The following is a 57019-nucleotide window of genomic DNA, read 5'->3' as shown; positions in this document are numbered from 1 at the left end:
GTTCTGATTAATTTATCCTGACAGTTATGTTACTTAAAGGGTGCATTCACACCCAATCTCAATGAGGTTTAAACAAACCCGTAACAAGGTTTCACCCAGTTCATAACAGTAACAAAAGAACTCTAGTATAAAATTAGATTAAAAATCACACATCTGTTCCAACTGACACCTAAATTAGCTATAATGGAAATAGGTTAGAGAAACAGGTTATTTTCCTCTTTTTGTTGTTGTTTGTTTACTATGTATTTTGACAGTACTTTGTAGACTCCCAGGACTACCTCTGAGGGGCATACTGTTGGGGCTGTTTTTTTCTCTTTAGTTCACTAGATTTCAAGTTGACAGCATCACTGTAAAATTCCACAAACTTGGCCATCACCGCATCTCCCCAGCACACACCCCTCAACCTGCAAAGGTTCAAAAATGGGATGCAATGTTTGACAAGGATCTAAAATTAGCAGCACAAAACTACTAACATAAAAACAGTAAAGTGCTATGTGATTTGTTTCATTAGTGTAAATAAATCTATAACGTCAGTGTCATGATTCTTTATTTCTAATGTACATCTCAACAATAAAAGTGAGGGAACACCACATGTGTGGGGAACGAAGGTAATTCTGGGATTAAAAATGATGTCCCTCAAAACGAGGAACACTTGAGAGGCATGCTCCAACATGTAAGCTCCAGAATCAAGGATCTCTCATAGAGAGTGACCCGCTGAAAGCATCCCCACCACACTGATAAACCCTAGAAGGAGATGCAGGGCCGGCTTTAGGCCGATTCGCCCGATTCCCAGGAATCGGGCCCCGCGCCTTAGGCACCTTTTTAATATTTTTTCTTTACTCACCTGGCGGTGGTCCGCTCGGGGGTCTTCAGTGGCATTTCAGGGGCAGGTGGGGGGTCCGCTCCAGGGGTCTTCGGCGACATTTCGGTGGTGGAGGGTCCTTCGGTTCCACGGAAGACCCGGATCGGACTCCCCGCCACCAAAGTGCTGGCGAAGCCCTGGACAGCTGCCAGGTATTCAAATCGGGCCCCGCAGTTAATAAAGCCGGCCCTAGGGAGATGGGGATTGAGCTAGGGGATCCCTGGGGTGTGTGATAGGGTCTGGCCCCAGGGGGGTGATGGGGATAGTGCCCCAGGAAGGGGATCCCTGTAGGGGTATGGGGAGTGTCCCCCCAGGGGTGATGGGGATAGTGCCCTGGGGGGATCCCTGTAGGAGGGATGGGGATTGTGCCCTGGGGGAAATCCCTGTAGGGGGGATGGGGATAGTGCCCCGGGAGGAATCTCTGTAGGGGGATGGGGAGTGTCCCCCCTTGGGGGTTATGGGGATTGTGCCCCGGGGGGGGATTCCTGTAGGGGGGATGGGGATTGTGCCCCGGGGGGATCCCTGTAGGGGGGATGGGGATTGTGCCCCAGGGGGGATCTCTGTAGGGGGGATGGGGATTGTGCCACAGGGGGAATCTCTGTAGGGGGATGGGGAGTGTCCCCCCCTGGAGGTTATGGGGATGGTGCCCTGGGGGGATCCCTTAAAACAAATAAAAGGAAGTTCTTCACGCAGCGCACAGTCAACTTGTGGAACTCCTTACCTGAGGAGGTTGTGAAGGCTAGGACTATAACAATGTTTAAAAGGGGACTGGATAAATTCATGGTGGCTAAGTCCATAAATGGCTATTAGCCAGGATGGGTAAGAATGGTGTCCCTAGCCTCTGTTCGTCAGAGGATGGAGATGGATGGCAGGAGAGAGATCACTTGATCATTGCCTGTTAGGTTCACTCCCTCAGGGGCACCTGGCATTGGCCACTGTCAGTAGACAGATACTGGGCTAGATGGACCTTTGGTCTGACCCTGTACGGCCTTTCTTATGTTCTGTAGGGGGGATGGGGATTGTGCCCCAGGGGGGATCTCTGTAGGAGGATAGGGAGTGTCCCCCCTTGGGGGTGATGGGGATAGTGCCCCAGGAGGGGGACCCTGTAGGGAGGCTGGGGATAGTGCCCCGGGGGGGATCCCTGTAGGGGGGATGGGGATTGTGCCCTGGGGGGATCCCTGTAGGGGGATAGGGGGAGTGTCCCCCCTTGGGGGTGATGGGGATAGTGCCCCGGGGGGATCCCTGTAGGGGGATGGGGATTGTGACACAGGGGGAATCTCTGTAGGGGGGGTGGGGAGTGTCCCCCCCCTGGAGGTTATGGGGATGGTGCCCGGGGGATCCCTGTAGGGGGCTGGGGATAGTGCCCCCCTTGGGGGGGATGGGGATGAGGAATGTCTCCTGACGGTTCCCTTTCGTCCTCTGGCGACGCTGCAGCGCGGGCCGGGCCCGCCTGTATAAAGGGGCAGCCAGGGCGCTGCCCACCCTCAGCGGGCTCCAGGCGGGAAACCTAGGCTCCCGGCTCGCGTTGGGAGGGGCGAGGTCGGGTCTCACTCTCGCGAGAGCGCTCGGCCAAGGGGCCCTGCGCGGTGGCTCTCGCGAGAGGCGCAGGCGGCCGGACCCAACATGGCGGACGGTAAGAGCGGGGGGGCGGAAGCCCTGGGTGAGGGGCTGGGCTGGGGCTGCCGCCGCTTGCCCCGCGGATGGCCCGTGCCCTGCTCGGTCCCGGCCGTTACGTGGGGAGAGGAGGCGGCTCCCACCAGCCTGTGGGGCCCCGGGGGCGGCCCTGTCCCTGTCCCCGTCCCCTCTCAGCCCGGCGGGGCGAAGTCTCCCCTCAGTGCAGAGGGGGCCGCTTTTCCCAGCCGTGTCGGGGTGTGTGTGTGTATCCGTGTCCCTCCCGTTTCCCTGGGTGCAGGGGGCATCTCGCCAGCCGAGAGGGAGCCGGGCTCCTTCCCCTGCTCTGTCCCTACAGTGTAAGGGGAGGGGACACGTCTGGCTGGTGCCTTGCCAGCCTCTGCTCTGCGTCCCAGCTCCTCATTCCTGGGCGGGCTGAGCTGCTCTTCCCCTGAACCTGGTAGCGAGGAAGAGACTGACCCCTCCTGTGCCTTGGACAGGCAAGTCCTTTCTGAAGTGGCGGGGTTGGAGGGAAGGGATTAAAACCTCTCTGCTGTGTGGCTGCCTCGCTGTTACATTGAGCTGCTATGGGGGTTTGGTTTCCTTCTCTGTCTTATTTCCATTTGCTGTGTGTGTCAGGCAACTGTGGCTTGCCTCTCTCCCTAGTCAGTTCCTCTGAAACTCGGATGGTAACTAGCATTGCATGCCTGGTTTCTTTCCCCTCTCCAAGGAAGGAGAGACTATAGCAGGGGGTCCGCAACCTACAGCACGCGAGCCGATTTTTTTGATGGCACACAGGGTGGGCTGAGCTTCTCAGCCCGCTGCCGCTCTGGGGTTCCCGCTGCTGGCCCCTTGCCAGCTAGGGTCCTGCCGCTGGTCCCACTCAGCACCTGCTGCTGGCCTGGGGGAAGGAACCCCAGGCTGGCAGTGGGCTGAGACCTTGGCTGGCAGGAGCTGGCAGCTGAAACCCCAGAGCGGGGGTGGGTGGAGATGCTCAGCCCACCCCTGATACCCCAGAGCTGGGAGGGCTGACCTGCTCAGCCCGCTGCCGCTCTGGGGTTCCGGCTGCTGGCTCCTTGCCAGCTGGGGTCCCCACCGCAGCTCCACTCACTTTGCTTCCAGTTGGAGTTCCAGCGCAGGCCACCTGCCAGACAGGGTCCAGGCTTTCAGCCCTACCAACCACCAGCTCCACTCCCCTCAGCTGCCGATCTGGGGTTCCAAGTGTTGACCTCCTGCCAGCCGGTTATCAGCTGATCACTCGGAAGCATGTGTGCACCTTAAAGTATCCAAATACATGCCACCAGACATTGGAAAAGTCAGCAAGGAAAAGCAAGGGCAAGGATCACACTAAACTAATAAGATCTGCATTTTAATTTAATTTTAAATAAAGCTTCTGAAACATTTTGAAAACCTTGTTTACTTTACATATAACAGTAGTTTGGTTATATATTATAGACTTAGAGAGAGACCTTCTAAAAAACATTAAAATGTATTACTGGCACGTGAAGCCTTTAAATTAGAGTGTATACATGAAGACTTGACACACCACTGCTGAAGGATTGCCAACCCCTGGAATATAGGATAGTGTCAGTTCCCTGGTTTTCTTTTCCTCTGTCTCTGGAGGAAGTGGTGGTGATACTGGGATTAGCATTCATCTCTCCATTCCTGAGTCAGGGTGTGTGATGTCAACATTGTTGATTCTGGTTGGGAAGCCTTCTGCAGCTGTAAGATTCAAATAATTTAAAGTGGTGGCTGCTGGCATCATACAGGTGAGATGTTTCTGTGAAAGGCACCCAATTTCAAACTAATTGATTAATAATTTATACCAAAAAGTGTACAAAGAACAGGAGTACTTGTGGCACCTTGGAGACTAAAATTTATTTCAGAATAAGCTTTCATGGGTTTGTTAGTCTCTAAGGTGCCACAAGTACTCCTGTTCTTTCTGCAGATACAGACTAACACGGTTGTTACTCTGAAACCTGTGAAAGTGTACAGTTACAACAAATTCAGTAAGACTTAGTGGTGCTCGCTTATCAGGCCTTTTGTGGAAAGAGAAGTTTGATATGATCTTTTAGGGCCACAACACTCCACAGTTGTTTTGTTTTTATTGGAAGAAAATCTAATCTCGTAAGAGGCAGTAGAGTAGCCTCAAATTTAGCCCTTGTTAGGCTTTGCAATTTCTAACAACATATGAATGTTAATTTTTTGCAAGCCTAGTTAAAAATTAAATCTCATTATTTTAGTATTTAAAGAGAACCTGATAGCTTTGGAATTTTATCTTTAATAAAATCCAGTTTGAGAGCACCTTTAAATAGTGTATCCTGAAACTTTTTATTTAAAAAACAATTAAAAATATTTTGAAAGGGTTTTATTGATCTAATGTTGGTATTTAGGGATTTGGCTGATGTTTTCGTTCTGTATTCTTACACACAGGGAACTGAATCAGTACAAAGGGCTGTTAAATGTAAACAGGGAATAAAGATTCTTTTGGTTAGTTTTTTCAGTTTTGATAAACTAAGGCTTGTGCTTTAGAAAAGTAAGCACTGTTTTCAGACAAATATGGGTGTTTTAAAATTAAGTGTCTGTGTTCCAGTTAGTCCTGGGGAATGGCTATGAGCAGCTAAGACTTCCAATTTAGTGTTTGAATTAAGTGGTAGGCAAGTGTGGTGTGTTTTTTTTTTTTTTTGAAGCAATTGTTGTTACACCAACTGAACTTAATTGATTTGAGTGTGTCCAGCCTACCAACCGTCAATCTTTGTTAGGCTTGCCTCAGTGTCACCAAGAGGACTGCCTTTCGTGGAGTCAGGTGAAGTGGTTGTCAAAGATACAGTTCCTTAGTTTGCCGGCTTGAGTGCTGCTACGATACTATGTCCTCAGTAGGCTCTGAAATGCCCCTTCTGTTCTTCAAGGTTTTGGACCAGTGAGTCAGCTGTGCATTGTTGGCTGAGACTGCACTCACTAGCTTCTGCTAGTAAGGAGAGAGCCATGCTCCTCAAAGAATCCCCCTGAATGAATGAATTCTCTTTAGCTTTGAGCCAAAAGCACACAGCCAGTGATTTGCAACTGGATTGCAGTCAGTTTATAATAAGGTAAAGCAAGGGCCATGGTGCAGAACATACTCAGACTGAGGTTTGACCTCAGCCATGCTCAGGAGTCAGTTTCTTGGTCCTACTTGCTTCTCACAAGAAATTACTTGTATGGCTGATACCAACTAGGTCCTTTCCCCTCACTGTCTGAATAGCAGTTGAGCTATGTTGCACTAAGCAGTTTGTACTGTAGTAGTAACAGCTAATCATTCCTTAAACTTCTGTTTTGACAGTATCAGAGGGGTAGCCATGTTAGTTGGATCTGTAAAAAGCAACAGAGTCCTGTGGCACCTTGTATAATAACAGACGTATTGGAGCATAAGCTTTCATGGGTGAATACCTACTTTGTCAGGTGAATGACAGTGTAATTTGAAACTCTTGTACTGGAAATTTTCCTTTAATTTCTGGCTTCATGCTTAAATACTAGTGTGCTGTGTATCTGGCATACTTAAAAGGACATGACGTGTCAGCGCTGAGTTGACCAAGTTTTTTTTCACTATTTGGTTTTTTCAAAACTAAAGAGTAATAGAAACTTTCCTGACTTCACACATTCCAGGTGGAAGCTTTTTAACAAGTTTTCCCTGCCATGTCTACAGCTTGAACATTGAACCATTCAGAATCTGAAAGTGAAGCTTGCTTACATTTTCATTATCCAATCACCAGACTTGAAGTAGTCTGAGAATCATAGTAACCTTTGTTACATCTCAACGAAAGGGCCAGAAATGCACACAGTATTAACATCAGTATTAAAATATTCACATAACCCTAGTTAATGTTTTTCTATAGGAACTCAATGGTACTCTTCTTGCTTTCTTATTGTGACTTTGACTGTCCTGCTTCTGCAAAATGGGTATTAACCATAAATTGTATAAAAGTGTGTTCCACAATTATCCTGGAAATCAGATGGAGAATCTTCATACTAATGTATAGCTGTAATGAAATTAATGTACAGAGTTGACACTGTCAGCCTTTGAATGCTACTATGTGCTTTCTGATAAATTACTAGTGAAATAACTATATGCTGGAAATTGGCAGTCTCACCATGGACCAAAGTAGTATTTTTGTGACAAACTTCTGTGAAGCTTATATTTGTTTCTAGATTGCCATTATTACTAGTGGCTGGATATTCAGGGCTTCATCTTCATATTAAAAGCTGCTGTGTACAACTCCATACAACTCAAGGTTAATACTGTATATGCCTGTGAATGTGCAGTAGCTGACGTTTACAAACGCACAGGGTGCACACACCCATGCATGCCAGACAAGTGAATGCCTAGCTTTTGCTGTGCAGATCTTCTGCTGAATTTATAGCAAACAATGGGAAATAGTGGCCTTTCAAGGCTTGACTAATTCTCTTGTCCCTGGTGAGTGAGGAGATTTAAACTGTTTTATGAGAATTTAAGGTTTCAGTTTAAAAAAAACCTCTTTTAGGGTGTGAAAATAACTACCCAGTGTAAGCCACAGGTAGAGTGATCTGCTGAGCAGAGGGAAACTAGGAAGACTCTGGTCAGTTTCAGGTTTTATTCAGAATCTTGTGGACGATAGTGACAGTATCAAGCCTACTGATTTCATGCTGCTACAGATTGGGGAATGCCCTGAGCTGCATGAAAATACCAGTTAACTCCTTCAAAGGGGAGATAGAGGAAGTAGCAAATGTTGGGCTTTCCCCTCTCCTGGTGATGGTCAGGCAAATCTTGGGATTTCTCTCCCCCATCCCTCCAAGTCTCCTGACTGCAGAGAGAGAGGTGTGTGTAAATAGAAGATACAAAAAGATATTGGCAGCTAGAGGGAGGTGGAGTGCATTGACACTTGTGACCACCAACCAGAAGTAAATATGAAAGATGAATACTCTCCTATATAGTTCAGGGACAACACTGTAGTAAATAGTATATTTCTTGGCAAGGGGGCGGGTTTTTAACAAACGTGTTGCCCTTGAACCTAATAAAGAGCAATCTCCATCCTTAAGTCTATAACTTGGGCTAGTAGTCTCAGAGACTTCTTTCAAAAGCTGCCAGTAGTAACTGTTTCTGTTATTGCCGTCTTTTCTTGTATTGGATACTTATCCAAGCTCAATCTATCTTTGAGGTTGATCTTAAGAGATTTAGGTAGGAGAGAATAAGGATGAAATTTTGATTATTGTATCTAGAAGTCTTCACCTGTTGTAAACATACCATACTAGTTGGAGGTGGTTTGGTTTTCACATGAGGCTGTGTTTGTAGGTAATAGTAGCAACTTAATGCTTAAGCACTCCTCCTCAAAATGGTTCTGCAAACATCTATTAGTCAGTTTGAGACATGCTTGTCAATAAGTGTTTCAATTTACAGGTGATGAATTTGAGGTAGATAGAATAAATGACTTTCCCAAGGCCAGAGAAATCTGTCCAACAGGATGTAAAGAGGTTCCTGGCTTGTGTGTCAGTCTTTGCCCTTTATAAAAGTTTGGGCCATGCTTGAAAAATAAAAGGGCTGTTAACTGTGTGTGCTGTTTTTGAAACTTACCTCATGGTGAGAGGGGTTATAAATAGAATATGTGCTATGAGGTGTCATATTTGGAAAACTCTTGTTTGTACTCTTGCCTTTTAATAATTAAGATTTATTCTTGCTTGTAATGTGACTACTGTAGACACTAATGTCAACTCTTATTTTAACTGACCTAAAATGACTGAGATACATTGCTTCCTACCTAATTCTGAATTCTGCTGTCTTGTGCTTTAGGTAATCAATATCTCTTGTTGCCTGTGGACATGTCAGTCTCAGTAGATTCCAAAGCTGGAAGGGACCCCTGTGATCATCTGGTCTGATCACCTATATAACATAGGCCATAGGAATTATTTTGGGTAATTTCTAGTGCACATCTTTTAGAAAAGCATTCAATCTTGATTTTAAAATGGTCAGTGGTGGGGACTCCACCATGACCACTTCTACCGTATGTAGTTCCAATGGCTATTACACTGTAAAATTTATGCCTTTATTTTCCAATCTGAATTTGTCAAACTTCAACTTCTAGCCATTGGATCGTGTTATATCTTTCTCTGCTAGACTGAAGAGTGTTGTTAAATATTTGTTTGCCATGTAGCTATGTATAGACTGTAATAAAGTCACCCCTTAACCTTCTCTTTATTAGGCTCCAGGAGCCCAATCCATTTAGTTTATCACTGTAGGGCATGTTTTCTAATCCTTGAATCATTCTCATGGCTCTCCTGTAAACCAACGTCCTTATCTCTTATCAACCTCCTTCTTGTGTGGACACTGTATTCCAGCAGCGGTTGCCAGGCCAAATACAGAGGGAAAATAACCTCTACTGCTACTTGAGATTCCCCTGTTTATCCATCCAAGGATTCCATTAGCCCTTTTGGCTGCAGTGTCACACCAGAGGTTCATGTTCAGCTGACTATCCGCCATGCCCCCAAGATCTTTTTCAGAGTCACTGCTTTCCAGGATTAAAGTCACTTATCCTATAAGTATGGCCTACATTCTTTGTCCCTAGATGTATACACTTTGTTTAGCCATATTTAAAATACATATTGTTGGCTTGTGCCCAGATTACCAAGGGCTTCAGATTGCTCTGGATAAGAGATCTGCCATCTTTGCTATTTACTACTCCTCATTTTGTCATCTGCTAACTTTATCAATGATTCTTTTTCTCCAGATCATTAATAAAATCTTTAAATAGTGTAGGGCAAGAACTGATGATTGCAGGACCCCACTAGAAACACCTGTTTGAGTCCCCATTTACAGTTACATTTTGAGATCTATCCATTAGCCAGCTTTTAATCTACGTAATGTGTGCCATGTTAATTTTATCTTTCGTTTTTAACCAGTATCATGCAGTACCAAGTCAAATGCCTTACAGAAGTCTGTATTACTGTAACACTATTACCTTTATCAGTCAAACTTCTAATATCAACAAAGATATGAAGTTAGTAATCCTTTTTACCCTTCTTAAATTTTGTCACATCAGCTTTATTCCAGTCTTTTGGAACTTCCCCAGTGTTCCAAGACTTATTGAAAATCAACATTAACTGTCCATGAGCTCCCCCCCAAAATACAGAAGAGAGAAATACTATTGAACACTTCTGCCTTTTGTGAATTATTGATAATTCTACCATTTCCAACTAGTAACAGACAATACTTCCATGTTTCTGGTAACACAGAAACTGCTTGCTTATGAATTATGTACAGAGATGGTCCAAAAAAGGCTGGAAGCTTGTTCTTAATGATACATCCTCAAGGATGTAAGTATAGGTTGTAGCCTTCTGAAAGACCTTAATACGTTCCAGTTCAATCTACTTCAACAAAACAAAGGAAGATCCACTGAAGGTAACTAATGAAGTAAAATAGCTAGCATATCTAAGTACAGCAACATAGGTAACTTCCTGCCTGAATTGTGAAATGGACTTTCCTTCATAAATAAAACAATTTATGATCCTCTTTAAAGAAAGATACTGCTTGTTATGTAGCAGACACTTAAACTTTTACTGTACTTTGTAAAAACCAGTGATAGTGAAGACTATAAGGTTTTTAGTTACAGCTACAAATCTTTCTCAGTGCTTCCTAGTTGTAATTGCATAGCTAAACTTGGCAGTGCCCCCAATGAGCCTGTGCTGTAGTTTACATGTTGTTGTTACTCTTCATGGCAAAGCATTGATGTCAACAATTGCCTTATTGGATGAAAGGTTATGTCCTGTTTAAAAAACTCTTAAAGCAGCATTAGTCAAACAGTCCCTGGGCAAAGACTGAATGTTGGCATGATCTCTAAATGATGCATTCTATCTGCAGTCAAACTAGATAGGGGGATGATTTGCCCGAAGGGCCCTGCCTTGCAGGAGTCTCAAGTGCTCAGTTGAGTTCCCATCTGTCTAGGTGTAAATACTACATAATAGAATTCAGTTCTATTGATCACTGCTTGTAGTGATAACTCAGATATTGATGAAACAGTATTTCCAAAACTCACTTCCTCTTGATGCTAATTGTCGCCTTGTACTGATGATGGACCCTTGGTTGTAAGGGACAGAGTAAAAGTGAATGCCTGTTATCTTCTAGGCTGAAAACATTTGGCACCTCTGAGTGTGATTCCCCCCCCCCCCTTCTAAAGAATATTAAAGCTTGTAGAAGTACTACTTAAATCCATTTATAACAGTTTCTTTGGCATTTATGCAATGGAAAATATACTGTATATCCTCAAAAGATGGAGTGTTATGCATGTACCTTATTTGGAAAGTTCTTGTCTTATTGGTCTGGATTATAGTAGAATGATCAAGATACTTGATCCTTATCACTTCAAAAATCCATACAGATTCTTAACCAAAATGAGAGCGGCCCAAACTGATCCTGAAAACTATTTCATATCATAATGTACAGATGCTGTAGCCTTTAGCTGGTCCATGGCATGGAGACTTCAGATAGGATACAGTGGAGTGACAAAAAACTTTGTTTAGCCTAGGATGCTATGATTGATGCTGACCTTTACAAGACAGCCTTGATACCAGGTATCATCTTGTGTTGTGTGTACATCCCCCTAGCACAGTGGGGTCCTGGTCCATGATTACTGTAGCACCTAAGTGCCTTAACAGAAATGATACCAGATGTATGTTTGGTAGGTCTGCTAGATAGATGGTTCTATATATTTATGCTTTAAAAGAATGTTGTGCATTTCTCAGTGGGTGATGGCTTAGTCGTGCATTGGCATTGCACAAAATCAACTTTGAAAACTAAGCGTACATCCTTGCTAAGGCTGTAAGAGCTGTAAAGCTCTTGGACATGACTGATAGGCACTGTCTTACCGCAGAGTGACAGGGCAATGGAAATTGAAGACTTTTCTTGGAATAGCTCATGATGTGCTTTCTAGAACAAAGCTGTCACTGTAAACATCCCCACCTTGTCATGTTAAAATCAAATCCAAGTAGAGCAAACCGTCTTGTATTATCCTCTATCGTGTCAGGGTAGCTCTTGAGTTCTTTCTATGCATTCTATTAGGAGGCTTCTGCTTTCCATGTAAGATATCTGCATATCAGAAGAGGGGGGGAAAAATGGCATTTTGGAAACTTTCTCCAAGAATACTGATACAAAATTGTCTAGTGCACTGGGTCTCAAACTTTTTTTTACTGGCGACCCCTTTCGCATCGCATGCCCCTGAGTGCAACCCTCTCCCTCCCCCCCCAAACAAATTAAACACACTTTTAAAAATATTTAACACCATTATAAATGCTGGAGGCAAGCGGGGTTTGTGGTGGAAGTTGACAGCTTGCAACCCCCCATGTAATTACCTCATGACCCACTGAAGGGTCCCAACCCCCAGTTTGAGAACCCCTGGTCTAGTGATTGGAGCCAGTAACTCTCTGGAAACAGAACTCAAATTCATGCTTGCTATGTGACTTTGGGCAAGTCACTTGTCATCTCTATTTACCCAACTGTACAGAACATTAAGTCTTGCATCTCTTCTAGGTTTGTCACTTGAGACTATTTCATGGAAGGTGCTCTATTGTCTCTATTAAACGCACAGTAGGGCTCTTTAGACTTGAAAAAAATTGTCTGCCTTTAGATAAACTTTCACATAGCAACTGAGAGAAAGTAATCAGTCTTTGGTTGACAAGGTGGAGGTAAGCTTGAAGAGATAAGAGCATCTAGCATCTATGATGCAGGAAAGCATAATATTCAAGTTATTTCAGTGGTGACCTCCCTTACCACTTCCAAGATACAAGCTAGTGTGTTCGATGGAAACTTCCTAAAGTTGGCCCAGGTTCATTAACAAGTGACCCACCTGTCTTTTTTCATTCATAAAAAGGAATGTTATCTTTAGCACAAGGATCATGGGGACCATTCAAGCCATGGTACTCTTGTTAAAAGCTATTTAGAATATTTGTACCAAAGTATCAATATCTACATATTTGTCCATGCAAACTACTCTGAGTGAAATGCTTTTGCAGCCTCTTAAACTATAATTAGAGAAGACCTGGGTCATCTAATCTTCCCCTGCCAATATGGGATGGATTGTTTGTTTTTTATATATTTGGTATATGATGTGTCTGCTAGTGCTTCGTCCAGATGTGGAAGATGCATAGTAGTCTTGTTTAATTCCAGAAACAACATACACTGTCTTAAAATCCCATTAAAACAAAAATGGCTTTAGCTAGAAACTTTCTGGATATAGGCTCTTCCACAATCTAACAACAATGTTTTTGCACTGGCTGGGAGATGGGACTTCTGTAAAGTTTAATATAATAGCTGCCAGGCAGGGATCAAAATTTTGGCCCTCTGTTTCTAGGCCACTAGGTGATGGTAACACTGGAGAAGTTTTAAAGTGGGAGATATGCATCCTTTAGTGACTATGTTTTTGTGCAATACTCCCTGCACATGATTGATGTGGGATCCTGAAGAGAGGTACTGTTAAGCCTTTTAGTCTGAAATCCTGGTAACTGCAGTAGAAACATCTAGATCTTTGGCTTTTGGCAGAGGGGACAAGCAGAAGGTTAGAACCACCAATCCCCAGTACAGGAGAAGTGATCAAACTGAGCTTGTACTAATACCAGTGCTCCACAGAGCATCAAATTTTTCAAAAATTCCAAATGTCTGCTTTTGCTTTGTCTGTAAAAGATGTGGATTTTTTTTTTCTTTGAAGCTTGTTGACCTCTGAGGATTTGTCTAACTAGTGTTTAAATTAGTTAACTATCAGTTTGGAAAGTGTTCCCGTTAAGCTGGTATAACGCTCTAGGCGTTCACTCTAAGGGACAGGGTGTGACTGGTCAAATAGATAATGCTAGTGAGCAAATTAAGGGGAACAGATTTGCTGAAATATAAATAGTAAATTGGGGGAGGGGATATCCACAGAATTGCCAAGAAGTGTATCAAGGCTTGTTCAGACTTCCAACTGAATTGCATATTTGTCTGTTTTGCAGAGGAGGTGGCCAAGTTGGAGAAGCACTTAATGCTTCTCCGCCAGGAGTATGTAAAGCTGCAGAAGAAGCTAGCTGATACAGAGAGGAGATATACTCTGTTGGCTGCCCAGTCTAACAAAGAGAATGCAAGTGACTCTTTCATCAGTCGACTTCTCACCATTGTAGCTGAGCTTTATGAACAGGAGCAGTATAGGTAAGAAATGCATCTTGGGAATAGAAGCAATATTGATGAAACTATAAATCTCTTCCTCACTCACTATTTCAGATTCTGAGCTCTAAGGGGGAGGGACTGTTCTTCATTGTGTATTTGGTTAAAATCAAGTATAGTATCAGCCTGTCTGATAAATCTAATCAACCAGTTCTCTTCAAACATGGTATATGCTTCAGGATAACTTACTGTGTGAAGTCTGATGCTGGTGTCTTATTTTATTCAGATAACACCTGCTAATTTTTACAAAATAGTGTTCTTAAAACCAACCATCTCTTTAGGCTTGTCTACATGGCATAGCAATGCAAGAGGAGTGTGATTTGTAAAGTGCCCTAACCTGGTGCGCTCCAACTACCCTCCCCCCCCCTTGCTGGTGTCCTCTGGCCCTCTCTAAATGGTACCTAATCTGACTGTTAATGTGAACCTTTTCAGACGGGGCCAGCTGGATTTACATAGGGCAATTAGAGTGCTTTACAAATCACCTCCATTACTGCGCTTTGCTGGCACTTTGTAGACAGTCCTTTATTTGAGACATGGATGATCCTGAAAGAGCATTCCTTGTTCACTATTTGTAATGGCAACATAGTGTAGAGCTAGGCTTTTGTCCTGTTTCTGAAGTTATTGGAATTGAAACACAGCTTGGAGGATAAAATCTATGCCTCGTTCCATCTTTCAGGCTTTTTTCTTGAACACCTTTTCTGGCTCCTTTTATTCATTTTTGCATTTGTCATATTTCATGTGGAAATTGACTTCCAGGGGATGTTTATTCCATAGATAAAACAAGGCAATGGGAACATTTTGCTGCTACTTATTTATGATACTGCAGTGATTATACAGATTTTAAAGTTTTTAAGGACCCGTGCAAAAGCTCAAGTCCTTCTGAATAGGAGTAACCAGGTATTAAAGTGGAAGACCCTAGGTTTGGGTGAAATATGCTAATACATTTAAAAAAAAAAAAAGCATTATCTTCTATTAATCTGAGTGGAAGTCTGTTGCTTCCTAAAAGGATAGGACCAGAAAAGGGTCTATATTTCATCTTTTTCTAGTGTGCAGGCAATCTCATTCTAAGCTGACTGTGTTCTGGCCATCCAGGTAATAAAATCTAGGACAGTGGTATGTGCCACTTCTAAGAAAAGATTGTATTAAATATGTACTAGCAAATGTAGTGTAAAGTGCCGTATGCAAAATGGATTATGGTGTATGTTAAGGACAGCTCTTAATAGTCTAACACTGTGCACTGAAAACTTTGAGCCAGGTAATTTTGACTTTATCAAGTAAGCAGTTGATTGTCTTCAAAACAAACACAACCACCTCTGAAAAACACACACACAAGGGTCAGGAAAAATCAACCTGTTTGGGGAACTAGTATAATTATTACTTGGCAAATTTGATTATGCATGGCAAGATAGAAGTTAACAAAAATTTTATTGTATAAATTTAATCAAGTGTGATAGCCAAAAGTTTGTATGAAAGAATCGATACACAAAAAGGAATCGAAACCTAGATCTGCTCTGCTTTGAGTGAGGGTTTCATAGCTGCCCCTTTTTTTAGGAATAGTGTAGTGGTCCAAATGTTAGACCCAAAAAGAAATGGTTTCTTTTAGAAATAAGTATTTGAGTTCCCAAGGAAGGCTTTGTTAAGTTTTGGGTGGGGTGGGGAGTAGTGATGGTGAAGATTGAAGTGTATTGCTTTTGTTAGCAAGAACAAACGGATGAAAAATCCAACATGTTCGAGAACATAACACCTTACCTATGTAATGTTAGACAGAGAAAATGATCAGTCTGTATACTGTTTCTGAATAAAAAGAATGATCTGACTAAAAATGATCCGTATGGGATCAGTGTTCCCTGACAGCAGCTGTACTGGAAATGGGGTATTTCTGGGTTTTTGCTTTCATACAGGTTGACTGCTCTGTCAAATGTGCTTTGTTTATAGTCCTTTCAGTAATCTTCCCTGAAATCCTGTGTGGCTGACTGCAACATAGTATTCTCTGGGCTGAATCTTGGGTCTCCACACTCCCCATCTTGTCAATTATTCATTTTGATCTGTGCTGCATGAACTGCTTACTGGATTTTTTTTAATTAATGTTAATCACAGGGCTTAGCTTGCATTTTCCTTGTGGCAGTAACAGTTGGGTTACTCTTAAAAATACCTTACTTAACTAGTTGAAAGAATGAACCTACCGTTTTGCGTTAATAGATTAATGCAAGAGGCTTCTACCTAATAGTAAACAACTCAGCCTAAATTTAGGTGCTTAAATGTCTTGACATCGTAGATATTTGTGACAGATGCAGACTCCACAAGTGCCTAAGCACGGGGGTTATGTTTGTATATATGTGTGCTTTTTCTTCTATCAGTGATCTGAAGATAAAGGTTGGGGACAAGCACATCAGAGCTCACAAATTTGTGTTGGCAGCCCGCAGTGAGACTTGGAGTCTAGCCAACCTAACATCAACTGAGGAACTGGATCTGTCAGGTTAGTTGCTGCTTGCGGTGTATGATGCTTTGAATGTCTTTGGAACAACTAATGAAAGGGCCCTTTGGGAAAAGGTTACATCTCATCATTCAGAATACTACTCTGACTACAGAGTTTTCCATTAATTATGAAGCTTGGACTGTTTCTGTAACATGGTAACAGGTTTGCAAATTTAATGTTAGTTAAATCAGTAACCCACCCTCTCCATTTGAATGATGTGGAAGGTAAGTGTGGTGTGGTTCACTCACTTCCTTAATAAGGAATTAAGCCTAGTGTAAAAAACAAAGCTCTCTGAAAGAGCCAGATTACTCCTTTGCTTTAAGTATTGTTCTATGAATCTAGCCTGCTTTATGTCTTTGAGAAAATGTGCCCTGGCACATCATCTTTAGAGACCTATGGTCAAATAGCTTATCCAGGCTGCAAAACCAGCACCTACTGCTGAACCCAAATGTCTTGTGAATTTTCTCTGAGAAGCACTCTCTCTCTAGTTCTGGTAAAAAGGGAGTAATCACAAATTGCCATTCACAATAACATTTCTGAGTTTTTAACGCTGGATATAGTAGGCTTTTCATTTCAGGTGATCGTACAGTGATGGGTACTATTCAATGTCCACTTTCTCAGTGTGATAATAAACTTGCTCCTCTGTTTGCTTTACTATCTGAAGAACTAATATTGATCAATTAAGTATTTAGTTGTTTCATCATAAAACTAGAAACTTGCTTGACTGCCTTTGTGCTGCTCAGTGACAGTGTTGCATGCAACCACTGTTCAGCAACACTAGTACAATCATGTTTTCTTAAATGTAGCTTTTTAATGATGAAAAGTGCTCCATATTCAATGCTGGGCTGAGTAAGTAGTTTTCTTAACTTCTAGCTTACTAACTAGATGAAAATTCTGATTAATTTCTGTAGAGAACAGAAACTTAAGGGCAGGTTGGACAGTGTCCATTTCAAAAAGTGCATGAGTTGATGTGACTAGAATGATACCACATCTATTGAACTAGTCTTATCTGGTAAAAATAGTATCTTGGTTCAGGGATTGTACCTAGTGCCTCTGTTCTGTTGGCATGGTGATCCCTGCTGGCTGGCTAGACAAGTTTGTGCACCTCTTAACAGGATGACTTGGCCTCAACCTGATTTAATGGAAGAAAAGATAATTTTATGTTTTGAGCAAAAGCAACTTGCAGATGGAAAGGGATGGAAAATTTAAAGTACGGCCTGTCAGTCTGCAAGACTAAACTTCCGGCACTGCTATGAAAGCCTTTGATTAATCATGAATCCTAGAAACAAGCCACATTTTGGGAAGAAGCAAGCCATAGGAAATCATCTTCTTTGCAGAAGCTTCACTTCAGAAAGTTCCCACACCTTCCTGCTATCCAAACAGCCCAAGAAATAGGTTAGATATATTACATAAACTGCTCTTCATGCCAGTTACTGCACCTCTGGTAGTGGTAACCTTAGTGCTAGCGTTACAAAGCTCCTGATACAAAGTGTTAGGATAACTTGCATTAACACTTTTTTGGGAAATCCTGAATTTAGTCACTGAGAGGAATAGCAGTCTTATATCCTCATTTCAAGACTTGTACCATACAAATACTGAATATCCAGTTATCTTTAACACTCAAGTTGGGACTGTAGTAAAAGGAAGCTATTTCCCTCTGGACAGAGTAATCTTTATTAAAACTGTTTTGTGTCAATTGTACATAGTCCTAATGAGCATCATGACCATTTCAGCTGAAGCTGGGTCAGCTAGTGTATCTGTTGGTCTTTGAGAGTGAGACAGATGGATGGATGGACAGACATGCACCCAACTGTTGTATTTGAGACTAGTTTCACATGCACATTACATTTGAGCCTATTGGCCCAATTTCATAAAAGCCTCCTGTACTTGACCAAATATACAGTTCCATAGTCCATATGGTAAATATCTGTAAAACATTATTTGTAAATATTGTTTAGGTTTCCCTCCTTTTGGAAAAGGAGACGTGAAATGACTGTCCAAACTGAAGAGCTGTATAAAACTTACTCTAGCTGCTTGCAACATTATAGCTGTGTTGGTCCCAGGATGTTAGAGACAAGGTAGGTGAAGTAATACCTTTTCATGGAGTAGCTTCTGTTGTGTGTGTGTGTGTGTGTGTGGCCTTAGAGCATACACAGAGCTCTGTGTAAGCTCAGACGCTGGTCCATGAAAAGATATTGCCTCATCCACCTTGTGTCTGTAGCTACTTTAAAATAGCTTGACCTGTTCTGCTTGAGATGTTTACCTTACAGTGCTGGCACAGGGTGCTGTTGCTTAGGGAGTCCTGTACCAGGTGGTATCTGGAAGAATAGTTAATGCATGGCCTGTAAATACTTCTTGGGTCTACAGGATACATCTATTTAAAACATCGTAACAGTGAGTGGAAGCTAAGGATCTGGGATTCCCCTGCTTATGTCCAACAAACCTGATTTTAAAACATTTGCTTATTCAACACAGAAGCACTTTAAGTGTCTTGTCTAAGTCTTTTTTAATTAAAAAAAAAAAGCCACTCAGTTGATGGAATATTACTACTAGTATCTTTATTGCTCCAGTTATGAGAGCATGCATGTTACTACTCATCAAGCTCCTGTGTACACCTATATTAATGTCTTGTTATCAGGAGCAAGTTTAAACCTAGTTTAGACAGCTCCATATTAAACTCTTTAGAATAGGTAGCGATTTGCAGAGTTTCAAGAATTGATACCTCTGTCCTCTTCTGGCAATGGGTTTCATATACTGGAGTATAGGCACTGTAAAAGTTCTGCAGAGTTAAGAAATGTAAATCAAGTGTCTTCTGCTAATCTAACCATTTCAAGTTAACTTAAAATATCTTGCCTTTCTCTATCACCTTTCCTATGGAAGGATCCCAAACAGCATTGCAAGCTAGATAGAAGAATAGCTGGAGCCACCTCTGGGTGGTAAAAAGCAACTATTAATAGCATGCAGCAACACTATAGCACAGTATAGGGCAGGAAGAGTAACTTATACAAGTGAAAACTGCAAGGGGATGGGGGGGGGTTCTTAAGTTGGCAGAAAGTAATTATCCATGTTGGAATTTGACTAGGACATCAGGGCTAATATCCCCTTTTTAAGAAGGGATGTTGGCTCTCGTGTGTGGTGAGGTCAACCACTGTCGTAATATGTAAAAGCAGCAAAGAATCCTGTGGCACCTTATAGACTAACAGACGTTTTGGAGCATGAGCTTTCGTGGGTGAATACCCACTTCGTCAGATGCTGTCTTAATATGGTAACTTAACATTGAGTTGGATCAGTACTAAGGAAGGAAGTGTGCCACCTTCTAACTTGCAAGAACACTGCTTACAGCACCATGGGTTTTCTTTGGTCATCATCAATCATCAAGTGATCCATTCCCTGTTGCCTAGTCCCAGCTTCTGTCACCTTAACAGTCAAATATGACTGACAGAGGTCTGGAGGATGTTGTACTAGTGAGTGCAAATGTGTTTAAAAGAGATTCCACAGTGAAATATTTTATTACATTCTTTTGCTAGGAGTTACAGTACAAGCATAAGTGTGAGATTAACCTACAGGAAACATATCTGAACCGGTTCAAACAGGTTCAAAGTAGGTGGTTGGTTACTGAACCATCATTTTAGGTTAGTGTTTGAACTGGAACCAAACTGCAGAGTTAAGAAATATTGATTCCAACCAGAATTGAATCAAATTTAACCATTCGACTCCTTCGTTCCAACTACAATTTTCTTTGTTTTAGTACACTTGGTGGCATTCTTGAGAACAGTAAGTGTCACAAAGATCTTATGGTATTAATGTGAAGTCCCCACTTATCCAGTATGTACACTATTTTGTGCTGGGCCATAAAGCCCAGTCTGCAAAACTACATATTTCAGGGGGTGGGAGCTAGCTGGATTTTGGTATACTTAGTGTGAATTTCAGGCACTGTATGTTCCACTTAACAGTGGGTAATGGACAGCAAGGTCCGGAAGGAGCATCCCCCATGTAACTGTTTGACCTGCTTTTTCCCTGCTTAGTTGGAGGTCTAAGATGTCGTCTGTGTCCTTTTTTAAAAACACTTGATTTGGTTGGTTAAAATTACAGCTATTTCAACTGAACTGCAAATATTTGAGACTGAAGTAGCTGGATTTTTCACTTTGTCACTTTTTTCACCAGATGCAGAACCTGAGGTGACCATGGCAATGCTGCGTTGGATCTACACAGATGAGCTAGAACTGAGAGAAGATGATGTATTCTTGACAGAACTGATGAAATTAGCTAATCGGTTTCAACTACAACTCCTCAGGGAAAGGCAAGTTGCAGTGAATATATTCAAGCTTCTAGTATGTTGTGGCTGGGCTCTAATTAGCCAGGCTCTTGGAAATCTGCTATTTGTGCTAATGTAAATAGCTGTTAACTCGTGGGTTTGAGTTTAAGATGGAAGATGTTACTATTTTAAAACTTATATTTGATTTTTAATTCTAGAACAAGAATTTCAGCTCATCATAAGCAGAAAAATCAAGCTTTGTCCTTGCACTGTTACACAAGCCATTCTCTTACGTAGTTCACTCTTTAATCCTGTATATCCCCCTAACTCACCAATTACCCATAAGCCTATACCCCAATGTGACATGATTAGAAAACCCAAGTGAGTGGTACCTTTGAGTTAGTTTCCTTTCCTGAAATTATTTTTCCTATAACACCGAATCTGTTATACTATTGACAAGAAATGGCTTTTGAGTTGCTAGAAATAAGCTTCACTCTTCAGCTTTTTTTCCCCCCAAACTGTTAGTGACTGGCTAAAATGTAACCTTATCCATAGTAGCAATACATCTTGAACATATTGGCTATTTTAAATGCCAAGTTTTGGCCATCCTCTTAATTATAAACAGCTTCAGATTTTTAAAACTAAAAAGAATATTGCTAAAGACATGCTTGGAGGATGGAGAATAAGAGGGAGGCAGGGCAAAATGACCACAGGGATTAATGTTCCTTACCCGCTCTTCCAAAGTTGGGAGAAATGAAATGACTCTAAAGGTCAGTAAATAAAGCATCCTTTTATTCTGGGTTTCTGTCAGTTATTGCTCAAATGGCCTCTCAATTTCTTCCTTTTTTTTACCTGCCAGCAGATGTTGGCAGCATTAAGTAGGGCTCTTAGCCTAGTGTGAACGCTTTCCTGGAAAACAGATCAGTCTCAGTCCGCAGGAATGAACTTCCCTCATCTAACTCCCAGTCATATATCCTGCTGTTTGTACCTAGTAATCTTCCATACCTTTGGCCCTATTACTGAGGGGTGCCTTAAGTCTAGCACTTAACCTCATCTTGGCACCTTTTTTCTTCATTAGGCCTAACAAAATGTCTAATTTTGGCTTGTAATCCTTTATTGTAGTTGGGTTTTCTTTTTCATAGTATAATGGATTTTTTTTTAGTACTAACGACCATTATTCAGTGTCTTACTACAGCCTTAGCAGAAATGCAGGTACTTTCTGGTGTCTTCTACCATACTTCTTCATTTTGCTAGTTAAGCTTCCAGTAATTGATGGGAGGCAATGGTATAATTATACAAGTATGCTGATAGCCATTAGTGGTGTGTCCAAAATAACTATATCCCGTGACCATATGAAAGCTACTTTCATTTTTGCAAAGCCTACAAACTTACAAAATAGCATGTTGTACAAGTCAAAGACTGAATGTTCATACACCCAAAGAATGTGACATGAATGACTGCTCCCCAAGGGTGAAAGTCTCCACTTTCCTGTCTTCCACACAAATATCTGCATTTTAGAGTACCTTTAACAGTGTTCATTCTTAAGCATGAAAGCTGGACCAGCTCCACTGGGTGTCAGACTTGGTGATAGGTTTCAGAGTAGTAGTTGTGTTAGTCTGTATCGACAAAAAGAATGAGGAGTCTAAGATGCCACAAGTACTAACAAATTTATTTGAGGGTTTTAGCTCACAAAAACTTGGTGATGTGAGACTGTTGCAACTATTGTCCTTAAAGTAGCAAATGTATTTCAGCTTACTTGAGTGGAAATATTAGGGTGTCTTCCCTTACTTGGGAAGAATAGCTCAGTGGTTTAAGCATTGGCCTGCTAAACCTAGGGTTGTGAGTTCAATCCTTGAGGGGGCCACTTAGGGATCTGGGGCAAAACTGTCTGGGGATTGGTCCTGGTTTGAGCAGGGGGTTGGACTAGATGACCTCCTGAAGTCCCTTCCAAACCTGATATTCTATAACATGCTGCTCTCTCCAGAGTGGTGTGAAATACACTCTTACAGGAGTCTTTAGGTTGGTCAGTTTTATAAAGCCATTTCTGGTGAAGCTTCTTCTAAGAAGGCAGTTGTATAATAATAAGCACTTGTATAGTACTGGTGAACATGACATTGCTTCACCACTGTTAGCATTCAGATATTCCTGTAGCTGAATGACCAGCTTTTATTGGAAATGAGAATCTGACTTTTCTTTCCTGATAACGGATCCAAACTCTCCTTCATTTTGGCAGGTGTGAAAAAGGAGTCATGTCACTAGTAAATGTCAGGAACTGCATTCGTTTCTATCAGACTGCGGAGGAGCTAAATGCTAGCACTTTATTGAACTACTGTGCTGAAATAATAGCTAGTCACTGGGTAAGTACTGTAATAGAAGGGGCATGGGAAAGAGTAGCCTGCAGGCTGAAACTTTGAAAAGATTTAAACTTTTAGATTTTAGTGTTGGATTGTATTGATATGTAGCACTTTCAAACTTCAGAATCACATTAAATGTTAGTACCGTGTGTTAATGGATCTAAACCCACACTGTTTTAAGACTTGCTTTTCTATCCCAGAAGAGATTGCCTGTTCCCTCACATCCAGTGCCTTCCTGGAACAGGCATACCTTGTGGGGAAGAAGGGGGAAGAGAGGAGATGGAACGTTCTTTGTGCCTTTGTTTTTTCAACCCAAACTCTTCCCTGAAAGCTTGTCCATTTGTAGAAAGCAACCCAAACCATTCTTTCAATTTTTCATCTTCCTGTGTCTGTTTCCTTCTGGGATCAAAAGTACCAAAACACTGAAACTGATTTATGGCAAGAAGTTAGCTACCGGATCTGGCTGGAAAGCCATTTCAGTTTTCAGCCAAGTTTAATGGGTCCCACTAGTTCAGACAGCTATCAGTATTGCTAATTTTGAGCAGTCTGAAGTTTGTCCATCGCTGGATGTGGACAATTTGGGATTCTTGCTTTTACACACAGATTTCCCCTCTTAAAATTTGCCATCAGAACTAGTAGTGAAGCCATAAAAAGCTACATAATTAGCTTCCAATTTCTTTTCCAACACAGGAGTAATAGGAAATCTTGCATTTTTGATATACAAACTTTTTTTCTCTCCAAGGGCAGGTTATGAAAATTTGTCTAAGCAAGTGATAAAGGATTGTTCATAACTGGAAGTCTTTTTGCTAACAGCAGGCTCCTATGTTATGGATTTATAAGACTTGCACTGAAGGTTACTGTAATTCTAGAAATCAGATTTATCTGGATTTTATCTTCTGTCCAAAAATACCATCAATGGTGACTGTATTTTTGGCAGAGGATCATCTTCACTACCTGAGATGCTGAAGGCTTTTGTGTTTAACCATGAAGTGCAGCTGTTGGCAGCATTTATGGGCTAGAAACAATAAAGAGGAACTCTTGATACTTACTGTCATCTGAACTTCAGGGTGGCACTTCATTCATCCTAGAACACACTGGGCAGCTCACTATTACTTTCCAAAAGTGAACTGTTTACCTCGGCTTTCAAGTAAATAGACTTGCTCATAAATCCTGAGGACAATATCCAAACCTCTCCATGAAAACAATCATTCTTCATTGTCCAAATGGACTTGTGTCTTTAGAATAGTCCCAGTTACTAGAAAGACCCTTCTGGTATTCCAGTATTTAGATTTTGGGGTATACGCTTTCTCCAAATATTAAATATCACTCCTTTTCTGTATCTTCTTTAAAACACTCATTGCTTCTACAATTGTGGGAGTTGTTGGGGAAGTGTTAAGTATCAAACTGTGCTATACTAGATAGGTGTGCAAAGGCTGTTTTTAAGCAGACAAACTTCTTGGAGGAAGGTCTCTAGTAACAACTGTGAAACTCTTACTAGTTCAATCCATAATACCTTTATATGTCCTTTTTTTATGAAGTGCCCTTTATCTCTCCTGAGGAGGATGTAAAAATGCTTTTTTTTTTGGGGTGCCTTTCATAAATATGGAAATTTAAGCAACTTCCATTAGAGCTAATAGTTGACATTTACCACTGGATGGAAGAAATCTGCTAGGACCGTTCCTGTGGGCCCTTTGTACATATCTTGCACATCTCCAAATTAGAGCCAAATGGAGCCTTTGAATCCGTTAACTTAAGTGTTCCATACTGCAACATTACTTCGCTGAAGGGCAAACAACCAAAACTTCACTTAATATGAACAAGAAGTACAAGTATTGATATGGAAACAAGCCAATTTCACTTTTATTTCTTCTTGTTACTCACAGGATGACTTGCGGAAAGAAGACTTCAGCAGTATGAGTGCTCAGCTATTGTATAAAATGTTCAAATCCAAGACTGAATATCCTTTGCATAAAGCTATTAAAGTGGAGAGAGAAGATGTTGTTTTCCTGTATCTTATTGAAATGGATTCACAGGTATGGTGAGCTTTACTGTAGCTGATTGAGTGAACTAGACACATTTTTCTTTACTTTGATGCTAGGTATGTGCTTGGGCACTTTGACTGCCTGTCAATTTGACTTACTCAATAGGCTGACAAATGTAGGGCTGGAGAGTGACATACTGTGAAGGAAGGAAAGGAACATATTGAGACTTTGTTTAGAAAGCACATAATGTTTAGCTACCTATCTCAAAAGGTACTGAATTCACTAGTTAATGTTTGCAAAGTGTTGGATAAAAATGCATTAATAGGAATGAGGATGATGGAGTATGGCTTGTCTGGTATGATGATTCAAGCATTTCAGCTACAGTAATTGAAATTACATCCATGGACAAAACCAGTATAAATCCAGTACCTTTATCTTTTACACAGTAATATAACTTGTATTTTTCTTGCAATTAGGACGGTGGTGGTGGTGTCACCTTTTTTTTTTAGTTAACTGCTTGCTCAGTTGCTTTCTATTGTATATTTGCCACTTTCTTTGAAACAACTACATCTGAAGAAATAACATACTAAGTCTCTTTTTTTAAAGTTACAAAAAACATGTTTCCTGATCTGATTCAGATTCAATATAAATGTATGACTTGAGAGCTGTTGAAAATCTATTTCCGTAGCTCTGCTTACACAACTCTGACCAGTAGCGAATCCCTGATGGACAGATTCTGCTTTCTCATAAACATTAAAGACCAAATTTCCCAACTAATTCATTGTTTCAAAACAAACTTCAGGATCAGCTTTCCAATTAGAGAACTTGCTCTCAGATGTACTTGAATTCGGTCTCAAGATATAGTCCCTTTGTTTACTCTGTGTATGTAAGACAAGTCTCTAAATAGATTTAATTAGCTATAGTACTAGCATTGAAACTTTCCTTTGATAGTAGGTCATAGTTAACCAATATGCAACTTTAAGTTGCATATTGGTTGAGTGCTCCCTTGCATAGATTTAATGTCAGCCCACTAAATTGTGGTCTCTCTTTGGGGTAGCTGCCAGGGAAGCTCAATGAACTGGATCACAATGGAGACCTTGCTTTAGATTTAGCCCTCTCCCGAAGATTGGAAAGTATTGCAACAACACTGGTCAATTACAAAGCTGATGTGGATATGGTGGACAAGAAAGGCTGGAGTCTGTTACACAAAGCCATCCAAAGAGGTAAGGATATTGAATACAAAAGTTACCATTACAGTATAGAATAACTTGCTTTTGCAACTTTTTCCAGTAGTAAGTATATCCTAATTGAGACTGGTTTATGCATCTCTTAATATCTTCTGCCAATGACTCAATGTTAGTTTCAAAAATTCCTTGGCAAAAGGAGACTGAAGCCCCGGGTTTAGGTTGATCTAAATATATTAACATGAATAGAAATGACAGCGTTAAGCTTTGTGAAAAGGATTCTTTTTGGAGGTAAATGCTAGCTTGCTGAGTTGGCAACTGAAATGAAACTGCTAGTTTCTCTCGTATGAACTACTTCAGTGTTGTCCTAGTCCAAGGTGAATACGTTTTTTTTTGGGGGGGGGGGGGGAATTCAGAACACGGATGTTTGAATCCTAGTTCCATTTAACGGAGGAGTGATACTTGGTGCCTAGTAAGTCATTTAGACTTGCTAAAACCTCAGTAGCTCATACAGATACGTAGAAGAGGGTGAGAAGAGAATTTCTCTTGCCTCTTTCCTTCAGGATTGCAAGGGGTGTAGTAGCTATTTCTACAGTAGTGAGTGAGTTAATAGGGAAAGTAGTTTCTCACCCTTCCTGCAGACAGTAGTCCTCCCTATCAGCTGGTTGGAGGAGGACCCTATCTTTTATGACAGTCAATGGAGAAAAGTCAGTCACCTACACAGACATCTACCTACCAAGTTCCAGTGGGCAATAAAACATTATTGGTACTTAAGTCAGTGACTGTACTTGGAAACTCTTGAGCTGCTATCAACACAAGAGAAGAAGGAAAGCAGATACATATGAGGATTCACAGAACCCAATAGGAAATGGTTGCCATGGCAGTAATGCTCAGGAGGCTTAAGAACTGAGAAACACCTTCTTGGCTTACATCTTTCCCTGACCAGATAGAGCTGCATGAGTCTCTGGTATAAACCCTAGTGGCCTCATTGTATGTTTAGCCTTTTCTTGTAGGCATTATTTCTTTGCTCTGACTGGCTGCAGTAGAATGCTGCTGTTGCTGCTTGCATGCACACTTGGTGAACAATAAATTTAATGCTTCTCACAGGGACGTTTCTCAGTATTCATACAAACAGCTTATTTACATCTGAAGTAGTTTAGGAGCTCAAAATGCCAAGCAAATTTCCTTCATTAGCCTTAGGTTAATTGCAGGTAGTCACACTAACTACACCAGTAGAGTACGGGGGGGCATGATCCTAGGAAATACTAAGCATGATTTGCAAGGGAGCTGATTACCCTTGACTCCCACTGCCAAGGCTACGCCTTCTAGGAACTGGCTCTACATGCGTGCAGGTTGCATTTAATAAAACCATGGAAACCTTGCAGAAGGGTAACCCTCAAGGGCTTCACCACTGTCAAACTTCTTAATTTTAGTATTCATGTTTAAAGGCTTAAGTTGTATTTTCTTGTCAGTTACTTTGAAACTGATCTTTCAAATCTTGCCAGAAGCTACATCCTGGTACTTGAAGATGCAATCAAGTAGTTACTGTTTTATGCGTATTACTATAGCACCCTGTTTTACATCTCAGTTGTATTCTGGGGGAGCAGACTGTAGAGTCAAACCAATTATCTGACTTTACAGTACTTCCAGGATCAGCCTAATCCCTCCTGACTGAGGGAAGTTCTTCTTCAGATTCCTGAAAAATTACACTTTTAATGGGACTCTAACTATAGAAAGAGCATACAAAGCTGTATGCTGATAATGAATATATGATTCACTGCCATATCAAAACTGTTACCTGTGAACTGGGAGGCCTTTTAATTTTTTCCTCTGCAATCTCAAAGGTTGCACTTCCAAAGACAAGTAACTTATGGAAGTTTAATTCTTGTACTTAACCAGGCATGGCAGGGGAAGGAAGGATAACTTTAAGGCACTGGATTGGGACCTAGCATTTATGGGTCAATTCCCAGGTCTCCCACAAATAGTCTGATTTGTAGAAAGTTACTTAATCTTGCTGTAAAATGGGGATAATACTACTTTTCTCTGGCTTGTCTGGGTAGTTTTTAGAGCCTTTGAGGGGCAGGACATGTCTCTTAAAAATGTTGATGTACAGTACCTACCATGATAGGGCCCTGATTTCTGTAGGCACTTTACAGTGTAATGTAAATATCTTTAAAAAATAACTAGAGCAATGGCTTAAGCTGTTCCACATACTCAGATCCTCCTTGTTTAGTAACATGATGGTTGCGACCCCTGACATCTGTTGATGTCACCCAGGCTGATAGCTTCTGAACTAGAGGGAAGTTTGACAGGTATAGCCTCTGTCATACGGACTTACACTCTGAAAAGCTTAAGAGTAGCTAGAATGAGACTTTCCTACTACTTTATATAACCAACTTTAACTTGTGTAAACAAGCTCCTATCTGTTGCTATTGTCCTCTGACTCCATAAAGGATCTAGTCCCATAGCAGGACAACGGGGAGAACCACCCTTTTCTCTAACTGAAAAGCTACAGTTTTGGCATAGGGACTAAGGAAATCACTCCAGTATGCTTTAAAACATTTTGGCCAAGTACTTCCATCCTAGCTCAAACAGAATTTTTAGTTAGTGTTTGCTATTTAAAGGTTTTCTAAGGAAGCCTGTTAATAAGGAGGAAATATGTCAGGCTGGCCCCTCCAAAAGATACAAGTTTTATGGTGTACATTGCAGCTGTTGGCTTCTAGCAGGGAGGAACTTAATATCAAGAAACACTTGTATAAGAATACACTTCATGATGCTTATGGAGCTAATGTGGATCACAATCTACTGAAAATAGCTTATGTAGCGCATATAACAAATCTTAATCAGATGTGTAATCTCTTCCTTTTGCACATCCCAAAAGGAGATAAGTTTTCTGCCAATTTTCTCATTAAAAATGGTGCCCGTGTGAATGCTGCTACACTGGGAGACCAGGAGACTCCTCTACACCTTGTTGCATCATACAGCCCCAGGAAGCACTTGCCAGATGTGATGTCAGAGATGGCACAGATTGCAGAGTCCCTCTTGCAGGCTGGAGCCAATCCAAACATGCAAGACTGCAAAGGAAGGTGAATATATTGGTAGCAGTGTCTAGCTTTGGTAACCACTTCTGTCTAATCAGCGTGCTGCAACTTATTCAGAAATCTCTGTACCTTCATGGGAATAGACAAAGATGTCTCAAACCAAAAAAATCAAGCTAGATTATTTCAATGGGAGACTTGCAAATTCCTTCATCTCACTTGCAGACAGTGATATTTTAGTAAATGGCATTCTTCTGTCGGGCATTACTGAACTGAAGGCAATGCCTTGGAAATGAGATGAAGGAGGGAACCGGCTGGTGAAATATATGGAGAACAATTGTACACTTTACTGATCAGCAATATATAGTTAAGCAATGGAAATAAGAGGTGAGACAACACAGCAAACAGTTGTCCCAAAAATTGTTGGGATCTCCTGGATAGCAAGCTAAGATGACAGATACAGTTTTTGCTGGGTACTCTAAGCACAGCCATACTTTTGAGTCCCATATACAAAAACATTTTGAAGCTTTCATTGTATCACTGTTTTTGGTAGAGTAACAAATATCATATCGAAGAACAGTAGTAGACAGTGGAATGTGCAATACTGCTAGATCTGAGTACGGGGAAATGGACTAAAGGTAACAGTCTGAAGGACCCAAATTTACCACTAGGAGAAGTTAAATCTTTAGGGTGCTGCCCAAGATTTACGTAGAGCTAAACTGCTCAGGTCTCCACCAATCCAAAAAAGCTTCTGGTGTCCCTCTTCTTTTTCCCTGTTGAGACAGATTTGTACTTGGCCTTTGACTTTGAAAGTCAGTGGGCAGGTGGTGGAGGAGCAAAGTCTGACCTGAGTCTGAACTTGTGTGGGAATGTGAAATGAAATCTTGATGTCAGAAAAATGTCTTTCACCAGCTTGCAACTACTTCCTAATTGTAATTGACTGACTCTCTCTGCAGGACCCCATTACATGCATCAATTGTTGTTAGGAATGAACTTGTATTCAGTCAGCTTCTCCAGTGCAAACAGTAAGTCTCTCAGTTTTTTTTTTTAATTTGAATAGGGTATTCCAAACCACATCATACAGTGGAGAAGAATGTATAGCTGTAAGCTAGTTCTTGTTAAACAATAGTCCTAGCCACTCAGCATTCCTCAGCTACTAGATTCTGTGGATGCGAAATTGTCTAAGTCTGCATGAGGTAGTGTGACCTATATCACCTTGGTTCTATTTCTAGCTTTGCTGCTGGGTGATCTTGGGCAAGTTACTTCACCTTTTTTGAGCCTCCATTTCTCCCAGCTGTAAAAATGGATATTGTTACTGACCTCCTCTTTGGAAAGCATTATGGAGGTCTACTGATGAAAAGAGCTATGTAAGTGCTAGCTATTGCATACAGAGTTTCAAATGGAAACTTGTATTGCTGAGGAAGCTGGTCTTCTGGCTTGGTATAGATGAGGCAAAAGAGCTTCCCCCCCCCCCCCCCACGCTACTTTACTTTTCAAGGAAGTGAAGTGCACAGCAGTATCCTTGGGGGTAGGTAAAATAAAGCAGTACTACTCTGAACTAGAATTGCAAGATGGATGAGCAATTATCAGGCTCTTGAAATAGCTAGTCTGAAATCCTTCTTAGGTCCAGTTCAACTCCATGGGGAGTGAATCCCATTAACTTCCTTGGGAGATGAATAGGGCACTTAAGATGCCTTAGGGAGAGCAGTCCCTTCATGCATGCTCTAGGTTAAATGTGTACGTACACCTATATAGAATCTACAACTGAGTCTTTAGTGCTATATCTCCAATAGTCACTTAAAGAGGCAGGTTTCTATCTGAGTGGTCATAAGACAGGCTTCACTATAGCCTCAGAATTTTCTTCCCTAGTGCAGTTTAACTTCAGATCTAAGCAATAGTGGTCTTAGTAAGACCTTAGCAGTTCCGTTTATAGAACTATGTAATGGTGATACTTGTTAATGGAGTCTTGCTTATCAGATTCTTGGAAGGTGTTCCTTGGTGCAGGGTTTAAGAGGTACAAATAAGGGGCTATCTAAAAATCTAACTTTTTTTTATTTGTTAGATTAGACTTAGAGTTGAAGGATCATGAGGGAAGCACAGCTCTATGGCTTGCAGTTCAGTATATCAAAGTGTCTTCTGACCTGTCCATAAACCCTTTTGACGATGTCCCTGTTGTAAATGGAACCTCCTTTGATGACAATAGCTTTGCAGCAAGACTAATCCAGCGAGGCAGCAATACAGATGCACCTGACACAGTAACAGGTAAAACAGAGGTTTGTATTCATACTTAGGCAAAAGGTGTGCATGACAAGGTCACAAATGCAGAAACTGGCATAAAAGCTTATTTTTTAATAAGAACATAAGAATGGCCTTCTGGGTCAGACCAAAGGCCCATCTAGCCCAGTATCCTGTCTTCTGACAGTGGCCATTGCCAGGTGTCTCAGAGGGAATGAACAGAATGAGTAATCAAGTGATTCATCCTGTTGCTCGTTCCCAGTTTCTGGCAAACGGAGGCTAGGGACACCATTCTGGGGTAATAGCCATTGATGGACCTATCATCCATGAATTTATCTATGGCATCTTGCTTCAAAGTAAGGTGGTGGTGGGGGTGGTGGTTTGTGTGGTGGTGGTTTTGTTTTTCCTACTGAGGTCTGAACTGCCACTAGTCCTATTTTTGTTATCTTAATAGGGTAGAATTGGTCTGAAAGTGACTCTGAACCCTACTATATATTGTCTAGCACTCGGACTCATAGCTGCATATGTAAGCTAAAATAACTTAAAACCTAAGTGGCTAAATGAATTCCTTTCAAAATTTTATATATACTCTCCCTGATGAGAATTGCAGATGCTGTCATAAGGTGGTGGGGGAGGCTTATAGAATGGGTGGAAAATCCTGAGACTTTCTGTGAAGTCAGGAATATTCTGTGCTGTTCAAGTCCTGGAGTTGTCCTCCCTTCCTTTCCAAAATGTGTAGCTTATTCTGTGGTGACAGCTTGAAAACAGAAATGTAATGTTGAAGGGGCTGATCAGACATGCCTATCCTTCAATAAGCAGCGTCTCTGCTACTGGTCTTTCGTGTTCTAAATCTCTTGGGGAAGGTTACTAGGGATGTTTCAAATTATAACTTTAAATCAGTGGATAGTACTTTAACTCTGCATGCACTTTCATATTACCTTTTAGGAAACTGCTTATTGCAGAGAGCAGCTGGAGCTGGAAATGAGGCAGCTGCTCTCTTCCTGGCAACCCATGGGGCAAAAGTGAACCATAGAAACAAATGGGTAAGAGAAGTTAAGGGTGTGTGTACGTGTTTCTCCCCGTTTCCCCCGCATTGATGAAAATTTTGAATGCTACAGTGGTGATGACCATATTATGGTGTATAGACAATTGTACTCTGTTCCCATGGCATTGCATCCTGCAGTGATGTGTTAACACTTCTCTCCCAATAATGCCTGTCATCAGTCCATGTTTAGAGATGCTGAAATTCAGTTTAAAAAAGGTTAGTTGAGCATAGTGTTTACTAGTACACAATAAACAAAAGCAGTCTTGGAAGCTGCTATACAACACTCTAATTGGGAGGGCTTCCTGTCTTTAGCTGTTGGTTTCAGAACTCCTAAACTTTTAATTTCTGTTAAAGGGAGAAACTCCATTGCATACATCTTGTCGGCATGGCCTATCAAACCTTACGGCAGAGCTTCTGCAACAAGGAGCCAACCCTAATATCCAGACTGAAGAAGCAGTGCCTAGTCAGAAGGATGCATCCTCACCACCTGCATCAGAGAATGTGTATCTGCAAACTCCCCTTCATATGGCTATAGCATATAACCATCCTGATGTGGTATCAGTCATACTGGAGCAAAAAGGTAGGCTTTAGTTCAAGCTGTATCACTATTACTGGATGGCATGATTATGCAACTTTCATACCATGGCAAGCTATATATCATAGGAGTATTATCAGTCTCCCTGTAGGCTAACTTATATTTAGCTTTACCGTTTTCCAAGAGTAACTTCTCAGTTGCTAGTTTAGCACAAGCTGAGACTCTGGAACATCTTCTAGTTCTGCATTCTTCCATAATTTAATATACTCCCCTGATGTGTAAAGGCAGTGCCAGTATAGATCTGTAGTCTTGGGCCTGGTCTACACTGGGGGGGGGCGGGGGTGTTCAAGCTAAGGTACGCGACTTCAGCTACGCGAATAGCGTAGCTGAAGTCGAAGTACTTTGGTTCGAATTACTTACCCATCCTCATGGCGCGGGATCGACGTCCACGGCTCCCCCATCGACTCTGCCACCGCCGTTCGCGGTGGTGGAGTTCCGGAGTCGACGGGAGCGCGTTCGGAGTTCAATATATCGCGTCTAGATGAGACGCAATATATCTAACTCTGAGAAATCGATTGCTACCCGCCGATATGGCGGGTAGTGAAGACGTACCCTTGGAGGCTGGACTTTTAGAATTCGGGAGGCGCAAGACACCCATACAAATACCAACTCCTTCAGTTTCTTTCTAGCCTGGTGTTTCAGACTGACAATAGAAAATTGTAAACTTGTGTCACCTAAGGAAAAAATCTTCAGGTGGATGGCAGGACTCAAGCCTAGGATCTTTTGTAACTACTAATGTATTTGCTGCAATTAGACATCTAGACATAAGGGCAGTGGATGGATATTTCTGCTCTTCCTTGGGAGGCAGGATGTGATTATGATAACTTTCCAGGATTTTAGTGTGTGGTGTGTGGTTTTTGTTACATTATGGGTGAAGGTTGTGTTGAGCAGTACCAACAAATTTCCCTTAAACATCCTAAGAGCTACTTAACTTGAGGAAAATTTTTGTAACGCTTCCAAAAAGTGACATGGTCACTTGGGTCAATTGAAATCCAAGTAGAACTAACAGGTTTTGAGATCGCAGTTTCAAGCTAACATTGATGCTTAGAAATACAGGAACACTTGTTTAACATTTGGTTAAAATTCTGTGGTATTGTCCTTCAGCTAATGCCCTTCATGCTACCAACAACTTGCAAATCATTCCTGACTTCAGTCTCAAGGACTCCAGAGACCAGACCGTATTGGGACTAGCATTATGGACCGGTAAGGGTTTATAAATTCTCAGTCTGTGTGGGGAAAATAGTTGTGGAAGACTTAGTGTGAATCCTACACACAAGTCAGGAGGAGAACCATATTGACAATCCTTTTTTTCTGTTTATGGAACTACTGTATAGTCAAGGCCCTTTGTGTTTTTGTTTTTGTTTTAATTAAAAGTGGGTAAAAAGGTGCAAAACATTTCCATTTTCTGATTAAATATCAGGGTTAACATTGGGACAAGAAGACAGGAAAAAAGAACTAAGTGCTGAAAGTAAAAGCATTTTAGTGCTTTGGTTTAATTCTTGAACTGAACATTAACTGTACGTGTACACATGCATGGATATCTTGCACTACATTGCCTTACTTAACAGACAGCCTTGTATTTACACTTGTGCTAACCTAATTTATTAAGGGGAATAAACCTATTGGATTTTTGTTTTAACATAAGTATTGTCATTTACTTGAGTGGCCTAAATTTTGGGCGAAAATCAGTAACAAACAAAACAAAACATTAGCTTTTGTAAAACCCAGGAATTCTCTGAGTAAAAACAAAGGGCCTTATAGTACAGTAACTGTCCAACTCCAGGCTTCAGAGACGTAGTATATCCTTCAGGGTTTTTTAGAAACCTTGTTAAACTAGAGGAAATAAAATCTTAATTAATCAGGGGGACTAATGGAAATTCACTGTAGTTCCATGGTGCAAAGTTCAGAGAACACTTAGGGTTAAGTTTTTTTTTTTTTTATGGCCACTTTTTAAAGCCTTGTATCTACTTTGTGTGACAGATCTGTCGTTTGGATTGCTTCATACACTGAGAGTAATGAGCCAGCAGATGGAAAGACTGCCCCCTTCTCCCCCCCCCCCCTTTCCAGGCACATGAAAGGCATAGTGCCCTACATGTAAAAGGAAAACTTACCCTTTCCTCAGTCGATCGGCAATATGTTTCCTTCCCTATTTCTCCAAAGTTACTTTACACTTAAATGAATTGGACAAGTCATAACTCCTTCCTCTGACACTTGCATCTAGCCATCACTTAGTTTGTGTGGCCTCAGTGTACTGTAGGATAGCTTTCTGGCTCTGTCAGTGAGATCTGAACTTCATGAAAGACAAGCCAGTATGCTTAATTTTCCTTGCAGTCAGACATTTTGGTAAACAGCTACTTCAGATCCATGTAATAGCTAAGATATTTATATATTATATTGTGTCCTATTTTGGATCAGTTTAATTATCTTAAAAGCAAAAGGGTGATTGGAATCTATTATGACCATGTATCTTTATTCTAGCTTGGCATTTTTAAGTGCAGTTCTGGAACTATGCAGTGCAGTAGGTTAGGCACCTAAACACTATAGTGATGGACACTTAGGATTCTATGAGTCCCAAAGATGAAATGTCAGTGAGATGTAAAGCTGGTGCACTAACCTGTTTTTTAGCCAAATTCAAATCCTGCCTTCAGTTAGAGTGGGGAGGGGGAAACAGTGATCTCATTCTAGCTACGTTTTTATGCACAACATAAATCCATTACAGTTCAGCAGTTGTCACCCTCTGATCAGGAGAGGCCTAGAGTTAGACATGGTGATGAAGGTCAAGCTAAAGTATCATCACAGCTATGCTGGAAGCCACTGTGCTATGCCTGGCTCTAAGTGTTCTAATCTTCATGAATACTAAATCCACTTTCCATCTAAGACAGACAGACAACCTTAAACAGGGGCATTAGCAGTGTGGCTGGTGGAAAAATTAACCACCTCACATACTTGTGAAGATAATTGTACTAATGTTAAAATTAGCTAGTGATGGTTTACAGGTAGAGACTGAGTTTTTTACCTGTTGCTTTATATCAAAAATCGTTACTTCGATTTGAAGCAACTTGAAAGTTTCAGGTTAATTTTTTCAATATATTAAAAAAGGAAAGGTCTTGATACTAATATCTTCATGGGTAAAACTTTCTAGAGGATCCTTATGGTAACCCAGTTTCTGTAGGGATAAATATTAACAAGTTGTCACTTTCCAGGCATGCACACCATAGCAGCTCAGCTACTTGGGTCTGGTGCATCCATCAATGACACAATGTCAGATGGACAGACTCTGTTACATATGGCAATACAGAGACAGGATAGCAAGAGTGCTCTCTTCTTGCTGGAACATCAAGCAGATATAAATGTCAGGTAAGTGTGTGGTGGGTATGTGTATGTGGGGGTGGGGGGGTTGTTTTTTTTTGTGTGTATCTGTTGCTGTAGCTCTGAATTGGAAGAATACATAGGAAAAGTGGTTGAATTAAACTGCCTCTAAATGAATAGCTCAGGAGTGAAAAGTGCCTAATTCTTGATCTCAAATCAAAGATATTGGGAACTATATAACTTGTCCCAAAATGAGTTTTTAATTATGGTTGATGGACCACCTACCAAGTTGGTAACACACATACTACTTTCTATTCATGTCAGATTTCCTACAGATAGCAGAGGGTGCCTTGCCCAAAGATCAAGGATTAGAACATGGCCCTAGCATTAACTCAGCTTTTTAGCTACTATTGGTGTTTGTATTCTGAGTCACTCAGCATAGTGGTATGGGGAGGGGTGACATGAAATTCTTTCAGTGCTAGATCTGCTCTCTTTTGAAACTTGTGTGCGCAGGTTCCCAGGTCTAACTTTACAAAATCATGTGCATCCTCAAATCTGAATCCAATTTTCAGCGATAGATTTCAAAATTCTCACCCCAGTAAGAGGAATGGAAGCACCTCAGGTTTTTAGAACTATTAATATCTGCCGACTCAGGAAGACAGCTTAGCATTGGTTTACACTTGATCCTTGGGAGGCATTCTTCCAAATGATTATGGCTATAAACCTAAAATTTAAATGTAAGATAACACCTCATGAGTGGGAGTCAGTCAACAGGCTGAGTGACACCGTTGGACTAATGCCAAACCTCCCTTTCATAGTCCAGTGCCTCTAGTTCACCTTTGCTCTGAAGTAGTGGTTCATTATGAATGACTTCATGCTCCTCCCTGGCAGTAACTGCCCTAAAAAGCAATATTTGGTTTCAACAGATGTTACCTAATTGTACCGGAAACAGACATGCTGAACCGCATCTTGATGCTGTCCATTAATACAGCCGCTTTTAACATTATGGCAGTGATAACTGTTGGAGGAAAAACAGTGAAAAGACACACTAAGCTTGTGGCTAGTGACTAAATGTGTTGACATGCCCTTCCTATGTGTCTTAAACTAGACACTGTTTTTTCTAACCAAGGAGTTTAAAACCCAAGTATATGAATCAAGAGCTGATACTGATTGGTCTGCCAATAAATCACTGCAACAGAAGGTCTGTATCTTTAATGAGGTGACAACAATAGACCTTATACAGCAACTGTACATATTACAGAACTCAGGATGGAGAGACTGCTCTTCAGCTAGCTATAAAAAACCAGCTTCCTCTTGTGGTTGATGCTATTTGTACCAGAGGGGCAGACATGTCCGTGCCAGATGAGAAAGGGAATCCTCCCCTATGGCTTGCCCTGGAAAATAATTTGGAAGATATTGCATCGACTCTGGTAAGATGAGCATTTTCACTGTACCCTTAAATTTTTAGTGTTTGTCAGATTTTGTGGTTCACTAGTAATCAAATGCTATTAAGAAGCCAAATAAATTTCTAGTACGCTAATGGTGTAGGAATCAATAGCCACATGGGTTTCTGTAGCACTGTCAAATCTGGTACCAGTCTACCATATCCAAAGTGGGCTTTAAACTTTTTTGGAAGACTTCTTTAAACTCTTCATTTTGTTTCTAGTCAAAACTTCACAATGCTGTTTTTAAACTTTCATGACTCTTGAATCTATATCATCCTTTACCGTCCCTAGTTTTTTTTAGGTTCCTTGAGAACTGGTTGGAAAATGTCAAGAACCAACAAAAATGTAGTATTGCAGCAAGAATTAAGTATTTGCTGGACCACATGCTCATCTTCCTGTGTGGGATCTAGTCTGTAAAAGTACACTAAAGCTTGTACATATCCTCATGTAACTTACTGCTGAATCTGTTTTTTTTATTATTATTTTTTTTAACGTTTGGTATTTTATAAAGCTTGCAGGCTTCAACTTGATTTTTTCAGATAAGATCTCATGCAGCCATTAGGTGATCCAGCAATGCTCTTACTACTAGTAGTCTCTTTTGTTGGATACAGGAGAGTATTTCAGTGGTTACTTCCGCAAGGGACCTGTAAATAGAAAGGGGGGGATGGGAGGGGGGGGAACTGTCAGTAACTCTAAATCAGGGTTTTTTTAAAAAGCTGGGAAATTTTGGCGTTGTAACTGTTCTCCATAAGGATGCTTCTTTTTAAGCCTAGGATTTTTGTGTGGGGCCAATACATACTATGTTGAGATAGCATATGGTGAGATGGCAGTGAGTATTAGTTAATAGATCTGTAGTACAGCACTACTAAAATCAATGCAACTTATCTGGAAGGATCTAAAAGCTTGTTCTAAGGGTTCCAGCATATGAAGGTAAAATGTATAACCATAAATATATAGGTCAAAACTGGAAATGTAAAATTTTCAAAACTCTGAAATATAAGTGGTCTGACTGTCAAAAGTATTGACACCTCCAACTCATTAGCTTCCCTTAAAGTTGGGGGTGCTCACTCTGTCGGGAAAGTAAAGTCACTTTTTAGGTCCCTACATTTGAAAACTTAAACTGTACTCCTTTTAAAAATTTTCTATCCGCCTCCTTCAGATTATGGGAGATGTGACTTTCTGAAACTTTAAGCATTGACTCTTGTGTTCATGGTTGCATAGCAGAGCAAGATTCCAAGTACATATTAATCTAAAATGCATGGTAAAATAGTATTTACTTGGTCATTAAAATTTAATTAATCCTGTTTTTTATTTTCTTGGGGGGGGGGGGGGGAACAGTGCATGGAATTTGAGGATATATTAGGAATATTCAACTGCAGGTTTTTTAGAATTATTCCTGTAAGTCAATTTGTTACTCTGATTACTGACCCCATCACATCATTGGGAACTTCGGACCAGTTTTTATGCCAGTCTTGTTGCTGGCTATGTGTGAAGTTAGAAAGGTAAATGTTCTGTGAGGTTTTTGTGCAGTCAGTTGTTATATAGCAATGTCTCCAAGTTGTCCCAATTGCCATAACTATTCTTTAGACACCTTTGTAGTTGCATAACTTGATCACTTTTGCTATAGGTATTACTTAGCAAGAAGATCACTTGTAATAAATCATAATAGCCATTTAATTTAAAAATCACCTCGCATGTCAAACTCCAACTTGAAGCAATTTTTCTAGCCAAAGTTATTAACCCCTTAACAAAAGGAAGTGCAGCTACGTTATTCATAGCAACATTATTCCAGTGAGCTTACTTTAATTTTAGCTTAGGTATGTTCCTGTGGTGTTAAAAAGAGTTTCTTGCTTCTTTGTGAAAGCTTATGAGTAGTTAATACATCTCAAAATATCTCAGAACTGGCTGGCCAGCTTCCTCCCCCACCTTTTATTTTTTATTTTTTTAAAGCTCCTTTGAAACTTTGGCTTCAAGTCCTGCCCCCCCAACCCCCGCATTCTAGAAAATGTCCAGAACATCTTGTTGGCAAACAAATGGAGTTTGATGTAGCAATTTAAGTTCAGACAGTTGTAGATTACTTTACTTTCTACATGCATGAAAGAGTTGGGGCAGGGTGATGTCTTAATTCTGTAAAGAATGAGTGTCCTCTGGCAAGGTCATATTTATAATTCTGAACAATTTTTAATTGAATTAATTCTTCCATTCTTGCCTAGAAGGGTTTACTCACTGCAACTTACATTTGGTTCCTCGTCCTGCTCTAGGTCCCTTTTCATTGAGCATGACTAAAGTTTTTGATGTACAGTGGATTTTCCCTGTGAACAGGGTTATAGGAAGTGGTATTAGATGTACTGGATCTCCCACTTACGTGTGTGTGGGGAGAGTTGCCATGGATCTGATGAGCTGGAGCTACAAACTGCCTTGCTTTGCACTTACTGGATGGATGACCAATCTAGTCCCAAACACATTTGGAACTTGTTCCCCTTATTGCAATCTCATAACAATAATATTTCACAGGACTAGAGACTGTAGTTCCTAATCCACCTTTTCACAAGGGGAATATATTACGAAAGCCAAGAACTACTGAAGGAATAAAAAGAAATACACATTTTCTCCCCTCTTTTTCACCCCCCCCCCCATTGCAGCATTACCATCATGGTGGGGAGGGAGGCATTTCATAGCTTTTTTTTTTTTTTTTTTTTTTAAAAAGAGTAGCAAAGTGAATGCGTAACTGAGATTGCAGGCATCTTAGCTTATTGTGCTTCACTCTTAATTCAGGTAAGACATGGCTGTGATGCAACTTGCTGGGGTCCAGGACCAGGTGGATGCTTACAGACACTTCTGCACAGATCTATTGATGAAAACAGTGAACAAATAGCATGCTTCCTTATTCGCAGGTCAGATACAAGTCTGTTTTACAAAGTGGTGTAGCCATGTCAGTCCTGGGATTTTAGACAAAGTGGGTGAGGCAATATCTTTTATTGGACTAACTTCTGTTGGCGAGACAGACAAGTTTTTTGAGCTACCCAGAGTTCTTCAGGTTAGTGTAGCTCAGAAGCATCTCTCCCCCTCTCCAACAGAAGTTAATCCAATAAAAGATTACCTCACTCACCTTATTGCACTACAAAGGACACTTTTTTTTTAAGTTTGTGCACACATCTTCCTTGTTTAGAACCTTCAGACAGCACTGTCCATCATACTGGAGAGTGGTGCTTTCCCAGTGGATGCTGTCGTCAGCATTACCGAACACATCAGTTTGGTAACTTTTTTTATGTACTCCAGGAAAGACATTTTTAATGTCTGCAAACAAAGCATAGGTGTACCAGCAGAGAGTAAATGTACATCTTACTTCTGTTACACACAAACAGTGGGTGTGCACCCTTCATTAATCTTAGTGGATTGATCGCTCTCATTAAACTCAATCTCTTTTTTGTTTAGATTTTACTCTTTAGTGTGGAACAGGCTTCATTTATGAAGCACTGACAAAAGCTACCAGGTACACACTGCATAGTAGCTCAAACAGTTGACATTTTGAAATGTCAGTTACACTATTTAAGGGACTTCAGTTTCCTTCAGTAGTCTAACATGCATCTTGGGGAGGTGGAGGTGGGGGGAACACTTTTACTACAAAAGTATTAAGCTTTTCATTGTTAATGTATAAATTCTCACTAGTGTTAAGGATGCTACTGTAACTCTAGATGAGGGTAAAATGAACTCTTGCAAGAAGTTTAACACACGCACGCACATGCAATAGCTGCTAGTGACTGTCTTGTAAGGAAAGAGCTTTCCATATTGGTTCAGAGCTGCTAGTATCAGTTCATCCATGGAAATATATTTGATTGGTATGTTGCTGCTTTCCTTTTAGTGGTTGTGATGTAAATAGTCCTAGACAGCCAGGTGCTAATGGAGAAGGAGAAGAGGAAGCTCGTGATGGACAGACACCTCTGCATTTGGCAGCTTGCTGGGGGCTGGAAGAGGCAGTACAGTGCCTTCTGGAGTTTGGTGCCAATGTAAATGCACAGGTATGTAAAAATGTAGGTTTTCTTTTTTTTTTTTAAAGTAGACTCTCTTGGAAACTCTTTTCAGTTTCCTTGAAACTTTTAACATGGAATCTTTTTGTCACTATTTTGGTGTCAATATGTTGCATCTTTAAAATAAAAATAGACTATTCAGTGCTCTCTTCCTACCCACACGTTTGGAAGGCTTTTTGTCTGATTGGACTGGGGAGATCTACTCAACTGGCTGTCATACATGTATGCAACTTCATAATAGAGATGGTTTCAGAGTCGTAGCCATGTTAGTCTCTATCATCAAAAAGAACGATGAGTACTTGTGGCATCTTAAAGACTAAAATTTATTTGGGCATAAGCTTTTGTGGGCTAACCCCCACTTCACTGGATGCATCTGATGAAATGGGTTTTAGCCCACGAAAGCTTATGCCCAAATAAATTTTAGTCTCTAAGATGCCACAAGTACTCATCGTTCTTTTTGATAGAGCTGTTTCTCTCTTTCCATATATTGTTATCCCCTCTGGATTATAGAAACAACTTTAAAAATAATAAACAATTAAGAATTCTAATAAAACCCTGAACTTAGGGTGCACACATGCCCCAAAGGTCCTGCCTGACTATCCAAAATGTTCTGTTTGACTAGATGTATGGCATTGTTAGAACTGCAATCCCATATGTAACTACATGTATGTAGGTAATGATTCATATGATCCATCCCAAAACTTCCACCAATCTGAAAACCCATCATAGCATAATATGCATGTCAGGTAATCCTGACAGTATCTTCACTTATGTTGCATCAATTTAAGAACTAGATCTAAAAGTATCTTAAAGTGTTTGCTTAATCCATGGAATTTTCTAGTATGTTCATTGCTTATTTCTCCTCTAGAAATGAAGTCCTGAATGCCTCAATAGCTAACACAAATAGAGTAGATGAAAATAACAGGTAACAGATATCCTAAAGTAAATATACCAATGTGCTTGTATGATGCAGGAAGGGGAAAGAAACAACTTTTTAACCTGAAATAGGCAGGTAGAAGGTGTGGGGGAGGGGAATTTTCAGGTAGTCCATAGCTGAAATAGTAAGTCTTACTGATATTTGCTTGAGGGTTTCTTCAGTGGGCACATTGTGGACACAACTGCTAAGTACTCATGAATCCAACAATGTGTGGCTCTTATGGGACAGGGAGAAGCAGATTCACATTCTCAGATACTGCTTGTTTGAACAGGTAGCCCAGGCCTGGTCTGCACTAGGGGGCGGGGTCGATGAGAGATACGCAACTTCAGCTACGGGAATAGTGTAGCTGAAGTCGAAGTCTCTTATTCCGACTTACCTTCCATCCTCACGGTGTGGGATCGACAGCCGCAGCTCCCCCTGTCGACGCCGCTCGCCCTGGTGGAGTTCCGGAGTCGACGGGCGTGCGTGCGTTCGGGGATTGATATATCACATCTATCGATCCCCGATAAACCAATCGCTACCCGCCAATCCGGCGGGTAGTGTAGACATACCCCCAGATTATTAAGGTCTATTTCCCAAGGACAAAGCCAAATAACAAACAAGACTCAATCTGTGTTACTGTTAAAATAACAGAGGCTTTAAATGTTTCCTTAAATAATTTCGTACCTTTAAATCCCCCCCATCAGGAGACTATATATCCCACGCTAGCTGTACTACTTCCGTCTGTTTTAGAGACTAGAGGAAGCTTCTGCCTATTACTATATCCCTGATATGCAATGTGAACTTCGTGGTCTCTATTTGTAGGATGCAGAGGGAAGAACTCCAATCCATGTTGCCATTAGCAACCAGCATAATGTCATCATTCAGCTGATGATTTCACATCCAGAAATCAGATTGAATATGCGTGACCGGCAGGGCATGACTCCATTTGCATGTGCTATGACCTACAAGAATAACAAAGCAGCAGAGGCAATCCTGAAGCGGGAGGCAGGAGCTGCTGAGCAGGTAAGGTGGGGATATGATATGCATATCAGTTTCTTTAACCGACTAGATGCACAGGTGTGTTAGGAGCCTATGCCCTGCAGAGATTATGCTTTATTTTGCTCTTAGCTGGCTTATTCCAGATATTAATCCAGTGTGGCATGAAACCAAAGGCTGCCTGTGTTGAAGTGGTGTGCTGAGCCTTGGTGTCCTCATGGTTCTATATAGTGTCGTCTTGTCAGTTTCCATAGCCATGTTATTGCCACATCATGCTCAGCACAAATTGGAGGCTGAGCACAGGCAGACTTTATTTAGCAGTAGTAGTAATAAAATAATAAAAAAGCTAGAAGCAGGGTGCTAGTAATTTTGTAGTGAAATAAAACTTGTTTCAAGCTGTCTTATGTTATGGACTTTTACTGAAGTAAACAGACTAGAATAGTGTTATAATTCTTAAAATTAGTAAACTCTTTTGTTGGTCAAGTACTGGCATTTGGACAGCTTGTTCTGATGCAGGAAAAAACCACTCCTAGTTGTGACTTAGCAATGCAATATAAAACTGGAACCTTCACCTGTATTGTCAGGCTTCTTGGTGGAAATTTCGGACATCTGTTCAGCAGTCTTCTACCTTGTGTAAGTTAACTACCTATTGAGTATTTTGGGTGCATAGTTAGTGCAAGTAACAGATGTATCTAAAAACCTTGTTTTCTGTGTAGTATAACATAATCCTAAAAATCTGTGGTGCACTATTTAATGCTGCCTTTAAGGCACATGCGACCAGTGCCATGCACTCAGTGTTGTTCCCCACTCCCACCACCACCACCACCACCACGTACAATTATGTGAGCACATCTTGCATTAGTGTTGGGATTGTATGTTGCCTTCCCTTGCACTGTTATACTCACGTAAAAACATTTAACCAAAATGTGTTCCACAAATAACAGAACTCTTAACCTGTTTTGCCTATTTCATTTAAAATATTATCCAACCTGCAATTACACCTAGAAATTAATAACTATATACAAAATGTAGAGAGATACAAAAATATGAAACCACACAAGCTTGTAAAATACTGGTTTGAAAATGGAGGACCTTTAAGAGCTAGCAAATGCGTTCAACCATATTTCTTGATAACTTGGTATCAGTTGCAGGGAGTTGATGCTATCCAGTGGGTCTCCTCCATCTCTAACATCTGGTTTTACAGTGAAAGAATGAGAATGGGCTGGGCTCTCTGCTTGCAGATAACTGAGATGAGGGCAGCAGTAGGGTGACTAGATGTCCCGATCTTTATAGGGACCATCCCGACTTTTGGGCCTTTGTCTTATATAGGCTCCTATTACCTTCCCCCACCCCCATCCTGATTTTTTTTCACATTTGCTGACTGGTCACCCTAGGCAGTGGGTATTTTTTTTTTTAATTTGTATTGTAGCATCTAGGAGCCCTAGTGGTTGACAACATTCTGTACAAACAGAACAAAGACCATCCCTTTTCTCAAGGCGCTTACAGTCTAAATATAAGACCAGAGAAAACATATGAATATAGACAGACAACACAAGGAAACAATGGGACATTACTGGTCAGCACGATGGGCAGATGTCTCAGTGCACTAGCAGCCTAAAAGATTAAGTTTGTGGGCAGCACAGCTAAATTGCCTTTAAGGGGAGATGTGAAGAAGGATAACTATTTTTTTGCAAATATTTACAGCAAGCTCCAGCATGGGAGAAACAATTTTTGTTTGGAAAGCTTAACAAGTGGGCGATGGAGGCTGCCATCATTGGCCATTGCAGGGAGAGGTTGACCTTTTTATACTGAATGAGAGTATGCTCTGAAGGGCCTTGTAGGTGAAACAAGTAGCTTATGTTTGGTATGATAGAAGGGGAACCAGTAGAGGGGATGCATAGGGAAGGGTGATACGGTCAAAGTGAAAGGGTAGGAAAATGATCTTTGCAGTTGTATTCTGAAAGGATGTGAATGGGGTGAGATTGCATCTCTCAAAGCCAGAGAAAAGGATGATTCAATAATTGAGACATTGTGCCTTGGAGCATATGTCTAGATAAAAACAGAGCACCAGTGATCATCCAACAACAGACTTGATCTGTCCTGCTCTTCAGGAATGCCTTTATGAAAGGCTTCATTGTATGCATGCTCTCTCACTGCCTCAGGTGGATAACAAAGGTCGGAACTTCCTCCACATAGCTGTTCAGAACTCTGATATCGAGAGTGTGCTCTTCCTGATCAGCGTCCAAGCTAATGTGAATTCTAGAGTCCAGGATGCTTCTAAGCTAACACCTTTGCATCTAGCTGTACAAGCGGGCTCAGAAATTATTGTGCGCAATCTGGTATGTACTGGAGAAGATTCTAATTAATTTGAACTTAATGTAATTGAAGAAAATAAAGTGTCTCAATGCCATTTATAAACCTTTCTAAAATAGCTCAACAGTCACCTAGAGTCTACAGCATTAAACTGGGAGTTGAGATCTGTGTCATAGTATCAAATTAGGCCAAGACTTGGTACTATGACCACTTAATATCTGCCTCAGTTCATGTCTGTATAATGGGAATATTTGCCTCCCATCTAGTGGTGGTGGGAGAACTAACTGGAAAGCATTTATGTAATACATTGAGGTGGAAATGATCTAGTGTACTGGTTGCTGATATGCTCAAAGGAGACATTTTAGGGCTCTCATCAGTCTCATGTCTTCCATCAGCTTCTTGCAGGTGCGAAGGTGAATGAGCTGACTAAGCACCGCCAGACTGCTCTCCACCTAGCTGCTCAGCAGGACCTGCCCACTATTTGCTCTGTCCTTCTAGAGAATGGAGTAGACTTCGCGGCTGTGGATGAAAATGGAAATAACGGTAAATGTATCTACTTCTAAACTTTTGCAAATCTTTGCAGTTTAGCAGTCTAGCTCTTGGTATCCTCTGGTTTGGGAGCTGGCCGCTGAGTGGATTGCAATTTCTTCAAGGGTATGAAAGGGACAGGGTAAGTCATAGAAATCTAACTTAAAAGTGGGAGCACATGACTTTGCTAGACTTCCTAACTACTCTGGGATGTCAGCAATGCCACTTCAACCTTGGATTTCTCTTTCCCCATACCCAGCTCTTCATCTGGCCGTGATGCATGGTCGTCTAAACAATATCCGTATCCTGCTGACAGAATGTAATGTGGATGCTGAAGCCTTTAATCTTCGGTAAATACTGCTGTTAAATACTATTCTGCATGAACACAGACTTTATTAGATCATAAGCAACTTTAAAAAGTGTGTGTATGTATATAAACATGACTGCATCAAAACTTATAATTCTGTAGATCTAACTTAAAAGTTGAGAATAGATGCACTTTCAAGGTGCACAAAGCAAATGTTCAAAATTCGCTTCATTCAAACACCTCTTAGCAATTCTTTCAGTATCTTTTCTCAGCACAAATTAAGTACTTAAATCGCATTGAACTCTAAATCACTAATTCAGGAAAACAATGAACGTTAATTACCCATGATGTGCTTTAAAACTGTATGCCACACTGCTTTATGGACAAGTCAGTCTGAAGCTGACTGAAGTAAATTCTAGTATAAACACATCTTGGTCTGCATAACATATAGATCTGTTGTAATATCTGAGTGTCTTGTGTTGTCAGAGGTCAGTCACCAATGCACATTCTGGGACACTATGGGAAAGATAATGCAGCAGCCATCTGTGAGCTTTTCTTAGAATGTATGCCAGAATATCCTCTAGACAAACCTGATGCTGAAGGAAACACAGGTAACAAGAATATAGTATTTTGCTGTTTAAAAAATACTATGCAATTGATGTGAACTGACATTGGCATGACACTTAGAAAACTGAGATGCACATTCAGTTGTTAATAAATTTAAATCTATTACTAATTTGTAAGACCAAATTAGTAGTTGTCACAGTTCCAAGATAACTGCACCTGTGATCTCTTTATGAGCTCTTAGAGGGTGCCTCTCTTACACTCCAGACCTCTAGCCATCAGGACCACCTCTCTCCAGAGAGATTTAGGCTGCAAACTCCTGCAATTCATTGATTATCCTCAAGATAATGCTGAACTGAAGTCAGACCTGATGAGATAATGACAGGACTAACCACCCCGGTTTCATAAAGTGAAATACTATTTATTGTTTGTAAAGATGCATCTTCCCTGTAGGTTTTTTTTTCCCCTCTCAATAAACAGGCCTAGCTTATCAGACAGTTACCCGTCCTTCCTAGGGATTCTGATAGGATTAAAGTAGTGCAGGGTCTGTCTCTCTTGGTCATAGTTCTATGTCAGTTCTTGGATCCAGTGTATGTGACTTCTCTCTGTCAGGGCTTGGCTACACTTACAAATTTGCAGCGCTGCAGCAGGGTGTGAAAACACACCCTCTGCAGTGCTGCAAATTGCAGCGCTACAAAGCGCCAGTGTAGTCAAAGCCCCAGCCAGGAGCCGCGCCCCAGCCATGCTGTCCATTATTCCAGGGAGGTGGGAGGACAGCGCAGCGAGTTTTTTTCAGCTTCAGCGCTGCGCTTTGACTATGCCGGCTGCTGCGCGCGCTTAGCAGCTTGCCAAGCGCTTGTGGTCGCTTTCATACATTTGTCAGTTCTTTGCTTGCCGGGCCTCTTGAACCAGGTAGAACTAGTCTAGTCCAATTTCCTGCAAGAGTTGAGACTCTTTCTTCCCTTTTCCCCCCCCCACCCAGTTGTTACCTGCCTAGGGATTTGCACTAATTTATTCACAGTGACTTCAGCTCCTGCAGGAAACCCTGTATCTCCCCCATTGAGTTAGAAATACAATCACTAGCCCGTATCATACTTCTAAAGCTGACGCAGTAGTCCTTGAATATTCCATGTGTCCATACCATCTGTCATACAAATATCTCCACATGTTGCCTCTGAGTGTGGGGAAAATATTAGTCTGCCCCAGTAGGGAAATGTCTGCCTTTGCTTTTCAGTGCTTCTCTTGGCCTATATGAAGGGAAATGCTAACTTGTGCCGTGCTATAGTGAGAGCTGGGGCTCGTCTTGGGGTTAACAATAACCAAGGAGTCAATATCTTCAACTACCAAGTTGCTACAAAACAGCTTCTCTTTAGACTCTTGGGTAAGTACATTTAGCACTCAAGTACCAAAAAAAAAAAAGCCTAGGCGTTATCAGTGAGACTTGCTTAAAGTTGGGACCCTAAATTAGTGGTCTGACTTTGAGGGGAGCTGGGCTCCCACAGATTCCACTGCCTTCACCAAGAGTTGCAAGCGCTCATACCTTTGCCTGTCCTTTTCAGTGGATCTGTGCTTAACTTCAGGCACTTGAGCTTAAACTCTGGCCATAACTCTTAAACTGTCACCCTTTTTTAAAAAGGGTAAGGTAATCTACTAACATCACATTGGTTTTCAAAATGAAACATTTGTTAAATATACCCCTTGACCACTTGCTGTGTGCTCTTTGCACATGTGTTGGACAATGACAACAACTTTCTGATACTCATTTAATGTTGCAATCCAGCTTCCATTGACTTAATACTTCAGAAAATTCTACTAAACAGTCTGAACTTTGGCACCAAATATGCTAAAGACAGTTTCATTAAGGCTGGTGGGCACTTATTCAGCTGTTTGAGTCTGATACCAGTGATCTAAGCTCTGAAAGCAGGGGCAAGGTGACCATTCTAAATATAGTCATAATGTTTTTGAGCTATGAAGGGGGGAGACTTGTTTCAAGGGACATACAGGTTCTTCACCTTCCTTACAGATATGCTGTCAAAAGAACCTCCCTGGTGTGATGGCTCCAACTGTTATGAATGCACTGCCAAGTTTGGAGTCACAACAAGGAAGCATCATTGGTAACTTAATTTATTAAATATTACTACACTCTTTCTTTCTTTCTTCCTTCCTTCTCTTCCCCCTCCCCCCGACTAATTTTCAGAATATAACTGGCTTGGTTTAAGCAATCTTGGAAGAAGCATAATCTTCTGTAGAGGTATAAAATGCACGTGGATAAATGAATACTTGATCTCTCTGAATTAAACCCCTCTTCCATATCCTACTTCAATTGCCAAGTATAAGTGGGTTTTTTGGTTTTGTTTTGTTTTTTTTCCCCCAGAGCCCCATTGCCTGGCTGAAACTGCTCTCAGGTGCAGGCTCCCATCTGAATGACTGGCTGTTGGGCAGTAAGCTGCCTGCAGTTGCATGTAAGGAAGGAGGTTGCCTGTCAAGGGAACTCCTTTTTCATCAGGGGTGAAAGCCACTTGCAGTGTTGAGAGCTGGGGTGTGGGCGAATATTGTAAGCTGTGTAGTTGTAGCCATGATGGTCCCAAGATATGAGACACAAGGTGGGTGAGGAATATCTTTTATTGGACCAACTTCTTGTCCCTGTCACCAACAGAGGTTAGGCCAATAAAAGATATTACCTCACCCACCCGGGCTTGGGAACCTGCTGTCAGTTATCGTGGGGCTCCCAAGCTGTAGCAAAGAAGGAAAACCATAGGGACTCTGGAAGCAGTCTGACAGTCTATTGGATTGTGGTCCCATACACATTTTTTGTAGAACCTCAGAGTTACAAACTTACTCATCAGCCACACACCTCATTTGGAACTGGAAGTACACAATCAAGCAGCCGCAGAGACAAAGGGTTTGTGTGTGGGGGGTGGGGGGAGCAAATGCAGTACAATACTATTAAATGTAAACTATTAAAAGCAGCATTTTTCTTGTAAATGTTTGAACAAAACATTATGGTGGTTCTTTCAGAGTTACGAACATTTCAGTTACAACCTCCTTTCTCTGTGTTCGTAAGTCTGAGGTTCTACTTTATATGAAAAGTGCTTCAAATGCAGGTGTTCCTAGCAGGAGTCTACCACAGTTTCTTTGACCTATGTGGCCATAGATGCTTTTTCTGAACTAATCTGCAAAGCTGATGTAAACTGCTCTTGGCTAGTATTTCTCATTGGGTTCTCAGGGAAGCTGTAATAGAAACCTAATTGTAATCCAGGCTTCAATATGTTGGCTACTATTATGCCTTTCAGTAGGAATTGATGAGATGTACAGCCAAGGTGCATGCAAGGAACAAACATCACCTAGATGGGGAGATACAATTGTTTAACTGCTGTAGCTCCCTTGGTGGGACTAGCAAAACAGTTCCAGTGTTGAAGGATCAATATTGGGGATAATCTCAGGAATTAGTAACACTCATATTTATGGAGCCTTACTCACTTAGGCTACGTCTTCACTACCCGCTGTATCGGCGGGTAGCAATCAATTTCTCGGGGATAGATATATCGCGTCTCATCTAGACGCGATATCGATCCCCGAATGAGCTCCTGTTGACTCCAGAACTCCACCAACCTGAATGGCGGTAGCGGAGTCGACATGGGGCGCCGCGGATGTCGATCCCGCACAATGAGGACGGTAGGTAATTCGATATAAGATACTTCAACTTCAGCTACGTTATTCACATAGCTGAAGTTGTGTATCTTAGATCGATTTTCCCCCCGTAGTGTAGACCAGCCCTTAGTGTTCATTAACTCTCCTCAGATTAGGCTGGAGTGTTTCTCTAAGATAGAATTGATTCTAGTTAGTGTTTGATACTGCTCTAGAATCCAATTTCATTATTGGTATGGGAAGACCTGGAGCTATTAACTCTGCTCATATAATAAGTGTTGTCTTAGCAGGAAGATGGCTCCAGTGATTGGTAAATAACTATAGCGGAAGTAGTTCTTATTTCTGCCACCAGACACTGGGGTCTCTTATATAAAAATCAGCCACTTACTATAAAGGATGACTCTCTCCTTTTTGTAACCTCTCAAACACTAAAACATTGACTCTTCACTCTCACCAGGGTGTCTGAGCACATAACATGGGCTTCGTTGTTCTGATGCTGAAATCATAAATGACTAACTCATGCTTAAAAAAAACAGGAGTACTTGTGGCACCTTAGACTAACAAATTTGTTAGTCTCTAAGGTGCCACAAGTACTCTTGTTCTTTTTGCGGATACAGACTAACACAGCTGCTACTCTGAAATAACTCGTGCTTTTCTCCCCCACACAGCCGCCACTGTGGACGTCTGCTCTGCCATAGATGCTCAACAAAGGAGATTCCCATCATAAAGTTTGACTTAAACAAGCCTGTTAGAGTTTGCAACATCTGCTTTGACGTCTTGACTCTGGGAGGAGTCTCCTAGTATGTTGTAGGAGTAGGGGGATTTTCGGTCAGTGCTCTTCAGACAGCAACTCTACTAGCAAGCCCTGGACGCAGGAAAGGGGAGGCCTATACATGTCTTCCTTTGGCAATAGACTGAACTAATTAAGGACCATGTTATGATATATTCCAGTATAAATGATTTTGTATGACTATAAATGTGTTGGGCTGTGATAGACTTCACTGGTAAACGAATTGGAGTGATAAACCTGAATTGAGTTAGACCCTCCTAGTTGCCACAGGCATGGAAATTAAAATTGCATTAGCCTGGTGTCCTGTATGGATCAAAATAACAGGTCTGTGCTTGCCCTGGTGTATTGCATTGAGCTACTCTAAAGTCGCCATTTTCAGGCTATTTAATAAGAGGTGGCACTAAGTTTCAAGGGTAAATAGTAACTTTGCGTTGTCTTCAAAGATAAGTGTTCCCTTTCTCCATAGAAGGCTCTTTTTATAAAACTGGACTGTGCTGTGACAGCCATGACCCACTTTGAGTTAAATCTTTAAACAGGGTTTAAAGGGGCATAGCTGAAGAATCGTGGCCTTACAAGAGAGAGCTTTACAATATCTCTGATTATAAAGGACTCAGAATTGCAGTTCCACATATTGATACCTCCTTAGTAAATGTCCCATTAGCTCCAGCATGTTAAGAGGATTTGCAGGCTCCTTTTAATTGGCAGACGTTCTTCATGACTGCTAGAATTGATGAAGTCCACTTTTTCTGTTGTACTATTTGCATCAGTGGTCTTTCTGGCTTTAAAACAATTCTTGTCACTTAAGTGCTCCAAGAACAGACCTAAGCTTACACTAATTGAAGAAGAAACACTAAAGGAAAACAGATTGGGTAGTTGTACAAAGGAATACTGTGCTGGAGCTGCAGTTATGAATCCTACAAGACTCTAGTTACTAGTGGCATTTTTCTTGGATCTAAAGACTATGGTTTAATCAGTGCACAATGGAACCAGCAAGTCCACTAATACAAAACATGCTGCTTCTGCACTTCTAGACTGTCAGAACAGGTCGCCAAATCCAGCAAAATGGCCAGTTGTTGGCAGTATTTGGAGGTTCACTCTCAAATGTTAGGCAGTTGGGATTGCAGGAAGGAGTTCTGACTGCACTGTGACACGGCCTGATGGCAAACCTTTGCACACTAACTGCAATGGGTTTTTTCTGGCCTGGCTGTGGTCCCTCTTAAATACGCTGAACCTATGAAACAATGGCACAGGTGTCCCTCCCCCCCTACCCCCCCCAAGTAGCCCGTAAATCACTTAGCTGCTAGTAAGCACTTACTCTGGTGAACTGGCTATTGTATGATAGGTAAAGGTGTCAGTCAGTTTAATGTGTACTTAATTAAAATGTGTCTTGCCTTGTTAGTTTTTTAGCCCTGGGAGATAAATGTAGACCAGACTACATGCAGCATTCCCCATCTCTGCTCCACGAACAAAGCAGTTGTGTATATATTTTTTTAGTATTCATTAACCACTACTATGTGACACAGTGCGTGCAATAGGGGTGCAGATATTCATAACTTCAGTTTCCCTGTCTTTGGGAATAGTGACATGTCCAGTATCTCTTGCCTATATATGTAAAATGAGCTGATAAACCAGAGTGCTACTTTTTTATATTTCTGTGATTTATAGGATATTTGCTTTATGCTAGGCAAAATTTGGGCTTGTGCAGTAAAATAAAGACTTGACACCCATCTAGTGCATTTCAGATGGAATTTCAGATAGTTCACTGCTCGGTCTTCCAACATATGTTGGTGCAAAAACTGGAACCCTGAACTTAGTAACACTAGAGTGAAATAATGGACCAACTTCATTTTCATTCTGTATCAGTGCAAATCATGTTGGTTGTAATGGCAGTAGCCCTCTTCTTTCAGTAAAGAACAAATACTGCCACTTTCTTAAAAGGTGGTATTCTTCTCTAATATAAAGTGTCTACAGTCAGTATATTTAACTTTGAATATCAACTTGCAGCAGACGTGTTCTGAGACACTTGAGAAGGATGGCATGAATGAGTCTCAAAAGCACTTAATTACAAAGCATGACAGCTTAAATGATCAAAAGAAATCCTGGACAATCTAAGAATACTCATGTATCACTTCTGATCATGTTTTAAAATGTCTAACTCATCATGGGTTTGCACAAGTTAAATTCCCATTTACCGTGTTAAAATTGCAAATGGATAAAGTATCAGCTCAAAGAAATGACTGTCTTGTCCGTTTTATCTGGTTGACTAACCACATCCAGTGATCAGGTGCAACTTTTCACATTTGCTTGCTGTCTTTCCCACTTAAAACCTGTCAAGAGGAGGAAAGATGCAGCACTAGAAGATAGGAGTGGTTATTCCAGAGTCATTTGCATAGTGATTCATAAATGGACTTTGTTAGGAAGTTGACAAGACTTGATCTGTCTAGTGCTTTACAGCAATTAGTCTCAAAAGGATTAGAATATTTGACTTGTAGAATTGAGTTTTGGCCCCTTACCATTATCAATATGCTTTTTTTTTTTTTTAAAGAAGTCCAGTAAGACCCATCTGATTTGCAGGTTTACTTCAATTTGGGAAGACCTCTGAGATGTGCTTGGCAGTCTTCATAGTAGATCCAGAGCAGGTTTAGTTTCTCATACTAGCCTACTCTTGCATGTTGCAAACTCACTTTCAAGGGGTGGAGTAGAAATTAATGATGGCTTTAAAAATGCAACACTCGTAAATCCTACCTAGCACTTTTAAAGTACACCAGCATTCATTCTAAAACGGTCCTCTATGCCTCACTGGAATTTAAAGGCAAGTATGAATATTAATAGCCCTTCCATGTACAACCTGAAATGTGCATCTGAGATTGAATTCAAAGTAACTACATTCTTTTAACAGAAATTTGACAAATTTAAAGTGCCTTTACTGAGTTTTCTGGGCAACTTAAATTATTAAACAAATTTGTAAACATTGTTCTCTGCCAGATTTAACCCCCTTCCCTCCTCCCCCACACACAAGTTGAGCTATAGGCAGCCCAAACTCCCTAGTGTGCCCCCCCATCTTTTACCTCATAACTAAAGACCTAATGTTTACATTTCCCCCCCCCCCCCAGGGGTGTGAAGTTTACCACACCTCAGCTTCACTTCCTGTAAACACTATCTACCTGGTGTGCATTTTTTTTTCTTCACAGCCCTTTGTGTTAGGGTTGGTAGTCATACTCTGTTAAAGGGCACAAATCAAGTGAAAGCTCTTGAAGATCTCTGGTGGTGGTCTGTACATTTCTAACTTGGCAAACAAATAATGCACTTCTTCCTTTTTATGTGGTATATTTATGACTGTGACCAAAAAACTCTGCCACCCCTGCTGTCCTTGGATACTCACAACTTAGAAAATGTTAATCAGTCTGCTTGCAGATGTCAAGGGTTGGATGAGTATGAGACTGAACTCCCTTCTTGGCCCTACATGCAGTTTTGTTAAGGTGGGGTTTCAGGCACTTAAGGCTGAATGGGGAAAGTTTGTGGTGCTTGTTCTGTAGTGAAAGAGGAATTCAGTCTCCAGCATGGTCAATCCAGCCCCTCACCCAAGCACAAAACTCATTCTAATTTAAAATTAGAAATTGAAGTAAAAGTCTTGGAGGGGGGGGGGAATAACCTATTTCACTCTAGTAAATATGAGAATGTGTTTTGAAATTACTGGTGTTAAAGGTACTAACAAAGCATTACTAATTAACTTGCTAAAAGTTTACAGATGCCTTAAAGACTTCCTGTATGGAGACCAGTGGCTTGTACAACTTCCTTGTCATGTAGCATATATAAGATCATCTGTATAACAAATGAACACAGGGAGTTTTTTGTATACCAAGTGTTTATATTTTGATTCCCCTCAACAGCAATTTGCTGCAGACCTGGATATTGCAACAAATTTACTGTTGCATGTTTTACTGAAGTGTAAAAGTAAGACCAAACTATAATGTGCAACTTTGTCATTCTTGCTGTTTATGAAATAGTCTTAGAACAATGGCATTTTCTGTTCAGTCCATTCTAAAAATGTATTTTTGCAATATTCCTACTCTGTAATGAGTCCTTGCAACAAACTGAGGATAACTAGATGAAATACATCATGGGCTGTAAACTTTGATACAAAAATACATCATCTATTGCACCAGTAATGACAAAGTGCATCAAGAGAAGTCTTATACCCTTAGTCAGTTCCAAGCAAGAAGGAAAATGTTTACCAGTAAACCCTGGGAGTAAGATTTAATTATATTTCAACTTACCTTTTGTTTTGTAAATGATTATCTTAACCAAATAGTGATTTATTCCAGACATCATGTATTGTAAAATTCTTGTATAATTGCTTAACTAGCATTATTTGGCAGACTGACTCTTACTCTGCTGTACTCCTAATTGACATTAAATTATGCACTCATCAAACCCCTTTCAATAGACTTGGCTGCAGTCATTCCTGTGTAGTCCTGATTTCCTGTACTGCCCAGGTCTGGACCTTCAATCAACTAGTTCGGTTCATAGTTTTTCCCAAACCAGTTTTTAACTTCAGATGCATTAAATGTAATACTGAGTTGGAAGTTAATTGAAAGAAAATAAGCAAAACCATGAGTGCAAAAGCCTGTTACACTTGGCAGATGCCTCTTGTCATTTAATCCATGCAGCTTTACTTCAAAAAGGGAAGCTCCAGAGTAACTGAAACCAGCCAAAAGCATTTTGCTAGGATTGTTTGAGATGCATATGTTTTAACAATAAATATTTGCTAAAAATCACTGATTGAGATGTTATGAACTTCATTGAAGAACTATATACACCACTGAGCCATCTGATTATAGAAGCAATTCCCTGAACTACATGCTAGCCTGTAGAATAATATAATACAGGTGTGCATCTAAGTGCTCCTTGCTTTATCATGATGATGAATTCCCATCATCCTTCCAAGAATGTTAAGAGCCCTCACCTGTAGAATGCTACAGCCTCTATAGGAGTAACTTATGTTAAGCTAACTTTGTTTGCTGTAGTCCAAGCATCAGACTACATAATTCCAGTGGGTGTATATATAACTGCACATACTGTTTACAACAAGGATGGTTTAGTATGTGCATTAACTGAAGTGAAAGTGCTGTTCTTAATACCTCCCTCTTCCCGTCCCCACCCCCCAAAGTGGAGGATAGTCACTGACTAACAACCACCTCCATCTAGTGAATTCTTGCTCAGTGTTGGAGTTCTGCCAATTTACAACAGCTGAGCATTGGTTCCCAAGAGTACAGTGTCACTCCTTACCTGTTGATGGGAATCTGATTTTTTTGGGTCTGTATCACAATTAGGGTTGCCAACTTTC

At 41.0% G+C, this 57019-nt stretch overlaps 1 protein-coding gene across 1 annotated transcript; it reads left to right on the top strand.

The window, feature by feature from the left end:
- The first annotated feature begins 2359 nt into the window (after positions 1 to 2359).
- Positions 2360 to 56450, top strand: ANKFY1 (ankyrin repeat and FYVE domain containing 1). Its single transcript, XM_039507795.1, has 25 exons — positions 2360 to 2495; positions 13454 to 13646; positions 16019 to 16137; positions 20302 to 20437; positions 22626 to 22749; positions 24630 to 24779; positions 25786 to 25951; positions 28794 to 28998; positions 29907 to 29975; positions 31013 to 31212; positions 32131 to 32228; positions 32585 to 32810; positions 33930 to 34028; positions 36029 to 36182; positions 37396 to 37564; positions 40355 to 40473; positions 41442 to 41598; positions 43349 to 43549; positions 45685 to 45861; positions 46231 to 46378; positions 46623 to 46713; positions 47157 to 47281; positions 48469 to 48615; positions 49258 to 49348; positions 51551 to 56450. The coding sequence occupies exons 1-25, from the start codon at positions 2486 to 2488 to the stop codon at positions 51681 to 51683; spliced, it is 3507 nt and encodes a 1168-aa protein (XP_039363729.1). The 5' UTR covers positions 2360 to 2485; the 3' UTR covers positions 51684 to 56450.
- Positions 56451 to 57019: the final 569 nt, after the last annotated feature.

Source organism: Mauremys reevesii, linkage group 20, assembly GCF_016161935.1.
Source record: "Mauremys reevesii isolate NIE-2019 linkage group 20, ASM1616193v1, whole genome shotgun sequence".
Classification (NCBI taxonomy): Eukaryota; Metazoa; Chordata; order Testudines; family Geoemydidae; genus Mauremys; species Mauremys reevesii.
This window is presented reverse-complemented; position numbering and strand designations above follow the sequence as displayed.

Bases quoted from the DNA above. Each gene is read 5' to 3' on its own strand.
- ANKFY1 (XM_039507795.1), top strand. The intron at 25,952-28,793 runs GTAAGGATATTG...ACATCCCAAAAG, and splicing joins ACACAAAGCCATCCAAAGAG to GAGATAAGTTTTCTGCCAAT. The intron at 32,229-32,584 runs GTAAGAGAAGTT...TTTCTGTTAAAG, and splicing joins TGAACCATAGAAACAAATGG to GGAGAAACTCCATTGCATAC.